Source organism: Lynx rufus, unplaced genomic scaffold, assembly GCF_022079265.1.
Source record: "Lynx rufus isolate CCGP_SWC_20201006 ecotype Redwood Valley unplaced genomic scaffold, mLynRuf1.p SCAF_6, whole genome shotgun sequence".
NCBI classification, from domain to species: domain Eukaryota; kingdom Metazoa; phylum Chordata; class Mammalia; order Carnivora; family Felidae; genus Lynx; species Lynx rufus.
This window is the reverse complement of record NW_025814878.1, coordinates 11,210,302-11,266,147: the sequence shown is the minus strand read 5'-3', so window position 1 is coordinate 11,266,147 and position 55,846 is coordinate 11,210,302. Positions and strand designations below refer to the sequence as shown.

At 50.4% G+C, this 55,846-nt stretch overlaps 1 protein-coding gene and 1 long non-coding RNA gene across 2 annotated transcripts; both read right to left on the bottom strand.

The window, feature by feature from the left end:
* Positions 1-13,723: 13,723 nt before the first annotated feature.
* LOC124528877 (uncharacterized) lies at positions 13,724-14,903 on the bottom strand. The gene is made up of 2 exons (XR_006966245.1): positions 14,092-14,903; positions 13,724-13,867 (listed from the first exon to the last, which is right to left on the bottom strand). It is a non-coding gene; the product is annotated as an uncharacterized LOC124528877 (long non-coding RNA).
* Positions 14,904-21,213: 6,310 nt separating this feature from the next.
* ZC3H12D (zinc finger CCCH-type containing 12D) lies at positions 21,214-53,977 on the bottom strand. Its single transcript, XM_047101657.1, has 6 exons — positions 53,775-53,977; positions 44,047-44,422; positions 33,867-34,006; positions 27,922-28,156; positions 24,562-24,668; positions 21,214-23,413 (listed from the first exon to the last, which is right to left on the bottom strand). Exons 2-6 carry the CDS (start codon positions 44,349-44,351, stop codon positions 22,629-22,631), a joined length of 1,572 nt encoding a protein of 523 aa, XP_046957613.1. The 5' UTR covers positions 44,352-44,422; positions 53,775-53,977; the 3' UTR covers positions 21,214-22,628.
* Positions 53,978-55,846: the final 1,869 nt, after the last annotated feature.

Below are 55,846 nucleotides of genomic sequence, written 5' to 3'. Positions count from 1 at the left end.
GCTTCCCCTTGTCTTAGGTATGCTGTGTGGGACTCTGTGCCCATGGGTGAGGCATCCAGGAAGCTCCCGATGACGAAGCTGGCTGAAGCTCTGGGGGCAGGGAAGGCAAACACACACCAAGAATGTGTATCTACCTTGACAGCCCTGCCAACACAATGGGCCAAATGGGGCTGGTGGTTGTCCTTGAGGAAGAGGACCAGGCTCAACTTCGGCCTCAAGTGCTGACAGGTTAGAAAGTCAGAGGCAGTTAAGTAACTCAATTGGCCTTGGTAAGTGACAGTTTTCATGCTGGGCATATATATAACCTCCATCATGGCAACCATAGCCACTCCATTCATGTGCCAGTTCCAGGGGGTCAAGAACAAAATCTGACCGATGTCAACTGGCTAAGTACTTGTCTACTTCGTTGTTCAATGCCTCTTCCAGTGGACATAACGGGTGGTACAAAAATCTCATTTCATGCCGACTTCCATGTACCCTTCACGTGCCTCTACCCCAGACCTCCTTCTTTCCCATCGTCCAGTCGTTTTCTTTCCAGGCACCTGGTCAGACAGCCAGGCCATTGACTACTGCCCAGAGATCAGTATTAGTCTCTTGGGCCACTTGTCCTTCCACTTAAAGTACATCACGACTCTATTTAGGCAACTTCCCTTAGCTTTCTGCTCTTCCATTCTTGACTTTTTCTGTTACAGAAAAAGTTGGCTCTAGGGTCCCCATGATCTAGTAACCACCTCTGTGATTCTTGCCAGCCAAGTCCCCATGGCCACCCCTTCCCTCTTGCTGGTCATTATAGTGATTGCAACCTCCCAGCTTCTGGTGGTTAGTGCTTCCATGACCTCTATGACTTCATGGGGGTGGGTGGCCATCCCTTTGCCATCAACCCTGGGCTGCAGGGGAAAGCTACCATTGAACTTCCTAGTGATGCTGCCTCCCTGTATCAGTGCATTTCCTAATGGCCTGGAGTCCTCTCTGGAACATTTTCTCTGTCCTCCCAGTCTTCCTGCCTCAAATAAGATATGCTTTCTAGTATGACCACCCCCCCCCCCCGCCATCTCTTTATTCCTTCCTTTCCCGTCTGGGGCAACTCGGACATTTTCACTTCGCTCAGTGTTGGCCCCCACACTTCCAGGCTTCTAGCAGCCACCTCAGCAGGATTTTGCCCTCTCCCCTGGAGGCCTTGTTACAGTGTTAAATCCTGTGTCCAATAAAGCGCCCCCCAATCAATAAATTCTCGCTTCTCCAACTTTAAATCCTAGCCCCCTCAATCAAGCCCTTCAACATCCAATGCCAGAGATACTCCCTACATCCTGTGCATACTAGCTAATTCTTTTCTTCTGGAACAGAATCATTCTCCTCCCTGGCCAAGTGCAGTCTGTATACAACCAAATTATGCTGGGATCGAACCCTAGTTACCAGTCTGCAGGCTGGAGAAGAGTCAGCTCTGTAGGACAGAGGCCTCTGCAGCGTCTTTCAGCACAGGGGACGTGCTCTCTTACTAGGGACGGGCTGGCCACCCTCTGCAAGCCCTGAGGGTTCGGGGCGGGGGGTGTTCTGCAGAACCCACATTCTTGGAGGCACCCGTGGGGATGCCACGTCCCCCTCCCATGCTCGCGGGCCAGGTTTTCCAGTGAGGGCAATGAGTCTGGCGACATGACGGATCTGCCTTGACCAAGTTCTGAAACGTCTCTCAAGTTCTGTGACGTTCGGGTCCTCCATTCACTGTGCAGCTGTGTCCGTTCTTCCCCCGCAGGAGACAGAGGCGTCTTTGCAAGGAGGCCCTCTGGCTCTCACACCCACCCTCTCTGTGCTTGTTAAGAGCCCTCCGTCCTTACTGTGTTTCTGCAAGGCCTCAATACGTGCAGCGGTCACCAGCTAACACGGCGCCCCCTGGAGACACGGTCCCCGGTCTCCCCCTCCGAAAGATGGGTCCCACAACCTCGGGTCACCACCGCGGGATCTTCATAACGGGGCTGCCACGACGTACCAGGGACTCTCTGCCTCACACACCCCTCAGGACGGTGCCCTCTTCGCCCTCTGGGGAGTGAGCCGTCCGGTCCTTAAGCCCCTCACGTGTCCCCTGTGCTGGTTCAAGTCCTCTGAGAAGGAGCTACAAAGACTGGTGAGTTGTGTGAAACACATCCTGGGGGCAGAGCCCTGAAGGATAAAGAAGGAAGACGCGGGAGACGACAGGAGAACCTTGGAGGGCAATGCAGGAGGAGAGAGAGCAGGAAAGAGGGCTGAGTCCTCTGATGGAGGAGACCTGTCTCTCAGGAAAGGGGCTGAATGAGTGCTCCCGCCATGCTGTCCTTGGCTGGGAGCAGCTTGTTGGAAAAGTGGCCTTCGGGCAAACACAGCGGTGGACCCAGAGGGGAGCAGTTGGGCCTGTCATCTGTGCTTCCCGCAGGGAGAGATCCGAGGGGTGCGAGGGGTGCGTGGCTCCGGCTGTCGCAGCAAAATCCCCCTCCCACCTCCACCATTAGCTCCAAGGACGGCCGGCTCTCAAAGAAAGGCAGATTTAGATAGCTCCCACAGGGGGTGCTCCCTGACAGTCGGACAGGGTGCTCTTCCTGGCCAGTGGGGAGCAAGGGGACTCAACACGGAGCCGGCCTAGGTGAGATGAGTCAGAGAAAGGCACACGCCATATGATCTCACTTACAGGTGGAATCGTAAAAAGCCAGACTCTGACACGGAGCCAGGGGTGGGTCGGTCAAGGGCCACCGACTTCCGGCTCTGAGACGAAATCCGTTCTGGGCATCTCCTGCCCAGCCCGGCGATGACAGTTTACAAGACCGTACTGTCTACTTAACAGTCGCTCAAAGAGTAAATCTTAAATGTGTTTACCACAAACGAAGGGGGGGGTAAATATGTGAGGCGGTGGTGGTGTTACCTAGCCCTACTGGGGTATTCATCTCACGATACAGACGAGAATGGAATCATCACATCGTGTGTCCTACACTCACGCAATGTTCTAATATAGCAGTAAAGCCGGGGAGGGGGAATCAAGCACCCTGATTTGCTTCGTTTTGTTTTCTGTTGGGAAGCACAGTGTGTATGAGACTTAATCACCTTCTCAGAAAGGTCTTGATTAGCCATGAAAGAGAATCTCTACCGACGGACAGCAGTAAGGGACCTCAGACGGCTTGGGTGACAGTGCCCGTCATTATATGTCATTTTTAAATCTCGTGACATATTGAGACGCTGTCTTACCTTCCCAACTCTTACCACTCTTATCCAGCAAGGGCCTGAAGAGATGGGGTGGCTGTGGCACCAGTTGAATGAGGGGAACAGGCTGGGGAGAGATCCAGGACCTGTGTGCCCAGTCACTTGTTCTGTCATAAACAAGACAAGCGGGCTTCCAGGATTCAGATTCGCGGGGTGGGATGGAAGGACCCCGGAGGAGGGAGGCTGCCAGGAGCCCGCTGACCGGTGAAGGGACCCTGGGACTCCATGCTGTTCTGGGCTTGGAGAATTTCAGGAGTTTGGAGGGGAGGTGGGGCAGGAGCAGAGAAAATTGATGCAAAGGCCCTGTGGCAGGAAAGATGTGGCATGTCTGAAGAACTGACAGAAGTCCAGGCAGCCTGGGGTCCAGAGAGAGGAAGGGAGTGTGGCCTGCACAAAGGTCACGGCGGGAGGTACTGGCTGGATGTGCAGCTCTGCGGCCACATCATGAGTTTGGGGCTTTGAGAGGCCCAGGGGGGTGCTAAACAGAGTGGTCCTTTTCTAGAAGCTTGCTCTGGCAGCAAGTGTAAAGAATGAATTAGGGGGGCAAGAGGCTCTTGGATGAGCAAAGGCCACCAACAGGCACTTCTCAGACATGGAAAACACAACAGCCAAGGCTCCAGGGAGAAGAGCTAAGCCTCACTGTAAACAGGAAAGTGCAAATTAAAACCACAGTGACATCAACGAGAGAAAGGATAAAAACCATATGATCATTTCAATAGATGCAGAAAAAGCATTTGACAAAGGACAGCATCCATTCATGATAAACAAACCTCAACAAAGGTGGTTTAGAGGGAACACACCTCAACATAATAAAGGCCTCATATGAAAAACCCACAGCTAACTCATAAGTCAATGGGGAAAAACTGACAGCTTTTCCTCTAAAGTCAGTAAACAGACAAGGATGTCCACTCCCACCGCTTGTATTCAACACAGTTCTGGAAGTCCTAGCCACAGCAATCAGACAACAAAAAGAAATAAAAGCCATGCAAATGGGTAAGGAAGAAGTAAAACTTTCACTCTCTGCAAATGACATGATACTATCTGTAGAAAACCCAAAAGACTCCACCAAAAAACTACTAGAACTGATAAATGAATTCAGGAAAGTTGCAAGAATACAAGATCAGTGTGCAGAAACCTGTTGCATTTCTATGCACTAATAATGAAGCATCGGAAAGAAAAGAATACAACGCTATTTAGAGTTGTGCCAAATATCATCAAATACTTAGGAATAAATTTAGCCAAAGAGGTGAAAGACCTATATCCTAAAAACTATAAAACCCTGGTGAAAGAAACTGAAGATGACACACACAAAAAAAAAAACGGGAAAACATTCCACGCTCATGGATTGCAAGAACAAATGTCGTTAAAATGTCTAGACTACTGAAAGCAATCTACAGATTTAATGCAATCCCTATCAAAATGCCAACAGCATTTTTCACACTAAGTAGGACAAACAATCCTAAAACTTGTATGGAGCCACAGAAGACCCAGAATAGCCAAAGCAATCCTGAAAAAGAAAAACAAAAGTGGAGGCATCACAATCCCGGACTTCAAGCTGTATTACAAAGCTGTAGTAATCCAAACAGTATGGTACTGGCACAAAAATAGACTCATTGATCAATGGAGCAGAATAGAAAGCCCAGGAATAAACCCACAATTATATGGTCAATTAATCTTTGACAAAGGAGGAAAGAATATCCAATGGAAAAAAGACAGTCCTCTTCACCAAATGGTGTTGGGAAAACTGGACAGCTACATGCAAAAGAATGACACCGGACCACTTTCTTATATCGCACACGTAAATAAACTCAAAATGGATTAAGACCTGAAACCATAAAAATCCTAGAAGAGAGGAGGGGCAGTAGTTTCTCCGACACCGGCCATAGTAACATCTTTCTAGATGTGTCTCCTGAAGCAAGGCAAATAAAAGCAACAGCAAACTCTTGGGACTACATCAAAATAAAAAGCTTCTGCACAGTGAGGGAAACAACCCACAAAACTAAATAACCAACAGAATGGAAGAAGATATTTTCAAATGACACAACCAACAAAGAGTATCTAGAATATACAAAGAATGTATGCAACTCAACACCCAAAATATAAATAATTCAATTTTAAAAATGGGCAGAAGACATGAACAGACATTTCTTCAAAGAAGATGAGCAGATGGCCAACAGACACATGAAACAATCTCAACATCACTCACCATCAGGGAAATGCAAAATAAAACCACAATGAGATATCACCACACACCTATTAGACTAGTTAAAAAAACGCAAGAAACAAGTGTTGGTGAGGATGCAGAGATAAAGGAACCCTGGTGCACTGTTGATGGGAATGCAAACTGGTGCAGCCACTTTGGAAAACAGTCTGGAGATTCCTCAAAAGGTTTAAAATAGAAACTACACTTAGATCCAGTAATTGCACTACTGGGTATTTACCCAAGGAATACAAAGTCACTAATTCAAAGGGATACATGCACTCCTGTGTTTACAGCAGCATTGTTTATAATAGCCAAACTATGAAGCAGCCCAAGTGTCCTTCGATAGATGAATGGATAAAGAGGATGTGGGGTGTGTGTGTGTGTGTGTGTGTGTGTGTGTGTGATGGGATATTATCCAGCCATGCAAAAGAAGGAAACCTTGCCATTTGAAATAACATGGATGGAGCTAGAGAGTGTAATGCTAAATGAAATAAGCCAGTAAGAGAAAAAGAAATACCATACCATATCACTCATATGTGGAATTTAAGAAACAAAACAAATGAACAAAGGAAAAAGAGACAGAAATAAAAAAAAAAAAAAAACTCAACTATAGAGAACAAATGGTTACCAGAGAGGAGGTGGACAGAGGGATGGGTGAAATCAGGGAAGGAGATTAAGAATACAATTAACTTGATGAACACTAATAAATGGACTGTTGAATCACTATGTTGTACACCCAAACCTAATATAACACTACACTGGAATTAAAATAAAAAAAATAGGGGCGTCTGGGTGGCTCAGTTGCTTTAGCATCCAACTTCGGCTCAGGTCATGATCTCATGGTTCATGGGTTCGAGCCCCACGTCGGGTTCTGTGCTGACAGCTCAGAGCCTGGATCCTACTTCCGATTCTGTGTCTCCTTCTCTCTCTGCCCTTCCCCCATTCACTCTCTGTCTCTCTATATCTCTCAAAAATGAATAAACATTTAAAAGAAAGTGTTTAAAGACTTACAGTGTGTAAATAAATTTTAAAAATAAATAAAACCACAGAGAAATGAGAGTCATACACCCATCGACTTAGCAACAGTAGAAAAGCTGTCAATACCTTTTTGGTGAGAATGTGAGAACAAAGCTCTCAAGCCCAGACGGAGGACAAATCAGTAGAATCTAATGAGTTTGAGGATGTGTCTTGTCAGCAATACTCCTCCAGGGAGGTGCCCTGTGGACGCTCATCCCCAGTCCAAGAATATGAATATAAGAACACTTACTGAAGCATACTTTGTCATGCAAGAAGAATAGAGGGGATAACCTAAATTCTGCCAGTAGGGGAACAATGTGTGAATGGGTAAGTTCATACTATGGAATCTATAGAACAATTGAAATAACCCGGAGCCACTTGTGCTAATGGAGCCACGTGGCAAAGTGACAAAAGCAAGTGGCAAGCAGGATGATATGGCGTTTCGTACCCTTTATGTACTATTTTAAATACAAAATAGTATGTATTTGCAGACTTCTGTGTATATGGTAGAACTATAAAAAAACAGAAGAGAGGGGTAGGCATCAGCTTTAGAATAGTGGTTACCCCCCAGAGAGAGAAGACAGATGACAGGATTCAGAAAGTCAGAAAGAGGGCTCCAACCATATCTATAGTACGCACATCCTTTTAAATATTTGATACATTCAATGGCTAATGTTAGCATGCTTAGGTATATGATAACATTCTGCACTTTTATACATGTAAAACATTTTATTAAGAAAGTTTTGGGGGGGGGGGCACCTGGGTGGCTCAGTCAGTTAAGCGTCCGACTTCGGCTCAGGTCATGATCTCACCGCTCATGAGTTCAAGCCCCGCATTGGGCTCTGTGCTGACAGCTCAGAGCCTGGAACCTGCCTCAGATTCTGTGTCTCCCTCTCTCTCTGCCCCTCCCCTGTCTCGAGCTCTCTCTCTCAAAAATGAATAAACGTTGAAAAAAAAAAAAGAAAGTTTTTTTTCCAGGGAGTCCAGGAGAGAATTCCATGGGTGTAATCACAGCAGAAGCAAAGAAAGGGCAGGTAGGAAGCAGAATGCTGGGGCACTTGAGTGGCTCAGCCGGTTTAAGCATCCAACTCTTGACATTGGCTGAGGTCATGATCTCACAGTTCGTGTCAAATTCTGTGCTGACTGTGCACAGCCTGCCTGGGATTCTCTCTCCCCCTCTCTCTCCCACCCTTCCCCCACTTGCACTCTCTCTTTCAAAATAAATAAACATTTGAAGTTCAATTCCTCAGTCACAGTAGCCACATTTCAAATGCTCAATAGCCACCTATGTGTAATGACTACTCTCTTGGACAGACCAGAACATTCCCATCATCACAGAAACTTCTGTTGGTAAGCACTAATGGAGAAAATCAACTGGTTTTTCCCATATGCAAAGATGGCTCAACATTAAAAAATTAGAAATGTGTATTAATAGATAAAAAGGGAAAATGTAATCATCTTCGTAGATGTAGATAAAACATTCAGGAAATTCAAGACTTGTTCATACAAAAATAAATAACACCAATGAAAAACTGTAGGAAAGTGTAAAGAAAAAAGAACCAGTTCATAATAACAACAAAAACTACAAGGCACCAAGGAATGATTTCAATAACATATGCATGCATACCTTTGTAGAGAAAAATCTCAAATCACTACTAAAGAAAATAAAGACAACCTAAATAAGTCTAGAGATATGCCATGTTCCTAGCTGGGAAGATTCAGGATTATAAAGATGTCAATTTCCCACAAATTAGTCTCTAAGCTCAAAACAATTCTACTAAAATGTCCAGTAACGTGTTTTGTAGAACTTGCCCAGGTGATCCTAACATTATCCAGAACAAGTAAGGACCAAGTACAGCCAAGACTCTCCTAAAGAAAAAGAAAAAAAGGAGAGAAGAGACGTGCCCTACTATATATCCACTCATTTCTTTATTCAACAAATGGGAAGCACACCCTGTGTACTCTAGCTGGAAGTGATGGGAACAGAGCAGTTAACAGAACAGTCAGCAATTCCTGCCCTCATCGAGCTTGGTCACACTCCAAATATCAAGACTCGCTCTAAAGCTATAGTAACCGAGATGCTGTGGTGTTAGCAACAGGCTCAGATGAACAGGTGACACAGGATGGGGCTTGGTAGAGGAATAGCATGTCTACTTGGAGAAAACAATTCCTCACCACACATAACAACAAGCTATAGGTAGATTAAAGACCTAAAGTGAAATATAAAATTTTAAAACTTTCAGAAGAAAATACAAAAGAATATTTTTTTTAATTTTTTTTAACGTTTATTTATTTTTGAGACAGAGAGAGACACAGCATGAACGGGGGAGGGGCAGAGAGAGAGGGAGACACAGAATCAGAAGCAGGCTCCAGGCTCTGAGCCATCAGCCCAGAGCCTGACGCGGGGCTCAAACTCGCGGACCGCGAGATCGTGACCTGAGCTGAAGTCGGACGCTTAACCGGCTGAGCCACCCAGGCGCCCCCAAAAGAATATTTCTGTAACCTTGTGATGGGGAAATACTTCTCCTAAGACATGAAAAGCACAAACCACTAAGAAATTGTTGATTACTTGGCTGCGTAAAAATTTATAACTTTTGTTCAGCAGAAGTCCCTAGAGTTTAAATAAACCACAGACTGGGACATGATATTTCCAAAGTGTGTAACTGAAAACAGAAATTATTACCCAGTATATGTAAGAGACTGCTACAAATCGATAGGAAAAAGGTAATACGTTAGAAGATGAGCAAAGGGCATTAATAGGCAATTCACAGAAGAGGGAACCCAAATAGCCAACAAACATCAACAGATAGAAGTTAGGAAAGGGCGCCTGGGTGGCTAGGTCGGTTAAGTGTCCAACTCTCGATTTCGGCTCAGGTCATGATCTCATGGGTTGGTGAGATTGAGCCCCATGTCGGGCTCTGCCCTGATGGCACGGAACCTGCTTGGAATTGATTCTCTCTCTCCCTCTGCCTCTTCCCCTCCTCTCAAAATAAATAAATAACTTAAAAAAAAAAGAAATTAGGAAAGTGCAAATTGAAGCAACAATGTGGTTAAAATCAGATTGGCAAGAAGAAGAACAAAACTAAAGAAAAGGACAAAAGAAGTATGTTAATAATGTGGCCAAAGAAGAAGTCTACACATCGCTGCTTTATTCTTTTTTTAAAGAAGAGAGAATTTATTTTATTTTCTTTTTTTAATGTTTATTTATTTTTGAGAGAGAGAGAGAGAGCACGAGCGGGGAAGGAACAAAGAGAGAGGGAGACACAGAATCCGAAGCAGGCTCCAGGCTCTGAGCTGTCAGCACAGAGCCCGACGTGGGGCTCCAACCCACGAACCGTGAGATCATAACCCGAATCCACGAACCATAAGATCATGACCTGAGCCGAAGTCGCCGGTTAACCGGCTGAGCCACTGAGGCGCCCCATACACATCACTGCTTTAAAAGTGGAAATTGTTTCAACCACACAACGTGAAATGAGGCAGAATTTGAGAACTGAAATGTGTATGTCCATGGCCTTTTAAATTCCACTCTTAGGTGGAAAGAGAAAGATTCTCTCGCACATGAGCACAGAGACCTGTGTGAGAACAGTCATTCCACAGAAAATGGGTTAGTACCTGTAAATGGGCTCTAGGGTCTCAAAGGAGTGATAGAAACGTTTGAAACTTGACTGTGGTCATGGTTGCACAACTTAGTAAATTTGCTGAAAGCCATTGAATTGTATACTTTAATAAAGTGGGTAAACTCTATGGTATGTAAGCTAGACCTAAATAAAGTTGTTTTTAAATTGTCATTTCAGCCTTACCTGCAGTAATAACAAAATTGGAAATAGCCAATGATTTTATAAACTGATTGTTGTGGAGATTCAATGGAATACAATACAGTGGTTCAAATAAATAAATCAGAGCTACTTACAGCGACAGTAATAAACCCCCAAAACGAAAAATAATGGTTGAGGTGGTAAAAGCAACTTGCAAAATGATGTAATAGAAATGGAAATATTTACATAAAATTTGAAAACACACAGAACGATGCTATACAATGTTTGTGAATACATATATAAAACAAAGCAAAACACTGAGGCAGACATGGCAATTCAATTCAAGGGTTTCTTGTAATGTTCTCTGTAATTTTCCTGTACATTGGACATAGTTTATTATGAATTTTAAAATGCAACGGTAAAAAATATTTTTATTTGCCCTTCCAGCTGCTCACCATACCGACCGCTTTTCCATCCTCCATCACAAAGAGCTGTAACTGCCAGAGTGCAAAGCCCAGGTGGGCTTTACCTGTATTTTGTGTCAACTGTTGACTGGTTACTGGCCTCAGGCTGGGCACCGCTAGACTTTGGGGAACCCCGCAGTCGTGCAGAAATCGAAAGGCGGATCAAGTTGGAGCGCGGTCAATCGTCCGGAGCCCAGGTCAGTCCATGCCGTGTACAACAGTGACACCTAATGGTCAGGATCGGTACTTGTGTGCGCTCCTGGGTCTGAAAGTCTGGGGAGCCGAGGTGGGGAGGTGGGGGGACACTAAGCTGGGTGGCTTGTCTTCCAGCTGCTCTTACAAGAAAGAGAGAGAAGGATTCAGACTGGGGAATTTTATATTTGGCCAACTCCCTTCTCAGTGAGCTGAAGCCGATGAACAGTCCCCAGAAGACCTAACCTAGTTCAGAGATTGTGCTTTTCCTCCTCTTCCGGGAGTTAAGGGCACCGAGCTTTGCGTCCTGAAAAAGGTTGCTCCCGGTTTCCCGGCAGTGTCTGAAGTCCTCTAAAAAGAGCACCTTAGACCCACATTTGAAGTGAGATTTCAGGCCAAGAACTATTTCTGCAGTGGGGTAAGAAAGACTGCATGGGAGGGGCGCCTGGGTGGCTCAGTCAGTTGGGCGACCGACTTCGGCTCGGGTCGCGATCTCGCGGTTCCTGAGTTCGAGCCCCTCGTCCGGCTCTGTGCTGACCGCTCAGAGCCTGGAGCTCGCTTCGGAGTCGGTGTCTGCCCTCCCCCACTCACACTCTGTCTCTATCAAAAAATGAATAAAAATTAAAAAAAAAAAAGACTGCATGGGGTCGGAACACGTATTCTTTCCTGTTTCAGAGCAAGTTGGTGAGTGATGCTAGCTGTGTGGGGTCAGTGTCTAAAGCTCACATGTATGTCAGGCCCCACAAGACCTTAGGGTTTATGTTACCAGCTCTCCAGAGGCTTTGAGACTGAGAACAAAACGGACTCAACGATGTCTCTATTTCTGACACGTCCACACAGGACAGTGAGTATACTGAGTACCCACTCCCCAAACAGGCAAGACCAGGGAGGAGCGGGCCTTTCTTGCCACAGCCATTCATAAATTCGTGAAGTCGGCACAAGAACTAGCCCCTAGTGAAACGGACTGCTTCCTTGCCTTGGCGTTGACATCATCACCAGCCTGAGTCTTTCAAAATTGCCAAAAATCAACATCTTCATTTGAAGGTCGTTGACTGAGTAGGGCAGGGAGAGAGCTGGACTCATCAGTGTATTAGGGCTTTTCAAAAAAAAAAGAACCAATAGGGGGCGCCTGGGTGGCTCAGTCGGTTAATGGTCTGACTTGTGCTGGATCATGATCTCTTGGTTCGTGAGATTGAGCCCCAGTGGGGCTCTGTGCTGACAGCTCAGAGCCTGGAGCCTGCTTTAGATTCTGTGTCTCCCTCTCTCTCTGCCCCCCTCCCCTTGCTCGCATTCTCTCTCCCTCTCTCTCTCTTTCAAAAATAAATAAACATTAAAACAATTAAAATAATAAATGATAATAAGCATTAAATATTAAAAAAAAAAAGAACCAATAGGAGAGAGAGAGATTATACAGAATTTGCTTGCATGATAATGGGGAGACCAGCAGCCCCAAGATCTGCAGCTGAGTTGACCAGCCCAGGAGCACCGATGGTTTAATTCCAGTCTGAGTCCAAAAGCCTAAAATGAAGCGCCGAAGTATAGTCCAAAGACTGGCAGGCTTGAAACCCAGGAAGGCCTGATGCCTTCAGAGGCTGTCAGGCAGGAAGAACTCTCTGTAAGTCAGGGGATGGTCAGCCCTTTTGGACTATTCAGGCCCCTCACCTGATTAAATGAAGCCCACCCGCATTCGAGACAGCGATTCCCTTTACTCACAGAAATACCCTCACAGGCACACTCAGAAAAATATTTGATCAAATATCTGGGTGCCCAGTCAGGTTGACATATGAAATTAAACATCACAATCAGTGACAGTTTACCCCCTCAAGGGTGAGCGTGGGAGCTGAAGGAAGCAAGTGCCCGCTGGGCCCCACGGGTGGCTCTGTGATGGAGACCCCTCCCCAAAGGCCAGGAGTGGCCACGCTGCCCTGGCCAAGGGCCTGATTCTCAAGTCTGGCTTCTTGTTGTTTTCTGTTTCTGGAAAGTGGGTTGCCAGGCTTACAGTAAGACCCTCTTCTCTCCCTTCTCCAGGACTCCTTTCGGTCACTGTGGCTATCGGAGCAGAGGGAGAGTGAAAGCCGTTCTTGTGGCCTTTCCAGGAGTCGTTCCGCCTGGCCCTTTGCTTTCAGGGGTCTGTGAGGAATCTGGGTGACCAGCTGTCCAGTTTGTCCGGACGAAACAAAGGGTTTCCTGGGTGTGTGGGGTTTTCGATGCTAAAACCGGGCCAGTCTCGGGCAACCTGGATAAGAGTCACCCCAGGAGCCCCGCCCCATCTGAGGGGCTTTGAGAGGCTCCAGTTTCTTTTCCTGCCTCGATGTCGATACCAAGCCAGCCCTGGACCCACAGAAGTGTCCAGCAGTCTCGTGGCTGACTGTCTCTGAGGCCGAGGGCAGCTGCAACTTTGGATCCCAGATGTTTTCTCGGTGGTGCAATACTGATGGATGTTTGGCAGCTGCCTTGGGTCACTGCTTTTGAGCCCTCGATGTGGTAGGAACACCGCTGTGGGTCACAGCTCTCTCCGGTTCCTAGACGGCTGGCCACTGCTTGCTTAGCTCGAAAAGCCAGGCGGCAGTCGGGTCCCTTCCACTGCCACAGGCCGGCTCCCTACTCACCCCGCTCACGGTACAGCTTCAGCAAGAGCCCCGAGATGTCAGAACCGGAAAGGGCCGTGGACTTCTCGTTGCCAAGTATTTCCAAAGCGGTCCTGGCCGAGAAGTGCAGGGAGATCCAGGCTTCACAAAGACGCGCTTTGTTTTCTTTCTTTTTCGTTTCGCTTTTGTAAAGGCTTTATTGAGGTATGATTCACATACCATACAATTCACTCCTTTCAGGTGAACAATTCGATGCTTTTTAGTACAGACTTGTACAACCGACGCCACAATCAAATTTAGAACATTTCCACCACCCCGCAACGAAACCCATGCCTTTAGTTCTCATCCCCTTCTTCTCCCAGCAAGCCCCCGGCCCCAGGAAACCGCTCATCTTTCTGTCTCTGTAGAAATGGCTTCTGTTACCTATTGATTTTTTTTTTTTACGTTTATTCATTTTTGAGACAGAGAGAGACAGAGCATGAACGGGGGAGGGGCAGAGAGAGAGGGAGACACAGAATCGGAAGCAGGCTCCAGGCTCCGAGCCATCAGCCCAGAGCCCGACGCGGGGCTCGAACTCACGGACCGCGAGATCGTGACCTGAGCTGAAGTCGGACGCTCAACCGACTGAGCCACCCAGGCGCCCCTACCTATTGATTTCAATGTCTCCTGGGGAAACTGGAGCTAACGTATCGCCCCAGGACTTCACGGATACTGACACTGTTTGGAAAATGCTAGGTAAAAACAAGTAGGTATAAAATCAGTGGTGGTCTGCCTCAGGGCCAGAACTGGAAGGTGGTACTTTCTCGTGCCTTCTCTTTTTTCTGTTGCCGCTTTCTCCCCTCTCCGCTTCCCATGCCCACCCCCCACCGCCATCTCCCGTTTTCCAGTTGTTCCGGAAGCACCTACTTAAGGCTTTTCTCTCCTTGTCTCCCCCCGCCGACCTCCTCTGGGGCTTTGGTGGCTGGGACTCAAACAGGAAGGGCTGCCACGGTCTGGGATTTCTCCTCCGGGGTGTCCATGAAGGGGACGGAAGAAGACCAGAGCCTGGATGGGGCCCAGCGCCAGCCCACCTCTGAAGCAGGCAGAGGACCCTCCTTGAGTGAGGGTGGAACAGCCAGGACAGGCCACTGCCCTCCACAGGGGGGCCCAGCAGCCCTGTGGTCTCTCCACAGACCGCCCCCCACCCCAGCTGCCCCTCAGGCTGAGGTGGGCACATTGGAACAGCACATTCCAGGGGGCACAGACAGGGCAGGGTCGCCTCCTGCCGGGCTTGGTACAAGACAGAAAGGTGACAAGGAGAAGCTGGGACCAGCCCATGGTGAGAGCCAGTCTACCTCGAACCCTCCAGAGTCAGTTCTTCTGGGAACACATTTTCTCTACAGGTTTCTTTTGCTTTTAAAGAGCTTTACTGGGTCGCCTGGGTGGCTCAGCCAGTTGGGCGTCTGACTCCTGATTTTGGCTCGGGTCATGGCCTCATGGTTCGTGGGTTCGAGCCCCCCGTCGGGCTCTGTGCTGGCACTGCGGAGCCTGCTTGGGGTTCTCTCTCTCTGCCCCCACCTCTCTCCCTCAAAATAAACAAACTTTAAAAAAATAAAGAGACATCCTATAAATACACTTCATACGTATATATGTTTTAAATGTTTGTTTATTTTTGAGAGAGAGAGTGTGAGCAGGGAAAGGAAGGGCAGAGAGAGAGGGAGACACAGAATCCGAAGCAGGCTCCAGGCTCTGAGCTGTCAGCACAGAACCTGAACCGGGGCTCGAACCCACGAACTATGAGATCATGACCTGAGCCGAAGGCGGCCACTTAACCCACTGAGCCCCCCAGGCGCTCCTGTTTTGTCTTTTTGGCTTTTTTAACTTGTATTTTCTTTTCTTAAGTTTATTTATTTATTTTGAGGGATAGAGTAAGTGGGGGAAGGACAGTCGGGCTCTCCCCACTGTCAGCACAGAGCCCGACACAGGGCTGGAACTGACGAACCGTGAGATCATGACCTGAGCCAAAATCAAGAGTTGGACGCTTAACCGACTGAGCCACCCAGGCACCCCTCTCTGGGGACCTCTTGAAAGGGGTTAAAAGCCAGAGACTATGAATGAGTAACATGGTCCAGGGCATCTGAAGGTTAACTGTGTCCGTCTGTACACGATCTGAGGCTGAGTCCCCCAGGGTGTGAGCCCTGAGGGCAGGGGCCGCGAGGTCAAGTCCTGGGGTGGAAGAAATAGGAAAACCTTCTTGGCACTATAGCTCCTAAATCACCCCGGGTAAACAAGCAAAGGAAAATCTCCCCAGGGCCCCAGGCAGTGCTTTGCCAGTGAATCAAAGGTCAGCAAAGCCATAAATCAACTTGCATTTGCACCAAACAGATCATGAAGAGTTATTTTGAACTTGCCTTGGCCAAAAAAATTCCCTGGAGCAGAACCAACTCAAAGAACACAAACGGAGAATGGGGAAACGTCCCTCTTCCTCCTTTCCCAAGCAACGAGGCCGTGAGGCCCCAGGGCCAAATTCTCCACAGCGAGTGCCACCTCCTTGCCTGCGATCTCACGAGCCCGAATGTACGTGTTTGGGACCCGGGGTGCCACGCGTGGTGGGCCTTCCACAGAGCAGCCACGGGAGCTGGCAGACATAGAGCTTTGGCGGGGGGGGGGGGTGGGGGGGTGCCTCCCAGGATCCTTCATCCCTCCCAGGAGCCAGGGCCTGCACAGGATTTTCTGGCCATGGAACCAGCACAATGCTCACGGGCACCATCAGGTCATTGACATTCAGCCCAGCCCATGTGCTCCAGGCTCTGGCGGGTGAGGATTCGCTTTCAACGAAATATGCACGCATACATGGAAAGAGGTCTGGAAAGATCTAAACTTTGGTGTTTTCACGTGTCAATTCAAGGGGCCTGAGTTTTCCGCATCTCTTATGATGAATGTATACTTTACCACTTTTTAAAAGGCCGGGTTGTTTAGCAAGAAATTTTTTTCTTGTAATGAAAGCGACCAACTGGAGAAGATTTAGAAAGTAGATAAAGACCAAAAGGAGGAGAGGTTGCCTGTCCTCATAATCTCACCATCTGGACCTGTGGACCTTTTCGAGAATTTCTTTTCTATAAGTATAATATGCATTTACTAAATGTTTATTTTATTTTCAGAGAGAGTGAGAGAGAGCATGTGAGCAGGGGAGGGGCAGAGAGAGAGGGAGAGAGAGAGAATCCCAGGCACTGTCATCACAGAGCCCCATGTGGGGCTCGATCCCACAAACAGTGAGATCATGACCTGAGCCAAAATCAAGACTCACACATTTAACTGACTGAGTCACCCAGGCGCCCCATATAATATGCGTTTTTAATAAAACAGAAATATGGCACATTCTTTTTTTATAATCTGCTTTTATACTTCATAATCTATGCTCAACGTTTTCTATGTCATTAACATCCTCCAGCAATATCATTTTTGTGGCTTATACGATTCCATTAAATGAATGTACCATGTTTTATTTAACTCATTTCTTCCTTCAAGGCTTTCAATCAATAAATAATTCACTGTTGGCCACCACAGGCAAACTATCATGGTGCCATTCTGCCTACCCTAGACGCACAGGAGGATCGCGTTCTCCTGCCCCGTGCAGACAGGTGTTGCCATCTACTTGGAAGCTTTAAGAATCGGTGCACGTTTGAGAACGTTCTCTTCTTCCGCCCACTTGGAAGCTGGAGACAGATCCTCCCTCAGCCTGGGTCTCTGCATGCACAGCCCTGGCTGACCTACGGCAGACCTGGAGCACAATATACCACAACCCTGTGGTCCTAGCCATTGGGATCTGGGACTGTTTGGGTTCAGTGACATAACCTCACTGGTCCTGACTGGCCTCAGAGCTGATGGAAAGACAAGGCTAAAGACAAGAGCCCCAACCCTCTCAAATGTGCATGGTCTACACGCCCAAATACAAGGAAAGAGTTCAATGATGAACAGCAAATAACTACTCAGAGCAAAATCTTTCCAAGGGTGCCCTGGGGCAGTGGGAAATGTCCAGCCCCGGAAAGGACAGCGGTGAAGAATCCGAGAAGAGGACCGGGTCACAAGGGCTGGAATGGCCCCGGTAGACTTCATGGAGGAAGGGGAGAGAGAAGGGCTCTGAGGGCCGGAGAGCTTTGAGGGCAGCGGTGGGAGCAGGAGACCAAAGAGGACAGAGCAGAGGAGTTACATACAATCAAGTGAAACATGGCCCCCAAAAGACCACTGAGAAGGTGGTTCTGTAGGAAGAAGGGGCTTTGAGAAAACGAGGGCTAGAGACAGTCTCAGAGAAAGGAAAAGGGGGCCGGACTGGAAAAAAAATCACTGGCGCAAAGAGGGAGACCTCATTTCCATCCTGTGCTTCCCATCCTTCCTTTGGGGGGAAGAAGCCTCCATCCACTACCCCAACAAGAACGGCATCGGTAAGGCTTGGTGTGGCTTGTTTTAGTCACACAGACGCCATTTTCAAGAGCAAGTTGGACTTCAGGCAAAGTCGCAACTATTGTGGTTTACTAACCCTATTTGAGTGATTACTCAGACCTTGTCAGCCACCCAGTCAGTGTCACTCAGTGTCACTCAGCGTCAGCCAGCCAGCCAGCCAGTCGATATATATACGGCATTCAACTGGCTTTTGAACCCTGTGGCCCACTTGCCTTTCTGTTTATTTACCACACCTTTCCTGTTCCTGGGCATTGGGGTTAAGTATGTCATTCCTCCATAAGGACAGAGAGGTGACATTGTTCCCCCAGGAACTCGGAGCCAAGTGATTACCAAGCTGGGCCAGGGCACCCCCCCCGCCCCCCCTTTTCAGCGAAGCTGCCAGCGGCTGGGCTGAGCGCTCCGATCCTGAGAGCTTCCTGAGTTCTAGAGGGCATCGGTTCAGAAGTGAGTCAAAGGGAACAAGGTCACCTTTTGACTCTGAAGAGCCACTTCCTCCTCTGCGGGGCATTTTGGCAGTCTCCCACCTAAGTGCTCATCTGGCTGCAGTCCGGGAGTGGCGAGACGCGCACGACGATCGCTCGGGCCCTGTAGCAGCAGGCCCTCCAACTTGCTCCCGCAGAGAGCTGTGCTGACTGTGGATGGAAGGTTTTTCCCGATTAAGCGAGAAAGAGAAGACACACAGCGGCTCCCTTCTCCGGTGCCACCGGAGCTGGCGGTGGAGGACGGTGCGGCCAGCCTAAACCCTGGCCCAGAGTCCAGATTTGAGCGCTGTTGTTTTGCCTGGCATTCGTTCTGTCTGCCTGGACACCGTGCCCGCTTCTTAGATCTGAGGGAAGAGCCCGGCATCCCCTTAAACCTCCCGCCCCCCCCCCCCACCAACCGTGTGGGGTCTGGCGGGAGCTGACAATCACAGTTCGTGCCCTCATCTGAGCCAGACGGGGCCGTGAGACCCAGCTGCGTCTAGGGCAACACCTCACAGTGACTGGTTCAGTGCTGGGCGCATGACCCAAGTCAGGTCACTCAATTCTTCCCAGGATTTTTCTGAGGCTGAAAGTCCTTCAGCTGGAAGGACACGTGCCTGGGTCTGCCAACACAGTGGCCCTCGCTGTGCAGAGAAAACCTCAGAAGGAGAGAATAATCCACATGCAGAAGAAAACCAAAGAGAGAATTCTGACAGACAGGGTTCAAGCCCCTCACTGCAGCCGACCCCGAAGCCGCCTCCGCCCCTGGCCTCCTGACCTTTGGTTTGTAAGCCATGCCCGCACCCAAAGAGCCTTGCCCAATACAAACCAGTATACTCGCTGCCCAGCTGGGCCCACCCCCACTGCCTTCTCGTACTCATACGGACAGAGCTGGTCCGGCGTCTGGTTTCCCAGGACTCTTAACTTCTCCTCTTCTGCCCCTTGTTGTCAGAGGTGGGCAGAGAAAGCCAAGGAAGGTCCGCTCAGTCAGTCCTCAGGGGGTGCAGTAGACAGTCCCTGAGGGGGAGACCCGGGGGGACCAGGACCCTCCCTGGACACATGTGGCCTTTCCCAGCTATGAAGTGTGCACATCATATCTTGGGCTCTGACACTCTGGGCGTGCAAAATATTCCCTTGCACACTTGGTAATTCCATACCGGGCAGCTTTGTGGGCAGTAGGCAGGCACACGGGGCACCCCCACTTAGAAGAACCCCATGCTTGGTTGAATGCTGTGCTGTCTTGACATTCTTGACCACGTTTGAACAGGTACCTGCATTTTTTTAAATTTGTTTCTTAACGTGTATTTTTTTTTTTTGAGAGAGAGAGACACAGAGTGCGAGCAAGGGAGGGACAGAGAGAGAGGCAGACACAGAATCCGAGGCAGGCTCCAGGCTCTGAGCTGTCAGCACAGAGCCCGACGTGGGGCTCGAACTCACGAACCGTGAGATCACGACCTGAGCCCCAGTCAGATACTTAGCTGGAGCCACCCGGGCGCCCCTGGGGGGCCCTGCATTTTAAATCCATACAGGGCCCCACAAGTAGCTGGGCCTGGCTCTGTGCATTCCCTCACGGTGGGATTTGTGATTCCAAGTAGTTGTTCCATCTCCCAGAGCCCCCTCCCCCATCACCCATTCCTTAATGCCTCTTCCCCTCCCCCCCACCCCGCTCTTCTCCCCACAGGGACTGTTCTCCTAGAGAACGGAAGCTGTACCCGTGCCAGCGGGCAGGTGGCTCATTGTCCCCTACGTGAATTCTGTGTAAACTCCGGAGGGCTGGGATTCATTTTACCTGGAGCAAGGCTGACGTGAGTGGCTTCTCCTGCCTCTACCTCCTTAACCCCTGGTATTCTGCACTTTCTGCCACAAACCGCCGCCCAGAGGCCTCTGGGAAAGCAGCCCCAGCAAAAGCACGGTATAGCACCAGGCTCCTCAGATCTGAGCCATCGAGGATTCTGCTGCAGGTTTACACAGGAAGAGCGGCTTTTATGAGACTGTTTTGTGGTTCTGTAACGAGGACTTTAAAAGTCTAGCAAACAGAGAAGCAACCTGTGTCCTTGGTAACCGCCGGCTGAACATCCAGTAAAGGCATGTTCTCACCTTGGGCCTCCCCTGGAAAAGGCGGATCCCAGCCTCCTGACCCCCAAGGGAGGAATAACACTAAATAAGGCAGCCACAACATCAGTTTTCACACCCACAATATTTGACGTGAAAACTTGGCCTAAGGGGAGAAGCCGCCATGGGAGAAAATGATATACAATTTGGTAACAGAGAGCCCAGGTGTGGATAAAAGTGATTTTTGGATCACGGTGACAGTTATGCAACTAGGAACATTTCAGTCACCCATCCATCCATGTTTTGTGTCAAAAAGATGTACCAAGACTTTGGAAAAAATTCCAAAGGGGATTACACTGAAAAGCGCTGTCTCTTCACCTGTTTTTGTGCTTGTCTTCATCACAGTGAACCAAATAAAATAGCTTTACAGCTTACTAAAACTCAAACTTGTCCTCAAAGGAAGCAGTTTAAACATCTCCAACTGTAAGTCAGCAAGGAGACGGCTCTACGTCAGGAGACAGACCCAAGAGACAAACACATAAAGTTGTCTTGTCAAAAGAAAGGAAAAAACAAAACAAAACACCACGAGGGAAATCCACTTTATCCAGGAAGGGTGGGGCCTCTTCAGGACTAAGTTCCCAAAATGCTAAGATATAACTGTGGGTGCAGTTGTCCTCTTTGGCAAAAAGAGGTGAAGAACAGATCAGGCTGGAGCCACTCTAAGAATCTGGTTTAAAAAGACGAAAAGGGGGCGCCTGGGTGGCTCAGTCGGTTAAGCATCTAACTCTCGATCTCAGCTCAGGTCTTGATCTCAGGGTTGTGAATTCAAGCCCCAAGTTGGGCTCTGCATGGGGCATGAAGCCTACTTAAAAAAAAAAAAAAAAAAAGGTCAAAGGGGTCACAGGGAGACACAGCGTCACTGTACCTCCACTGGCGGCATTTACCATGAACTACAGGGCTAGAAGCAGACTCTCCCAGGGGTGCACCCTGCTCTGTGTCCACAACGCACACAGCTGAACGATGCTCTGAGAAAAATTGCCCTTTGCATTCGCCAGTCTGCAGGAAGCTTTTGGGGGATGGGAGCTGATTTTCCACTGGGAGGTGCCTCACATTCTCCCTGATGGCCAAGCCACCAAGGGTCCTCACGAACAAATGAGCTAAGACCTGCACATCTGGACTTGTAACCCAAAGTGAACGGGTGGATGCCCACTAGAGATGCCAGGGCCCCTGAGGACGCAGGGTCCACACCCCGCAAGCACTGTCTCATGTCCTGTCCACTGCAAGCAGGTGGGTCCCTCCTCCCCAAAACTTAAAGCAGTAGCTGGCTGCAAGAAACAGCACTGGTGGAAGGCGGCGATAAACCCCCATGACTGAGGCTCATCCCAGCTCTTCACTGACCCACCTGGAGGTTTCTGAGCACAAGTCCTGACTCACTGGGCCTTGACTCAGGAGTGAGGTGTGACTTAGAAGGCTCAACCATTTGAGGATCTGTGCTCTGCCCTCAAGACCATGTGCCCCTGCCCCACCTCCAACCACACAGAGGGACAAGCGGACCCACCCATCAAGTCTAGAATTCTAGGTTCCTCTCATGAGGTAAGAAACAGCTGATATGAAACCTATCAGATGCCAAGACCTCCACCAGTCAACTGACTACGTATTTCAGATGTCACGTGATGCGATAAAAGCCAAAGCCATTTACCAGGATTTTTCAAACTTTTGCCCATGACCCACGTTAAGTTTGCACGGCTACCAAGGGCACACAGGTGCACACACGTGTAGCTAACATACAAGAGTTTCATACTTAGCTTGGTCATGTGGCCTGTGCTCTGAGATTTCCGACACCACTCCTTCTGGTGTGACCCACTAAATTGACGTTGTGACCCACTCGTGGATCCCAAATGCAGGTTGACAAAACAGCCATGCAGTGTTCTGCACAAACCCCTGGAGCCGTCATGGGACCTTCTAGTCTTCCAGACATAGGAGGCCACTCCCTCCGTGGATGTGGCCAGCCTTATTCTGCAGGACACGGACCTCCAGCAGCAAGCCCTGCAGTGTCAGTGAGGGTCATCAAGTGCCACCATGGGTGCTGCTGAGGGTGAGGAAGCCGGCTTTCCTGACCTTCTTGAAAGAAAAGAGGGCTGCAGGGTGGCTCGCCCCAGGGGCAGGCCGACCACCCGCCCTGACCAAGCGGCAAGGCAAGATTGGGACTTCCGGTGGCTTGGACGACTTCCTTAGGATTTCCCCACGGGAGCCCCAGACGTCTGGAATCTCTGGATGAGAAGGATGAGCCGGGTGACGTCGGAGAGCGCCGGGAACAGGGCCATGACGCTGTCCACCTGGTGGGGCGGGAAGATGCTGCAAAGCGCGATGCGCGCCCGGGCACGCGCGTCCACCTCGCCGGGAGCGGAGGGAGGCGGGGACCCCGAAGGTCCCCCGAAGGCGCCGTCGCCCCAGCTGCGTTCCGCCCAGGCCGAGCGGCCCGGGAACCGGCCGGTCCCTTGTTGGAGGGCCCGCGGCTCGGCGGGCCTCCTGCGCTGGGGGAGATCACTGTGCGGGGCCCCGGGGCCGTGGCCCCCCCTCGGCCCGACCTGGGGGCTCAGCAGGCCGGGCAGGGCTCCCGGGGACGCCGAGGCCCCCGGCGCCCCCCAGTCCGGACGGCGCGGCCGGGGCGCGAGGCCGGCGTCCCGAGGGGGCGCCCCGAGGGGCCCAGGGTCGTCGCTGAAGGCGAGGCGCGAGAAGCCGCCTTCGAGCGCGGCCACGTCGGCCGCCCGCCGCGCGGGGTGCAGGCTGCGCACGCCGGGCTCCGGGGGCCCCGGCCAGGCCGCGGCGGGAGCGCCCCCGGGGCCGCCCTGCTCCTCCCGGGCCGCCCGCGCGCTCCTCCGCCGCTCCGCCTCGGCGCCCGCGCCCCGCCAGGCCCGCGTTTGCGCGCGAAGCTCGTCGGCCACCGCCAGCTGCGCCAAGTGCGGCCTCTCGGGGTGGTAGAACTTGCACTTGACGCCGTAGGTGCATTTCTTGCCTGGGAGGGAAGGGGCAAGGGGGAGAGGGCGGGTGAGACCTCGGGTAGGAGAGGCTGTGTGGGGGTTGTGGTCGGCACCCGGCCCTTCTCCTTGGAGACTCCTCGGGCCCCCTTCAGGAGTCTCAGGATTGGGGCTGGACGAGGAGGGGAGGAGGGGCGAAAGTGTCCTGGGGCCGGATTAGATGGGTGAGGGTGCAGTACCCACGCCCTTGGTGTAGGGCGCTGGACCCAGTAATCTCAGTGCCAGGCGGGGAGATTGTCCGTATGGGAACTCCTTTCGACCAGGGACTGAAAGCAAACCTCTAGATCCAATGACCTTCGGCCTCCACTTCCCCAGGGAACCCTGTGGATGGCGCCACCCTTGTGGAGAGGGTGCGGAGCGGGTGCGCCCCGCACAGGATTGCACGTCCAGTCTGCCTCAGTTTCCACCGTTGGCCTCATCGCCTGTGCTGATCATTGCCCTCCCCAACAGGCTGTTCTAACAGAAGTGATCAAGCAGTTTATCGCCCAGACCTGGACACTTCTGAGAGGGCATGGGAGCAAGGTGAACCAACGTGAATGTGTGTGTGGTCACCTTAACTCGAACAAGAAATGACTTTGAATAGGACTTTGAACTTCTTTGGACACGAAAAACAAGCCCTGGCGGCATTAAACGAACACATGAACTTGCCAAAGCAAGTTAGCGAAAGAGCTGGCTAGAAGTGCTCTGGGATAAAAAGCCTTAATTCTTAATGGATAGCATTGACGAAGGCCATGAAGGTCCAGGGGTGGAGGGCTGGTGGAGGCTGGAGGGAGGGGTGGAGGGATGCAGACAGACGTGGCAGAGTGCAAGGGGGAGGGACTGAGAAGGAGGAGCTTGGGGGTACACACGATACAGCTTTGCCCGGTGTGGGACCCCGGCATCCGGCCCTCACAGACACTCCCATGCAACAGTCACCCAGGATGTCAGTTCATCCTTATAACAACCCTGTCAGCAAGTGCCATCCAGAGAGGTTAAACGATCTCTCCGATGTCACACAGCCAGTTAGGAGCAGAACCCAGGCAAGAACCCAGGCTGCTGACGAGCAGGCCAGCACTTCTGACTGCGCCCTGTGCCGCCCTCACACGAGACCTGAACCGGGATCGCGAGGCATGGGGGTGCCACCCACCGTACGGACAGTGCTGCCAGGATGGCTCTGGGGGCTTGGGCTTCCTGCTCAGGAAGTTGCTCAGGGTGGGTCCCCGGCGGCCCAAGGGGTCATCGGGAGGCATGAACCTGTAAAACAAGCACAGGGGGGCAACTGCTAAACCCACAGAAACTCACCACCAGCACCCGCATAGGGAGCGGGCCCCAGCCAGCCGGGCGAGAGAATGGGCGCAGCAGGCACGGCTGGCCTCGGGCGGGGCTCACCATCCAGGGCTCTCCCCCCGACCCGGGGCCGTGTAGCATTTGAAAGCAGCACAGCCCTCCCTTCTCACTGAACCCATGAGCGGAGAGCACGGCTCTCGGGAGAGCAGCCTCCGGCCTCTCCCAAGAGTGTGTCCAGCAAGGGCCGCAATCACCCTGGCAACGCCTTTAAAACTGCAGGCTCCTGGCTTCCCACCAGACCTGCTTCATCAGACTCTCAGGTGGTTCAGGAATCTGCCTTTTAACAACTTCCAGGTGATTTTTATGCACTGAAATTGAAGCGTAATCCCTCTAGGGTTCCCCTGGGCCCCGGGTCCGAAAGTGACCCTGTGCTGCTTTCTCACTGTCCAGACCTCCCTGGGGCTGCAAACAGCCCTAGTCCTGCGGGCTCCCTTACTCGGATCTCCTGTGTTGCCCCACAGCTCTGGACATATACAGATGGGGGATAAATATTAATATGGTTTGAAATGCCGGCCAGTGAGCCGGTGAAGAAGCAGGTGTAGCCGGCACACAGAGCCTCAGTGCAGGTCCTTTTGGAACCCCGGGGAGCTCTGGGTTTGGTCTCAGCTTCCGGGGCTGCCTGACCCCGGCCCCGTTCTCTGATACCCCCTCCTGCCCCCTGTCTGCCCCTTCCCATCTCCCTGGAATTAAGCCTCACAAGGAAGGGAATGCATCCTCAGTGTGCCCACAGCTCAGAGGGGAACACATTCCTTAGGAGGAAAACGCCCTTCATTTAGGGCCATCCACTTTTTTATGTGAATACTTTCGTTCCCAGGAGGCATTTCCAGGTCATACGAAGGTTCCGCTAGAGGGGTTGTGGTTCCTAAGTGGGGGGCTGTTCTCAGGGGTTGGTGTCCGTCTGAGAGTCAAGGGTCACACTGAGTCCCACCATGCAGACCACATACCCTAGGCCAGCCCAGAACTGGGCAATCGCTGGTCCCAGGCAGCCTCCGTGGCTCAGATCCCAGCTACACAGCCGGCTTCTCAGAATTGGGCCCTGACCAAGAATCTGGGGAGCCGCCCACTGCGGTTATTAGAGGTTCCCAAAGGCTGTACCTCCTGCTCTCTGCTAGGCCTTGGCCGCGGCGAGCTGGGCCAAGAGGGCCCTATGGACGTGCCCAGGGCACTGGGGCTGGCGTCCTCACCCACAGGCAGGCAGGGAGGCTCTGCCTCCTGGCAGCCGGGGGACCTTCTGGCAAGCCCTTAGCAGAGACCGGTGCGTCAAAAGGACTTGGCCTTGGCCCCAGGCTGTGGCCAGGCCAAAGGCAGCCATGATCCATCAGACTTCAGTGAGGATTTTCTGGAACCGACAGTCGCCAGACTTTCCAGATTTCTCCAGGCCTGAGCTGGATAGAGGGAGCTGCTGGCCTTGAGTATATGGAAATGGCCATGGGGGCTCCTGGGGCCGGGGAGCAGGTAGCTAGCTGCTTGCAAGCCTCTGCTCTGGGGCTTAGGAGGGCAGTAGTAGGGGCACAGTGCCCTCTAGAGGCACCACGTCCTGGCCTGGCCTGAAAGTAAGTGCTACTCTTCGGCACAGTTAGGTACTCTTCGGGGTACAGTTCTCCCTAGTCCTCAAAACCATCTCAAACATAAATATGATTAATCCAGGTATGATTAATTCAAGGTGAGGGACATTTAGTTCAGTGACAGGGATTTCCCCCATGACACACAGCCCGTAAATGACGGAGCCTCCACTGGAAACCTCATCTGCTGCCTCCAAAGCTCTAGCTCTTTCCAGAACACCACACTGCCTCCTGGGCTTCAAGGTCAGGAACGGGCCTGCCGCGCGCAAGTGGCCTGACCCAGCCGACCTGTCACCTCTCTCCCTTCCCCAGGACCGCAGCCATTCGCTTTACTGATTCACCACTCACTCACTCACTTACCACCTACAACTAGTTCTTGAGTGCCTGTGATGGGCCATGGCAGACAAGGCACATACAGCCCCTGTCATCACAGAGTTGGGAGTTTCTCTTAAACCATATTTCTAAAGGCCAGTCCAAGAGCCCAGAATGAGGGTCAAGCTATCACTGCCTGGAACAGAAAGCGAAGTGAGAGTGATATCCCAGCGTGCTGTACCCTCTGCACCCTGCCTCCCCGCCCCGCCCTCGCTAGTCTCAGACCCATGGCCACCTTGCCAGACCCCTAGCCTTTGCCCTCAGCGTGCCTGACGACATCCGCACTGCTCCCTCCCCACCTTAGCTCTGTCCAGGGGCCCTTGCCCAGCACCTGCTAACAGGTTTGTGCCTTGTGTCCATGACATTGCCCTCCCCCAGCTAGAGCTGGTTGGTTCAGGGTGGACCTGACCCAGGGGAACCAACCTAGGGGACAGAAGAACCAACTCGACGCTCTTGAAAAGTGCAACCAACAACAGGTATTGCGATGGACTCAGTTCCAAGTTCTTCTCAACCCCCCAAAAAAGATGACTCCCGTATGTAATTCAAAACTTAAAAAAAAAGGACGTGAACGTAAAACAAGTGAAGGGTAGTGCAACAAAGTTCCGATTTTCCCCAGGATGGCTGTTTCAGTGCTCTTACCTGTAGTAAATGCTTTAAAAATAAAAGCAACAAGGGGCACCTGGGTGGCTCTTGATTCCAGCTCAGGTCACGATCTCACGGTTCGTGAGTTCGAGCCTCTCATCGGGCTCTGTGCTGACAGTGCGGAGCCTGCTTGGGATTCTCTGTATCCCTCTCTCTCTGCCCTTCCCCCATGTGCACTCTCTCAAAAATAAGCAAACATTTAAAATAATAAATAAATAAAAGCAACAAGTTGATAGTGCCCCAAGCTCGAGCTTGGCCCACCTGTGGGGCAATTCTTTGCCAGGTCAACCACATGTGGGCATGGGAACAGAAAGGTCATGGACAATTGGGACAAAACAGCCCTGCTGAGGAATCGTGATCGCGATGGAGAAGAGACCCAGAGGGACTGAGAGAGCCTCTACGGACCCCGGGGGAGAGAGCAGGTGACTTCCAGTGGGCTCTGTCTCCAGGACTGGGTGTCCTTTGCTTTGGTACGGTGTGCCCATGACGGCAAGCCCCGCTGGGCTTAGGCTATTTGGACTGGCTTTCTGCCAGTCACCCCAGCCCCCCCCCGCCATGCCAGGACCCCCTGTGCCACCACGTACCGATCGTTGACAAAGGAGAACATGAGCAGCCTCTGCTCGATGAACCACTTCCACTCGGGGTTCTCGCTCTGGAGGTCGCGGTAGTTGTCGTTGGAGACGATGACACCGTCCTGCTCGTAGGCCACCTTCACAATGTAGCGGTCGTCGTAGCAGACCACCCGCTTGCCGTTCACCTTGCGGGACGGGGTATACACGAGCACCGCCTGCCTCTCCAGCTCCTCCAGCACGTGCTGCTCTGGGGGCCACAGGGCGGGCGGGAGACAGGATGTAGCGGCTTACTGGGTGGGACCCCCACCCCTAAAACCATTCTCAGATCGCCCAGCATGTGGGGCAGCTCAGGGATCCTCTCTGAGCCAACTCCTCCTCCCCCACCCCATGGCCCAGCCTGGCACATGAGCAGGGAGGTCAAGAGAAATTTGCCAGCAGCTTGGGGTCAACAGGGCTCTTGGCTTCTGTCCCGAGAATGATACCCTACGAGGGGGAGTCACTTTAGAAAGGAGAGCAAAGCCATAGCTCTTGTCCTTTTGATGGTCACACACCATAATACCCCTACCACAGCAGACACGAGAGGCCTTCTGGAGAAAGACATTCATAGTTTAACTGGAATCCTGGCAAAGCCTTAGAAGTTACTAGGAGACTTGCATCCAACTGGAAGGCTCCTGCCTGAGCCCGTAGCTCAGAGCCACTGTCTATCTTCCCCCATGGTACAGGAATCTGCTTGGGACACCCTTAGGACAGAGCACACCGTAACACAGCTCTGAGGGACACAAGGATGTACTAGGGAGAGTCTGGGATTCAGACCCTACGCCTGGGTTCTGGTCTCAGCTGTGGCTCCTCCCTCTCTGAACACCAGATTTTGCAACTAGTATAAAATGAGGTTAACAATTCCTCCTTCTGTCTCAGTGTCTGTGAGTACACTGGATAAGCTCGCGTGGGCGACAGCTTAGTATGCGGACTGGTGAGGAGGTGAACACCTGATACGCCACAAGGTCTCTTACAGGAGCTAAAACCCACATTCCCGGGAAGTCTACTCTTTGATCCTAGTTTTGCCTTTGGAGGCAGGCGAAAGAAAATCCCTTCTACTGTAACAGTTACTCAGAACTTGGAAGAACTTTAGCATATTCTTCACTGTCTCTTCCCTCAAATCTACATCCTTTCCTATATGACTTTTTGAAAGTCCACAATGCACATAAGGGCACCAAGGATAACTTTTAAAGCCACCTACGCAGCACTCCCATAGAGAACTACAACGTGGCCGTGCTTTTGAGGTCCCCGGCGCCCCTCCCACTTTGCACGTCTGCTGCCCCTTTGACGTAGCCCAATTTTTAGACTTCATGTTTACAGTTCCCTTCCTTTCGTTTTTTTTTTTTTTTAATTTAATGTTTTATTTAGTTTTGAGAGAGAAAGAGAGAGACAGAGCATGAGCAGGAGAGGGACAGAGCACAAGTTGGGGGAGGGACAGAGAGAGAGGGAGACACAGAACCCGAAGCAGGCTCCAGGCTCCGAGCTGTCAGCACAGAGCCCGATGCGGGGCTTGAACCCACTGACTGCGAGGTTATGACCTGAGCTGAAGTCGGACACTTAACCATCTGAGCCACCCAGGCGCCCCTCCTTTCATTTTTAATTTTTTTTTTTAATGTTTATTTTTGAGACAGAGACAGAGCATGAACGGGGGAGGGGCAGAGAGAGGGAGACACAGAATCTGAAACAGGCTCCAGGCTCTGAGCTACATTTTTAAAAATACGTATGTATGCATCGTCCCAAAAGGACTATTTTTCACGCGATTAGGAACCTCTAGACTTTACACACATGGAATCGTACTGTGCATATTCTTGCGCGCTTACTTTCTTCCTGTAACATCGTGTTGGAGAGGTTCGGCCACGTCCCTGTGTTCCCCACTGTCAGTTCTGCGCGTCAGTCTCCGGGGACAGGAGTACAAGGACTTCTCTAGGGAGTAACTCTAAGAGTGATATTGCTGAGTGGTAGGGAAAGGCACTTTCCAAGACAGTGCTGGATTGGTCTCCAAAGCAGTTTCTATCAGCTGACTACCCAACACGGCATTCAAGAAGACCGTGTCAGGGCTTGGCTTTTCAGGTTTCTGAATTTTTGCCAATCTGGTGGGTGTACAGTGCCCTCTTATTGTGGTTTTCTTTTGCATTTCTTTGGGCACTAACGAGATTGAGCGTCTTTTCATACGTTTATTGGCCATTTATGTCTTCTCTTCTGTGAAAGGCCCATTCATGCTTTAGTTCATCTTTCTGTTGGCCCTTTGTCTTTGTCTTATTAATTTGGAGAAGCTCTCTATAGATTCTGGACAGTAATCCTTCATCAGGAATGTGTGATCGCCTCTCCCAGTTTAAGGCTTGTCTTTTCATTTTTTGGTTTTTGTGGTATCCACTAATGAACAGAAGCTTTTATTTTAATGCAGTCAAATTTATGAATCTTTCCCCTGAAGCTTTGCACTGTTGTGACTTGTTTTAAAATTCCTTCCCTACCCCAAAGTGATTTCCCTACCCTTTACCCATACTATATTTTTAAAAAAATTTTTTTTAACGTTTATTTATTTTTGAGACAGAGAGAGACAGAGCATGAACGGGGGAGGGGCAGAGAGAGAGGGAGACACAGAATCGGAAGCAGGCTCCAGGCTCTGAGCCATCAGCCCAGAGCCCAACGCGGGGCTCGAACTCACGGACCGCGAGATCGTGACCTGAGCTGAAGTCAGATGCCCAGCCGACTGAGCCACCCAGGCGCCCCTACCCATACTATAGTTAAATATTACACAACTGTTGAGAGCCGCCATTCTCCATGTTCAGACTGTAAAGAATAATTTAGGGTAAGCAGTTCATGGTGGAGAACTGAACACAAGTATTTATCCCTGCCTCCCTCTCATAATCCTATTGAAATGGCAGTAAAGAAGTACAAAACGGGGAGGGGATCCATAATCACATTAGACCACATGGGCCAGGGAACAGCAGCAAACCCAGGAAACCATACTGATCCCCCGGCACGTAGGGAGCCATAGCCCAGAACGTGGGTAGAAGGCTGAAGTGGATGTGAGGCCATCCTTCCTGCAAAGGCCCAGAGTGTTCAGCGGGCCTGTGGGGAGGAAGTGGGAAGTCTGCGGAAGTCAGGGTTAACTACCTGAAGGGCTACTCCTGGGGCAGGTGCATCTACCCTTTCCCTACCCTTACTGCTATAAGGAAAGTGAGATATCACTAGGAAGGAGGAGGTTCCCATGTGGCCTTTGACCTCCTGGAGTGAAGCCATCATGTGGCACTTTGCACTGTGCACCTGCCTGCCCCACGCAGGGTCTGCCCAAGTGAAATCTGCCGGTCTACACTGACGGTCAGTCAGCCCTGCCACTCTGGGAGAGATCCACGTACTAGGAGAGAAGATGCAAGGAAATCACATAGAGGTGTATCTAACCGATCTGGCTCTTTGTTTGCAAATCAAAACTGACGACCAAACAAGTACTAGACCTTTGAGAAGACTTCACAGCACCCCCCCCCACACACACACCCACACACACTCACACACACTCATATACACACACACGCAAACACACCCCCAAACTCCCACACCTACACACACCTACACATACACACCCCACACACACCTACACACACACACACACACACACACCCCCCACAGAAATGAACAAAGGGAACTGACCCAAGAAAAAATAAATAGGATTCACAGAACTTAAAGAGAACTTTTTAAAGTCTGTATTACTATAGAAATAATTAAAGATATTTCATCCCTAAGACAAGGATATATATTTTTTAATGTTTATTTATTTTTGAGAAAGAGAGAGACAGAGACAGAGCGTGAGTAGGGGAGGGGCAGAAAGAGAGGGGGACACAGAATCCGAAGCAGGCTCCAGGCTCCGAGCTGTCAGCACAGAGCCTGATGCGGGGCTCAAACTTACACACTGCAAAATCATGACCTGAGCCAAAGTTGGACGCTTAACAGACTGAGCCACCCAGGCACCCCAAGATTATCTTTTTTTTTTAATTTGAGAGAGAGAGAGCATGCACATGCGATTGGTGGAAGTGGCAGAGGGACAGAGAGAGAGAATCTTAAGCAGGTTCCATGCTCAGCATGGAGCCCGATGCAGGGCTCGGTCCCACAACCCTGGGATCGTGACCTGAGCCAAAATCAAGAGTCGGAGGCTCAACTGACTGAGCCACGCCAGTGCCCCAACAAGAATATCATTTTATTTAAAAAATAAAGACAGAGAATCTGAAAGAGAAGAAGCAGCAATTAGAAACCATCGGTAGAACTAAAAACAACACCAAAAACTTTTGGTTAAAAGGCTGAAAGAAAAAATCAAAGATGGAGAGCCTGAGTGGCTCAGTCAGGTAAGCATCTGACTTTGGCTCAGGTCATGATCTCTCGGTTCATGAGTTCAAGCCCCACGTCAGGCTCTGTGTTGACAACTGGATCCTGGAGCCTGCTTCAGATTCTGCGTCTCCCCCTGTCTCTGCTCCTCTCATGCTCTGTCTCTGCCTCTTGACAATAAATAAATGTTAAAAAGATTTTTTAAAAAATCAAAGAAATCTCCCAGAATCGCCAGGAGGTCAGCCCCACCATCACTGAAGAAACAATGCCAACAGTGGCTTAGTGTCTGACTTGTAGTAATGAGAAAGCCAAACAAAAACAAACAAACAACACCCTGTTTATTTAAACCACCTGCTCTATTATTTGTAGCTTAAAATATTCCTAGCTGATATAAGAATTAAAAATAAAGAATTCCCGGGGCGCCTGGGTGGCGCAGTCGGTTAAGCGTCCGACTTCAGCTCAGGTCACGATCTCGCGGTCCGTGAGTTCGAGCCCCGCGTCGGGCTCTGGGCTGATGGCTCAGAGCCTGGAGCCTGTTTCCGATTCTGTGTCTCCCTCTCTCTCTGCCCCTCCTCCGTTCATGCTCTGTCTCTCTCTGTCCCAAAAATAAATAAACGTTGAAAAAAATAAAATAAAAAATAAAGAATTCCCTGGGCCTTAGTTTTCTTTTTTTTAATTATTATTATTATTTTTTAAATCAGTTTGTTTTATGGTCAATGAGTTTAACATTTATTTATTGTTAGGAGACAGAGAAAGACCGAGCACTGGGAGGGGCAGAGAGAGGGAGAGACATAACCTGAAGCAGGCTCCAGGATCTGAGCTGTCAGCACAGAGCCTGACGTGGGGCTCAAACCCATGAACCTCAAGATCATGACCTGAGCCAAAGTCAGATGCATAACCGACCGAGCCACCCAAGTACCCTTCCTTTTTTTTTTTTTTTTTTTTAATGAAGAGATTGGACAACGTATAAAGTAAATAAATATCATTGAGCCAAATGAATGTCTCTTTCAGATCCTATATTCTGTTAGGGGCGGGATGCAGATCCTATCTCTGCAGAATGTTAAAATTTGTATGACAACAATCATTTGGGGGACTTAATCATTCACACTAGAAGACAAAATAAGTAGTTTATTCATCTATTCAACAACTATTTATTGAGCACCTACTATGTCCCAACTATATACTGAGCACCTATGCTAGGTGCTAGGGCTATGGCAGTGAATATTCATAGTTAGTGTTCCCATGGAGCTTATAGTGTGGTGACAAACACAGACATTATTGGGGCGCCTGGGTGGCGCAGTCGGTTGAGCGTCTGACTTCAGCCAGGTCACGATCTCGCGGTCCGTGAGTTCGAGCCCCGCGTCGGGCTCTGGGCTGATGGCTCGGAGCCTGGAGCCTGCTTCCGATTCTGTGTCTCCCTCTCTCTCTGCCCCTCCCCCGTTCATGCTCTGTCTCTCTCTGTCCCAAAAATAAATAAAAACGTTGAAAAAAAAAAATTCAAACACAGACATTATCAAACAAATAGCTAATTGACTGTAATTGCCACGAGAACTACCGAGGAAAGGTGTAGAGTACCTCTTGAGCATATATCTGCTCCAGCATACCTCTAATAGGAGTATCAGATCTTGGTGGGTCTTTCCTCCAGGATGGAACAAAAACTTTGATGTAGGCGTGTCCTCTGTCCCTGAACCAGTCTACAGCCAGCTGGATTCCCCGGCAAGAGAAGGCTTCTTTATTTCCATGGCTACGATGGGAAAACAAAGAAATCTGTAGAGTCACGGAAGAGGTTTCTGAAGAGTGATTTCCCCTGGGAATATCCTGAATCACAGGCTCATAATCAAAGGGAATCAGGCAAATCTGCATTTGAAAAATAGTTCATTCTCGGCAAAAAATGGATCCTTTAACTGGCACCATGCGGCTTGCGATAGTATGTGTATAGAGGGTCTTGGGCTCCTGGGGAAGTGCACCCCAAGGATTAGTAGACACGATCCCCTTTTTCCCTGCAGCTATAAGGATCAACATAAGACGGAGGAGAGTAGCCATCTGCAGAATACTCTTATCCTAAGAGAGGGCTGTCTGTGTATGTGTTATGGGGCTTCCCAAGGAAGGAGGCCAAGGTGCCCCAGAAATTCCACTGAAGCATCAGGAAGTAGAGAGCAGTGGGAGAGAAGGCCCAAGACCAGGCAGGGCCTGGTGTGCCTTACTGAAGACTCTTTTTTTTTTTTTCTTTTTAATTTAATTTAATTTATTTTGAGAGAGAGAGAGAGAGAGTGCAAGCAGGGGAGGGGCAGAGAGAAAGGCAGAGAGAGAGAATCCCAAGCCGGCTCTGCACTGTCAGTGTGGAACCCAGTGTGGGGCTCGAACCCACAAACTGTGAGATCATGACCTGAGCCAAAACCAAGGGTCTGAGGCTTAACCAACTGAGCCACCCAGGTGGCCCAAACTCTTCTCCTAAAAGGAATGAGAAGCCATAGCAGGATTTGAAGACGGGGGGTATATGTGCTGTGCTGTGATACGATCCAATGTATGTTTCTAAAAGCTCAATCTGGCAACGCAGAGGACAGTAAATTGGAAGGGAGCAAGGTGGGGGTGAGATACCCAGTTAAGAAGCTGTCACTGGGGCGCCTGGGTGGCGCAGTCGGTTAAGCGTCCGACTTCAGCCAGGTCACGATCTCGCGGTCCGGGAGTTCGAGCCCCGCGTCAGGCTCTGGGCTGATGGCTCGGAGCCTGGAGCCTGTTTCCGATTCTGTGTCTCCCTCTCTCTCTGCCCCTCCCCCGTTCATGCTGTCTCTCTCTGTCCCAAAAATAAATAAACGTTGAAAAAAAAAATTAAAAAAAAAAAAAAAAGAAGCTGTCACTGTCATCAAAGCAAAACTGGATGGTGACTGGGACCGAGTGGGTGGTGGTGGATAAGGGAGAAGGGTAGGTGAACCTAAGAGATATCTGGAAGGGAGAATCTCCAGAATGTGGTGACTGGTTGGATCCAGGGCGATAGAGAAGAAGGCATTGAGGAGGCTTCCAGATCTCTGGCTCTTGTGTGGCTGGTGGGCTCCTCCTTGAGACGGGGAGTCCTGGGGGAGGACAGGGTGTAGAGGGAAAGACCGCGGGTTTTGTCATGGACACATACTGAGCTGGAGGAGCCCCTGTAGGTGGACATGCTGAGTTCCAGAAGAGAGTTCTGGGTGACGAAACGCGTAGGGCATCTGTGCTTACACAGCACTGGAAGCCAGAGAATTGCCTGATTCCCGGGAGGGAGTGAGGGGCCCGGGAGACAGGTCTGGGGGAGCTCTGGAACTCAGAGCTGGTTTCGGCAGGGGTGGGGCAATCTCACAGGAGAGACGGAAAGGATCTCTCAGGCCAATAGGAAGCAAACCAGGAGTGCCACGCTGTGGAAGCCATGGGAAGGAGGCATCCGGGTGCTGCTCGAGGAACCCACGAAGCCTGAAAACATCCCTGAGGACGAGTCTGTGCAGGTCAGTGGTGTTTGGCCGGCGAAGGAGACGAGCGGATAGACGAGATCATGAGATCGCAGAATCAGTCGGACTTCACCCCGGGTGCGATACCGCCTGGCCTCTGCTTCCGGCCCAGCCACACGCCCGGCCTGCAGCACTTTGTCCTGGCCAGCCACCTTCCCCGCTCCCACCGCAGGACCTTTGAACCAGCTGTTTCTTCTCCTCTCAGCCCGGTCCACGACTCCTTCTCCTGCGGATCTCAGCTTCATCTCTACTTCCTCAGGAAAGCATCCCTGCCCTCTGGTCCCCCTCCGATTCCCCTATTACGAGTCCTCACGGCACATGCTGCTTCTGCCTGGCCCTAATCTCAGCCAAATGATTACACACACCTATGGGATGAACAGGTCTCCCCCTCTTTAACTCACAAGCTCCTTTTGCTCTCCATTGAATTCCCAGCAGCCACATGGCGCCTGATCATCGGTAAGGGGACAGTAAAAATGTGTTGAATGCATGAAGGGCTGAGAAGACACAGGTCCTGTGAGCCACCGGAGGGGGAACAGCCCAGGCAAGGGGGAAGAACCGGGTGGAAAGACAACGCTAAAGGCTCACTGTGTCTAGGGACCAAAAAGACAGCAGAGTGACTGGGGCAGGGGGAGGGAGCAAAGGGGAGAGTTGAGAGTTCACAGAGAGCCCAGGGCACCATGACAGCCTCTGTTGAGAAGCCTGGCCCACAGCAGCCGGCCCACCGCCCACGTCCAGACAAGGACGACACTAAATTTCCATGCTGTGCTTTCTCTTGTGTGTGTGGCCTCTCCTGCTATTTTCTCAGAGGGGATCAGGATAGGCCCAGGTTTGTAAAGAGAAGAAGGCAGGCTTTGGAAACACCAGTCAATAGTCTTGAAAGTCAGGCTTTGTGGACATACACGAGAACTCTAAATTGCTCTGACTCCAGTAACGTATCGGGAACCAGGCCTTGAGTCCTACACCCGTAGTGTCTTCCAGTTTAGAGAAAATAGTCCTTGGGCCCCTGAGGCCAAGCTGTGAGGGTTATGCAAACAGTAAGGAGAAAATATCAATGTCTGTGGTGCAAAGAAAGGAAGTGGAACCGGTCCCTCTGCCCCAGAGGAAGATGAAGAAAGAAAGGAGAGGGAGGGAGAAAGAGGAGGGCGTTCACAGGGTCCTTGCCCCTGCATCCCCCACCCCTGCTTCACCCACCAGCCAGAAGGGGAGGAGAAAGTATAGAAACATCAGGATGGGTGTGAAGAGGAGGCCAAAGGTCGGTCTCCCAGCACAGTGTTGGCAGGTCACAAGGCTCTTGGAGATCCTGGGTGCAGCAGGGCACAGTGTCCACAGAGCTGCACGGCTGCCTCGGAGGAAGGGGGCAGATAGGTGAGCTGGAAGCATCACCCTGGATCCCTCGCATGCCCCCAGGCCCAGGAGACTGTCGGAGGCCTAAGGAGGGACAAAGAGGCCCCTGTGAGGGGGGTAGGGCTGTAAGCCAGCACGGATCCCAAAAAGACCAATGACCCTCCTACGTTGACCATTCTGGAAGCTAAGCCAGGTCAGACTAGCTGCTCCGTAGCAGAGCCCCGTGAGGGTCCCAGACCCCCCTCTCCCAGCCAACATCAGGTCTCAAAGCCCCCAGATGCCATTTGGGAGAGGAGCGGGGGAGAGAGAGGAAACATGAACCCCAAGTCATCCAGAAGGCAGGAGACACCAAGACATCACACACTGGTAAGTTTAGGTTTGCCGCTCGCCGCGACCTGAACAAGTAGGGAAGAGACTGTATCTGTCTGAGAAAATAAGGTCTATTTTCTGCGCACACTGGAGCAGGAATATGAACAACTGATGATACCCCACCCCACCCCCACTCCCAAACATGCCTCTGTCAGCGGTGACAAGTCTGTCCTCCGTTCTCAAGCAAACATCTCACCACCACCCTTCTTTTAAAAATGGCTTCTTAGGGAGTCTGGTTAAGCCTCTGATTCTCGATTTCGGCTCAGATCATGATCTCACAGTTCATGGGTTTGAGCCCCGTGTTGGGCTCTACGTTGACAGCTCAAAGCCTGCTTGGGATTCTCTCTCTGCTCCCAACCCCACTTATACTGTAAACAAACAAACAAACAAACAAACAAACTTTAAAAAAAATGGTTTCTTGAGTGCTCTCTTTCCTGTGACCACACATCTGTTTCTGTGACTACACACCTTTGCTGGGTGTGTGGGTGGAGGGAGCATGTTCGGTGATGAGGCTGAACCCAATTCACAGGTTCTGGTGACGATGGTCAGGACCACAGCCTGAAGTGGCCCTGGCTGGGGGCTTGTAGAGGGGAAGGGATTGGCAGTTCAGCAGTTCAGGAAGAGAAAAACTGAGGAATGGTGCTACTATGAGCTTCATGCAGCAAAATCCAGTCCCATGGCCTCTCTGACCCCAGACTCCAAGATGGCAGCCCCTCAGCCAAGAGTTTCCAAAGGGCAGTAAATACAATTAAGACCAGAAGAAGCTGGAACAAACATACATCGGCCCATAGCCCTCCTTCCCTCCCTAAGCAGTGCTCTCCTCTCCAGCTTTGACTCCAGGCAAGGGAAGTCAGGGGCTGACCCCTAGAATCACTAAACTGATGTCTCTGGAATGGAGGGTTTTCATTCAGGTCTATTGTTTTGCAGGACCGGATTCCCACACGCTCTACCCCAACCTCTCTTCTGAGCCTTCTGGTCTCTTTTGAGATGTGAGGATTGTTACCGTTCGATCCTTGCCACATTTTTTTTTTTTTTTTTTTTTTTACCAAACTTTGAGGTTGGTAAAAACCTCATAACCCCATTATGGCTGCCATATTTCTGACCACAGAGAGCCCTGGGCCATGGCAGGATTGAAGCCACACTCAGGGACCACCTTCTCACCACGGAGGGGTCTGTCCCTAGTTGTCTGCAGAGCTCCCAGTCAGGCAAGAAAGCACTCGAGGTCACCCTGGGTCCACACCCCTCGGCATACAGGGGTAAATGCATAAGCCCAAAGCATTTATTTATCTGTGCATCCCTCCACTTACTCAACGTCAATTTACGAACATCTTCAGTGAGGCTCTGTGCTGGGTCCTCAGAGACATACCTTGTTCCTGCTTCTTGGAGCTCATTTTTAATATTTGTAGAGTCCCATGTCCCAGGCCACTTTGCATTTTGCGCTTCAATCATTGCAACGAGCCCCCGAGGAAGTGACCTTCTTCTGACCGCACCCTTGAGGAAACTAAAGCGAAGATAGGTGCCCACCTGGCTCGTCCAGGGGCAGATCTCAGAGCCTGATCTGTTGGGTTGCAAACTTCTCCTCCCCCATCTCTTATTCCATTTATTCCTGCCCCTCCCTGGTCTCTCCCCTGACACCCAGACAGGTTAAGTCATCTGCTGTTAAAATGCTGGAGTTTGGGAAGGGCCCTTAGGGCTTCTTAACAGTCACTGTGAACCAGCTCATCACCGAGAGCTGAGAGCCAGGCCCTGGGAAAAGGAGACAGAAGCGGTAGGTTTTGGATAAAGGGAGGGTGGTAAGGGGAAGTGGGTTGGTGCCCGAGGCAAACTTGGCCTGCGGGACAATTACGCCTGGGGCGCCCACAGTCGGCATGGCCATTTGCAGCAAGTGGACCAAGTACATTGAGTGGACCATCACTGTATCGTTGACTATTGCCCAGGAGATGTCTGCAGAAGTTAGCGACCTGCAGAACGGTGCCCGGGGGAGCAAGGTGGTGCTTGTGGGGGCGGGGAGGAAAGGAAAAGATGCTTCCTTCAGAGCAGGAGGTGCAAAGCACACCCCTCTTTCCACTCTGTTTCTTTTTGGGGGTTACATTGCAAATACTCGGAGTTTTATCCCTTTCTTTCACCAAGAGATCTCTCCCCAGCTCAGGGCAGGGGGGAGACAGAGAGGGTGTGACTTCATCGCAGACAGGGAGAAACAGGTGCAGACCGAAGTAGGAGCCCAAAGCCAGCATTGGCCAGAGTCCACTCAGGGACTCAGGAGGAGGTTTGACCCCCAGCCCAGGAATGCCTCCTCCACGAACAGCCCACAGAAGGGGGCTAATGAGACGCCCCCGTCCCATTGCAGGCCTGAGCTCCTGTCACTGAAGGTTGGTTACTCCAGAATAAGCCAGATTCCGTTGAAGTTTCTGAGAGCTTAGAAATGTAAATGACGACCCAGACAAAAGGCCCTCGCATGCCAACATGGGGACTCGTTTAAGTAAAACCCTTGTCTGGGGCAGCAAGAGGATGTGAAATTATCAGGTGGTTTTCCCCCAAGCTGAAGTCCTTCCAAACCATTCTTTTCCTAAATTTGCCTACAGAACGCACCACGCAGTGGGCTCCTGAGAGTTTGTCGGGCAGGCAAATACAGGCACGTGTGCCGTGAAAGCCACCTTCTTTGTCAAACCTGCCAGATGCTTTTAGCTCTTTCTTGAGCTCACACCCTCCTCTCTCATGTACACACACGGGAGCACACGCACAGGCACGCCCACACCCTTTGAAGGTGCAGGGCTTGTGCTTGGAAATCACTCTGTGGGCGGCCAGCCCACCAGAGCCACCTTTCCATGCACATGTGATGCTCGGTGGGGGCGGCGGGGAGGGGGGGTTTCCAGAAGGCTGGCAGCAGCAGAAAAGGCATCCTGGGGACCAGTCCTACAGAGATCACCTGGTGAGGGGGTCCAGCACATCCTGTGTGCAGCGGGCAAGTCGGGGCCCATCCCACCTGGGAAGGGCTCTGGTCAGCACAGGCAGGCTCTGGCCCCAGAATAAAATCCATGGGGTCAGGGGCTCCCACCCTGAGACACTTTGGAAGACTGGGCAGTGGGAAAACCAAAGATGCACGGTGCTAGAGGAAGTACAGGGCTTTGGAAAGAGCTCTGAAAGCAGAGCCTGGCATTCATTGCTCTGTGACCTGGGGCAAGTTACTTACTCTCTCTGAACCTCTGAGGAAGAAGAGAAATTCCTTTCTCAGAAAAATGCATTTATTTCTTTCATGCATGCATAAAATAATCACCTCGAATCCTAGAATGTTACAGATGGAAAGCCACTTAAGATCATTGTTGTTTAGTCCAAACTCTTCATCGTATAAACAAGGGCTCAAAAACATCACGTGACTCTGAGGTCACACAGCTGGAAAGCTAGGGTACAGTCCAATACCTAGGCGCTCATCGCATGTGGCCGTTTACATTTAACTTCAAATTAATTCAAAAGACACAAAATGTAAAATTCAGTTCCTTGGTCACAATAGCCACACTTCAAGTGCTCAGTAGCCCCATGTGTCAAGTGGCCATCGCTAAATGGGCAGATAGGTCTAGAACTTTCCATCATCGAAGGGAGGTTTTAGTGGGCAGCTCCCAGCTAGAGGTCACGACTCAGATCTTTGGACTCTCCCGGTGGCTCCCCAGGGCAGCACGGACATGAGCTCCAATCTGCCTTCTAAGTCCTTCCCTACCTCATGCAGCATCAGACAGCATATGAAGCAATATCTTCTTCCAAAACAGAGCGTAGCAAAGTCTGCGATACTACAAAACCTCAGAAAGGAAAATTTTCAGAAACCACGTTTCTGAGGTTAACTGAGTTTTGAGGTCAACTGATAATAACTAGACACCATGTTGGTTTCAACCACCCATTGTGTCTAAAGGGCGAGCCCCACACTTAAACCTATCCTGCACAACTGAGATCTGGCAGAGCCCGAGGGTCATGGGTCCTCTTGACACTCTGGTCGGAGGACACAGGCGGTGTCACTGTGGGAGAAGGAGCCAGGGGATGAGGTAGAGCCTCACACCCCAACCGTCTCCCAGACTGGCCACTGAGCAAATCAGGTCCCACCCACCAGGTGGTGGTTGAACAATGGGTCTTTTGTCCCTGACTCGGGATGCAGGGGCAGGGGAAGGGACGGGATATGTGTGTGTGTGTGTATGTGTGTGTGTGTGCACACATACAGGTACACACACTGAGACCTCACACAGGCACACGTGCTCTTGTTAACTGAGATGACGTACAGGCAGCAAGTGTGTGAAAGAAAGCATCGGTGTTCTGACACATTCTTCATAATAAGCCTGAGTGATGGCTTCTACTTGTCCCCCCACACAGATTGAGCACAAGGGGATTAAACTGGTTACAGTTGTGGGGGAGGGGGGACCAAATGGATTTACCTGGGACACATCATGGTCACACGCAAGTGGAAGGTGTGGTTTGAGTTTGAATTCCAAGCAGCAACAGAGATTTTCAGCAAAATAAAATCCTCCAACACCACCCTGTCGAAACAATTCCTAAAAACTCTCTGGTCCCCAAGAGAGCATGCCCACACTTCCCTGTAGCAGGTGAAGTAGTCAGTCCTTCCAGCCCAGAGCCATTCGGCTCTTTTGATCTGGGATCACAGAGCTGGTACAATCTTAGGGCTGGAAAGTCTTCAATTTAAGCAATACCCTTTTACCTTTATTTTTTTTATTTATTTATTTATTTATTTTTTTTTTTATTTTTTTTTTTAAATTTTTTTTTTTTCAACGTTTATTTATTTTTGGGACAGAGAGAGACAGAGCATGAACGGGGGAGGGGCAGAGAGAGAGGGAGACACAGAATCGGAAACAGGCTCCAGGCTCCGAGCCATCAGCCCAGAGCCCGACGCGGGGCTCGAACTCACGGACCGCGAGATCGTGACCTGGCTGAAGTCGGACGCTCAACCGACTGCGCCACCCAGGCGCCCCAATACCCTTTTACCTTTAGAGTCTCCTTTCTATGGATGCCCAGAAGGAGAGGTGGCTCGTCCTGATCAGACAGAGGCCAGACCCCCCTCACAACCCTCACACACCCTCAGAACCTACCAGATCCTTTTTTTGTTTGTTTTTAATTTTTTAATGTTTATTTTTGAGAGAGAGAGAGTGTGAGTAGAGGAAGGGAGGAGAGAGAGGGAGACACAGTATCCAAAGCAGGCTCCAGGCTCCAGGCTCTGAGCTGTCAGTCCAGAGCCCGATGCGGGGCTTGAACTCACGAACTGTGAGATCATGACCTGAGCTGAAGTCAGACACTTAGCCAACCGAGCCACCCAGGTGCCCCAGAACCTACCAGATTCTTAAACATCCTTTCAACTTCCCCCTGAAATCTCGAATTAAGCGGGATTTCATAGTCTGGCCTATCTGGTGCCTACATGGGAGCATGTGTGTGGATGTTACAGAGGCCTGAGGACCAGCCCAGGGTGACCCAGCTGGCTAAAACTTGAACAAACACCACGCAAAGCACAAAGGCACAGCGCCCAGGGCTGGGCCAGCCTGGGTAGCATCATTCCAAACCTCCGTCCTACACTGCCAAGTCCAAAGTGAGTCCAAATCCCCAGGGAAAGCCACTGGCCCTGTCAGCCAAAGGACGGACACCCTCTGGACACATTTAGCACTGGGGAGAACACTCCTCTCCTCAGTCCCCACCCATGGCTCAGCTTTTGAAAGGGGAAGTGCGTCTATTTACAGCCTCGAGTGGCCAATTTCCTATGGATCTGCCCTTTGCCTGCCTGTAACTAAGGCAAGAAGTAGAAAACTGCACTTGTGTGCACAAAGCCTCCTCCTGGCCTATCGCAGAGTGTGGATGAGATGCTAAGATTGGCTTGCAGCTGAATGGAGCCGCGCAGGAACCGTAACAAGCCAGGGCACGGCACTCCCATCACTGACGCACACAAAGATGCCAATACACAGACACTGACAATCGTGTCTACGGCTCAGGGGCCGTGAGCACACGTCTCCAACTTGGATAGGGAGCCACACCACCGCCAGCCACCCCGCAGCAGCTCTCCCCTTCCACCCCGCCCCCCAAAAGAGGGTTTCTAGTTCAAGCACATTTCCCCTCTGATTCTCATTACCTTTAGAGAAGTAGCAAAGCTATCTATTAGCCCGTGTCACAGAAGAGGAAACTTGAGATGCTATGGCTTTCTGAGTCACGCAGCTGGTTAGGGACAGGCTCTAGACAAGAAGCCACATCTGCCGAGGCCCGGTGCTAGGCTCCTCCCCAGTCATCTACTGCCTTTCTCAGAAAAGAGCCTCTCTCTGGGTCGATATGATAATAGCTACCACTTGTTGAACACTTACTCTGCGTCAGGCACTGTCCTAGGCATTTTGTGCAGCTCCAGTTCTCACAACTGCCTTCTAGGGAGGTTTTATACCAACTCTACAGATGGAGAAAGTGAGGCTCAGAGAGGTGAAGCGACTTACTTAAGGCCACACGGCTATGAAAGGGATGGAATGGGGATTAAAGGTCCATCCATTAGCCCCCAAACCACTCTTTGGACAAAACCACTGAAAAGAGGGACAGTTCTCCCACCCCGAGGCTCCAGGACGAAGAAAACTACCTCATTGCCACGTTGCTGCCGTCGATCACTATGGGTCGCAAGGAACTGGCTGGGTCTCCGTGCTCTTCTTCCAGCTCTGCCGCCAGCCCGCAGTGGGCAGAGTCCAGGGTCCCGCAGGAGCCCCTGGGAACGAGCAGGGGCACAGCACTGCTCTCGTGGGCCCCAGGGCGGCTGCCAGTCTGGATCAGCTCCTGCAGCACGTCGTTGACCAGGGCGTCCTCACCCAGCTTGCCCAGCACCCTGACCACATCATCCCGGCTGTAGCCCAGCTTCTGGAAGAACTCCATCTTGCTTGAGCGCTCCATGCCGTGCCAGCTGGGGCCCTGCTGAGGGTCCTGCCCCCGGTTTCCTTCTGGCAGAGCCACGCTGGCATGAGCTAAAGAGAAAAAGCATCCATCAGGTGTTTTCTGAGCGGCCCGGGCCTGGAGGCTGTCAGGTTACTGAGGGCAAATTATGCGTGCTCCCTCCCCGCTTTATCTGTCAGGAAATCATGTTGCCTGGTCCCCTTGGGGATTTTCAGTTGCTCAGTGTGGTTGGGGAGCCACAGATGCAATCGTGCTGCTTTTACTCGTGCACTTTCTGAGGCCTTCTCCCCACCCAGGTGCCCCCGCAAGGATCCACTGGCCAGAGGAGCCAAGGGCGGCTGAGCAAACCACCCAGCACTCGAACATTTGCACACAGGCCAAAGACGTGTTTCCGAGGCTCGAGCATGGGCTGGGTTGGGCCCCCACCCCCCCAATTCATTCGTTGAGGCCCAACTCCCGGTACCTCAGAACGTGACTGCCTTTGTGGAAAGGGTCTTTAAAGAGTTGATTGGGTGGAAATGAGCTCCTTAGGGTGATTCCTGGCCAATATGACTAGTGTCCTTATAAGAAGAGGACATTTGGACACAGATAGGAACAGAGGAAAGACCATGTGAAGGCACAGGGAAAAGATGACCGTCTACAAGCTAGAGAGAGAGGCCTCAGAAGAAATCAACCCAGCCAACACCTTCATCTCGGGCTGCTAGGCACGGAACTATGAGGCAATAACACCAAGAATAGGTAAAATATTACATATATGATATTATATGTAATACATACCACCCCTGTGGCATTGTGTTATAGCAGGCCTCGAAAATTAATATAGCTCCTCAGCTTAAAGAGGGGAAAGGGCTTCCTGGTCAATTCCATTCCCAGGAAAGCAATGCTCTGGCCCAAATTCGGCTCTGTGCTGTGGCACAGCTTTCCCCAGCAATGAATTCAGATGATAGTGAACTTGTAAAGTAGAAGGTCCTAACCCACATTTTCCAGCGAGCATCACCGCCTGGCCTGTACCGCGGGAGTGGTGGGGAGGTGGGGGTTCAGTCCGACCCGCGCTTACAAAAAGAAGACTGAATCAACACGAACCCTCTGGACAGACCGGGTCCCTCTCTCTTTTCTACTCACAGACACCAACAGCTTTCAAAAATCATTTGAAAATACAGAAATCATCATGCAAATATATTTCGTGCGGAAAAAAAAAAGCAACAATGTCAAAGCGTAAAGAATAACAAGAGAGGGGCGCCTGGGTGGCTCAGTCGGTTAAGTGTCCGACTCTTGGTTTCCGCTCAGGTCGTGATCTCATGGTTCATGAGTTCAAGCCTCGCATCAGGCTCTGTGCTGACAACGTGGAGCCTGCTTAGTCCTCTCTCTCTCTCCTTCTCTCTGCTCCTTCGCTGTTCATGCTCTCTCTCTCTCAAAATAAATAAATAAGCTTTTTTTTAAAAAGAAAAAAGTTTTTAAAAAGATACACTGTCTCTCATACAAACCCCAAATCCCGCTTGCCTCTCCTGCTAAGTATTTGTTTATACCCTTCCAGTGCTTTTTCTACGTCTTGACTTGCATCTCTAACAGATACAACATATACTGTCCTAGCAGGGATGTTTTGACATAAATAGTATCATGCTACATCATTGTTCAGCAACTTGCTTTTCTTATTAAAAATGCATTTGGGAAATCCTTCTATGCCAGTTTATCTGTCCTGCTGCCCACTGTATCCCCAGCATTTAGAACAGCACCTGGCCCAGCTGAATCTCCTGCCGATTTGCTGAATGAGCGAATGATTGGCGTGTAACCATATGCCAGGTGATGGAAGTTTAGTTTGCCTGCCATTTCTCTCATGCACATCTGTCTTGTCCCCCGTCTTCTTCTCAGTATGACAGGCTCTCTACCTTCCATTCCTCCTCTCCTGCTGGCATCCCCCGCAGCACCCACGTCTTCCTACTGGATCTCAGCGTGGCTTCCTGTTCCCTGCAGGGCCGCTCCCCTTAGCGCAGGAACCCCACCGAACGGACTAGGTCTGGCTCTGGCAGGAGGAAGGATTTCTCGGCTGGTCTCCTGGACAGAGAGGCCCGGCTGTCACCTCTACTCCACCTCGGCCCCCTGACTGCTGAAACACCAAAATCGCCCCCGAGGTCACCAGGGACCTCCTCATGGGCATATCCAACAGCAGCTCCACACACCTTGCCTTATACAAACCTCTCTGCTGCTTTCAACACTGTGGACCACACCCTTACCTCTTATTTTAAATCAAGACACTTAAGGGGTTCCTGGGTGGCTCAGTCAGTTAAGCATCTGACTTCGGCTCAGGTCATGATCTCACCGTTGGTGGTTCGGACCCCACATCGGGCTCTGTGCTGACAGCTCAGAGCCTAGAGCCTGCTTCGGATTCTGTGTCTCCCTCTCTCTCTGCCCCTCCCATGCTCATGCTCTGTCTCTCTCTCTCTCTCTCTCTCTCTCAAAAATAAATAAATTTTAAAAGAAGTAATAATAAATCAAAACATTTTGGACCACCTCCTCTTGAAACTCTTCTCCCTTAGGTTGTAAAACTTGGTCCAAGTCTTCTAAGTCTTTCCAGTTCTTTCCTTAGTCTCTGCTCATGGGTTCAAAGACAGGGTCCTGCCCAGGCCATCGGCTCTCCCTCTCGTGCCCTCCACCTGCCCCTATACTGGAGAGTCTACAACCGCACTCGTGGCTCAGACCTCGCTAAGCACCAGGCACGCACAGCTATAAATCTGTGAGGTAAATGGCATGCATGCTATTTGAATAAGTTCTGTGGGAACTGAGAAAATGCTGTCATTCGCCAAACATTGGCTGAGTCTGTCTATTTCAGCAGACCGAGTCTACTTCTCAAAGTGTGGTTCAGGAAAACTCGGGGGGCGGGGGTGGCCCAAGACCCTTTCAGGCAGTCCTCAAAGTAAGAACTATTTTCATAATGACACATAATAAAGCGTAACGTGCTTTTTTCCACTCTCATCCTCATGAGCATGTCATGAAGTATTCCAGAGACTGAGTGTCGTGGGATAACCCCTGGCGGTCCTCTGGTAAGCCAGATATTAATTAGAGACTTGCAGAAATAAATCGGTGCCAGTCTTCTTACAAATTTTTTTGTTTGGGGAAAATATAGTTATTTTGCATAAAAATACATTATTTATACTAATGTAATGGTTTATTAATATTTAAAATAAACAAATATTTATAATTGCCTGATTTTAGTTTCTAATAAGGTGCTTATCAGTGGATGGATATAACTCACATAAACGAAAGCTCTTCGGCATCCTCAATAGTTACGAAAAGGAGTTCTGAAACCAAAAGTTTCTTCTTAAATCCAGAGCTTTCTAGTAGGCATTTCCCAGAAGATGGTCCCGTGTAGGGAGCGAATAGTCATGTTATACAGGGTCCCAGGACAGAGGCCCAGTGTCTTTCTCACACCATCCACCCACCTGTCCCACCCACACCTTCTTCATCCCCTGCCTAACTCATGCTACAGCGTCCTACAGGCCTCCCTCAGCAAACCATTTGGCTCAGTCCCTGTTTGTAGCCAGCAGGATATTTCTAGAACAAGTGTGACCATGTCACCCCCTTCCTTAGAAATATCCTCAGGATGGGGCGCCTGGGTGGCTCAGTCGTGTGGGCCTCCGACTCTTGGTTTGGGCTCAGGTCATGATCCCACAGTTTGGGGGTTCGAGACTGATGTGGGGGCTCTGTGCTGAGCCTTCTTGAGATTCTCTCTCTCCCTCTCTCCTTCTGCCCCTCCCCTGCTTATGCTCTCCCTCTAAATAAATAAATAAATAAATAAATATCCTCAGACTCCGTGTTGACCTACAAGAAAGACACAAATGCCTAAGCGGCCTGCTGAGCCATCACCATGCTGTGCTGACCCCTGTGCAACTCACCACCCACCCTGGCCCACCTGGGCCACCTGACCCTTTCTCTTGAGCCATGATGAATCTCTCCTGGCTCCCCAAGCCTTCTAGAAGGTTCTCATCACCGTGCTTCTGCATATGCTTTCGTTTCTACTTGGAATGCCCTTTTTGGTTTGGCAAACTTCAAGATTCGGCAGAAATGCCCCTCAAAGTGGTCACACCTAAGTCCACAAACAGAATGAGTGACTCGGTCATCTCATCTACCAGGCACTTTGCTCACAGCTCTGCAATGACACGTTGGATCGTCAGTTATCCGTATCTCAAGACACTGTGTACTATGTTCCCACCTCTTTGCCCTCAGAATCACCAGCACCTGGCACAGTGTTACTGTATCTAAGGACTTCAATAGGTTTTTCTTTAGTGGATGCCCAAAGCTGAAAATAATCTTCCCTGCTCAAATATTTTTTCTTGGGTTCCCATCTCATTGAATGGTGTGCCCCAGACTAAAGAAGACATCTCAAGGTCATGTCAGCTACTAGGCACCAGGCACTGTGCTGGGACCCAGTTCCATAAAAACTAATATACGGTCCAATTTCAATTTGTTTACAACCTCTTCAGGAAAACAGACCAAATAAGTAAATACCAAGCCATCAATCATGGCAATAAGCACAATACTTTCAATTAGGAAAAAAAATGTGCTCTCAAAACTCAGGTGAGGAGTGACTTATCTTCCTTTGAGGGGACAGGAAAGGCCAGGAAGTTTCCCACAAAACTGGGCAACAGAGGATGCGCTGACATTTCCCAGTGGGGGAAGGGCCATGGCATCTCTCCCGGGGGGTTCTGGGAGGGCCTCCTCACCACACTCCACCCACCACTACACTAATCTAACTAGTCCACTGACAAAAGATTTCTGTCACTCCATCCTGTACAGAGTCTCCTCCTTGACGGGTGACCAGTCCTTCTCCTTGGGAAGGTTGTTCTCTTGGGCTGGGGTCCAGCTTTGGGCCAGTTTCCGGGGAGGAGGAGGACACTCACCCAGCCTGGCAGGCCCGACTCACACCGGGAGTCACCTACTGTCCCTGAAAGACCCTTGGGCTGGCTCTCAGGCCTGCAGAGCTTCACTGGGGCTCTTCCCTCTGCCTGGAGGTCTGCCCCTCCTGCCCCAGGCCGGACTCCCCTGTCGCACCGGTCCCTCCCACGCCCCCGCCAGCCCAGCTACACCCCCACCTCCGCCCTTCCTTTCTTACACATACGTGTGGCTCTTATTTTAATTTGGAAGAAAGATCTCGGGGGGAAAGCTCTCAGTTTTTCCCCATTGAGGATGATGTTAGCTGTGGGCTTTTCATAAATGGCTTCTATGATGTTGAAGTATGTTCCTTCTACCCCGACTTTTTCGAGGGTTTTTATTAAGAAAGGATGCTGAATTTTGTCAAATGCTTTTTCTGCATCGATTGACAGGATCACACGGTTCTTCTCTTTTCTCTTCTTAATGTGATGTAAAGAAATTGTGGTTTATATACACAATGGAATACTACGTGGCAATGAGAAAGAATGAAATCTGGCCATTTGTAGCAATGGGGATGGAACTGGAGAGTGTTATGCTAAGAGAAATAAGTCAGGCAGAGAAAGACAGATACCATATGTTTTCACTCTTATGTGGGTCCTGAGAAACTTAACAGAAGACCATGGGGGAGGGGAAGGGAAAAAAAAGTTAGAGAGGGAGGGAGCAAACCATAAGAGACTCTTAAAAACTGAAAACAAACTGAGGGTTGATGGGGGGTGGGGGAGAGGGGAAAGTGGGTGATGGGCATTAAGGAGGGCACCTGTGGGGATGAGCCCTGGGTGTTGTATGGAAACCAATCTGACAATAAATTGCATATTAAATAAATAAATAAATAAATAAAGTTATAAGGTATTACATCCACAAAAAAAATTTTGGAAGAAAGGGGAGAAGGGAAGAGAGAGGAGGGGTGTGAGAAAGAAAAGGGAGAGGGAGGAAAAGTGAGAGAGAAGGAAAAAGAAGAATGACTGTGGCAGACAGCATGAACGTCACAGTTGGTGCTCACAGAGCTCTTCGCTGTTTCCACACCACCTTCACTGAGAGCCTCTCTCCCTTGAACTTGCCGTTACCCCCGGTTGGGTAGACGGTGGATAAAAGTAGCCCCTTTCCAAAGGTGAAGAAGCCGAGGCTCAGAGTGGCACCGAGAAAAGGCTATACGGTTAGTGAGCGGCAGAGGCCGACAAAAAGTAGAAACCCAAAACAACGTGTTGCTCTGAGTTGTGCTCAAGCTGGAGGCAGCGTCTTGTTTTTGCAGAAATCGAAAAACCCGAAATACAACCGCCCGGGGGACTTCTCTTTGGTCACAAAGTAACAGCTATGAGGAGAGTCCGGGGTTAGTGTCGTAACTTTGCAGTCTGAAATCTGCAGACCGAATCACAGACATCTTCGCAATGAAAAACCTTGGGGCTTTTACCTGGGGCAGGGGAGGGAGAGGGGCTGCGTGAGGCCTGTCCTCTGCAGCTCTCCACGGCACCCACGAGTTCCAAAAGAGCTCCCTTTCTTTTATTTTTATGATTTAAAAAATTGTTTTAAGTTTATGTATTTATTTTGAGAGAGTGGGGGATGGGCAGAGAGAGAGGGGTTGGGGAGAGAGACTCCCAAGCAGGCTCCACATTGTCAAGCGCAGAGCCCAACGCAGGGCTCGGTCTCATGAACTGAGCCACCCAGGTGCCCCGGAGCTCCCTTTCTGAGGAAACTTTTGAAAGGTCATGCGTGGGACAGGAGAGCTGTTTTTACACAACATTAACTGGAAGAGTTCACCCACTTCAGAGGCTTTCTTTTGCCCCCTTGAGATTTCAAAATCAACTTCATTTCCTTTTAAAACTTCTAAATAAGGGAGAAACCTGAGGCGGGGGCCTGTCCTCAGGAGCCTCCGCTGGCCCTCAGGCCAAAACCCTCCCCTTGAGATGCGATGGTCTTTGAGCCGCAAGGCTGCCAGCAGTTTCTCACTGCTTTCTATTTTTAAGTCCTGAAAGTCTGAACGATTTCATTTGAGTTTGCTTCCTCAAGCTTGACTGGAAGTCACAAATAGCACAGATAATTAGTAACCCTCTAAAAATCCTCGGTCTCCTCAGGAGCTCGTAGGACGGTCAGCCTTGCAACACTTCCCTATGGTCAATAGTCAAGGGAGCCATGGAGATGTGCTCGGGTAGAATCCAGAGTTGGAGGTGGCCTAACAAAGCAGCAGGAAAGGAAGGGAGAAAGAGGGAGGGAGGAAAGGTAGAACTTTATTAACAAGGAGCATTAGGGGTGCCTGCGTGGCCCAGTCAGTTAAGCATCTGGCTTTGGCTCAGGTCATAATCTCACAGCTCGTGAGTTTGAGCCCCACCTTGGGCTCTCTGCTGTCAGCACGGAGCCAGCTTTGGATCCTCTGTCCCCCTCTCTCTTTGCCCCTCCCCAACTCTCTCTCAAAAATAAATAAACATTAAAAAAAAAATGAGAATTAGATCAGACCGGTTCCTCCTGGAATCAGCCAATCCAGGTTGAGGGCCTCTGGACCTAGGGTCTGTAACCTCTGACTGGAAGACCTCCTGAGGAAAAGAATACAAGAGAAACTGAAGAAGGAGAAAAGGAGGAGACATTAGAGGGATAAGACATGTAGAGAATCAGTAGCTCACATGTGCCCAGTATTTTACAGATACAAGGGACAGCCTTGCATATTGCCTTTGGAGATACCAACATCTGTGGGAGATGGAAAAGGATTCGTTACTCATGACTCATGTTGCAAGTAAGAAAACTGAAGAAAAGAGAGGTTTTGCCAACTTACCCAGGGTCTCACAGCTAATTAATGGGAGGGACTAGACTCCCAAGGGATTCCTCCTACAGCCTGGCCCAGAGGGTGCTGCCCAGGGCTGCTCAGGGGGCCACAGAGCAAGGTGAGCCCGAGCACCAGCCCCAGGAAGAATGCATTCATCACGTTGCCCCTGACCCTCAAGTCTGTTCCTGGTCACCTCTGCCAGTTCTAGAGAAATCCACCCCATCATGATAGCCAGAAGTCACCTGCATGATGAGGAGAAAAGTTCTCATAGACACGGTCCGTGCAGTTTTGTGGCTCAGCTCAGATCACTGGGGTTGTCAGTTAGATTTTGGGGAAGTCACAGAGAGGCAACGACTTCAGCCCACGAGATTTGGGTTTTGGGTCTGGCTTTTGGGGGATTTTTTTTTTAAGGGAATTATAATTTTTTAAAAAATGTGGTAAATTATACATACCACAAAATTTGCCATTTTAACTATCTTTAGGAGCGCAGTTCGGTGGCATTAAGCAACCATTACCAGCATCCATTTCCAGAACTTTTTCGTCTTATAAAACTGAAACCTTGTCCCCATTAAACACTAACTCCCCATCCTCTTCCCCCACCCGCCCCTGGTAACCATATTCCTTCTTGCCATCCCTATGAATCTGACTACTCTAAGTACTTTCTACAAGTGCAATCACGCAGTACTTGTCCTTCTCTGACTGGCTTATTTCACGTAGCATAATGTTTTCAAGTTCCGCCCTGTTGCAAGCATTTGTCAGAATTTTCTTCATTTTTAAGGCTGAATAATAGTCCATTATGTATATGGACCACCTTCTGTTTGCCCACCCACCTGCTGACAGACATTTGAGATGCTGCTCCCTTTGGGCTGTTGTAAATAGTGCTGCTGTGAGCATAGGCGGCCTGGTCTTGGGTTTTCTCCTTGAGCTTGTCCCTTGCTCTTCCGTATTGTTATAGGTTACTTCGGATACACACACAAGTATATACACACAAGCCCTGATCCATACCCCAGGGCAACTCTGAGTTAAAAAAAAAAAAACAACAAAAACCCATCCTCCTTATCTTCTACACCCAACCTATTCACTCATCAGGTATTGGCATTCCTGGCCTGGCATCACCCGGCCTTGCAGAGGAGTTCATAATCCTGGACACGTGGCCAAGGTTTCTAACAACCACAGCAAATGAGCCAAAATTGTCTCCATTGCCTCCGATTAAGACTTATTTCCATGTCCTTCTGGGCCTTCTTGGAGCCCGCAGAGCCGTCCTTTAGGAGAGATGGGGTTTGGGACTGCGGTCAAATATTCCTGATCTGCCGGGAAACTAGACACCCACAAATCAATATCTAGCCTAAAAGATATGTTTTCGGGAGCATGGAGACAGGCTGAAAACGTGCCTGAGCATTCTCGTCTTTCTGATTTCATAAAACTAAAAGATCTTCGAAGACCACAGCAGGAGTTGTCCCTTACGCCTAAGAGTCCCTCCGATTAATCTTTCTCCCACGAAAGCCCTCTTGAAATTAAATTCAACTGTGCTAAAACGAGCAAGGATTTCACCTTTTTTTTTTTTTATCTGTGCACTTAAAATCATGTGAGGCACGGGAAATCAGACGGCTCAGAATAACGCTAATCCCAGGACTGCTCCCCAACTTGCTCCCCGCCCCGTATATTCTTGCGTCTCTCCTCCAGCCCTGGACCCAAGACTGCACAGCACCTGTCCTACTGAATGATGGCCGGAGCCAGGCACTCACCAGCAGGGCGCGTCGCTTCAGCCCCCACAGTGGACACCCGTGCTCCACGCAGCACCCCCAGCTCCACGCCCGCCACAGTCGGCCAGGTGTCACCCAACCTGAGGAAGCCCTGCCCGGCTGGGCCACGAGGCCATTAGGAGGCCCTTCATGCCAAAGCTCCCCTTCCTGGGTGCCACGGTCACGTTCAGCTGCCAAGGTAGTTTTGCTCTGAGTTTTTTTTTTTTTTTTTTTTAAAAAAAAAAAAAAAAGGGAAAGGAAGAGAGCAATCAAATGAGGGAGGCAGACTTGAAGGCTTCGCCCCGGCATGAGTCACCGAATCAAAGTTTAACAACCACATGCAAAACAAACTCTCTGAGGGCATGGGCTGGCTGCACAGGAAAAAGCCAGGAGAGGCTCAGAGAACAAAAGTGTTCACAGGCGGAGGGTGAAAACTTCCGTTCCAAGTTCCACTCGTGCCTTCGGCTGAAAAGAGCATCTGATCCAAGGGGCTCCCAACCTTACAAGCAAAATGAAAGCATGCAGGAGTGAAAAGTGTCAGGCGAGAGGAAGAATAGAAATGCCTACTAGATAAGGGTGCACAGGGGCTCAGGCGTGGAGAGGCCCTGTCCCTTCTAGCACAGAGTCCCTAACAAGTCCCAGAGGCCTTCAGGCTAAGGGCACTGGCCTCTGTCTCTAACAGGACTCTGAGCTGTCCTCACTGTAGCCCTGCATGGGGTGAGCGGCTGCTTGTCTCCATCTGGCAGGGGGAGCCTGACCTCAGGGCCTCCTGACCACGGCATCCTGCAGCTGCCTAGCTGCCAGCGACAGAGGGTGCGGGCAGCAGACCCTGAACTCTTGTCGTCTGTTTCCTGCATCGCTGGATGCCCGTCGGGGGTAGAGGAGGAGGAGGGAACACAAACCACGGCAAGCCCATCTCCCAACAATGACAGGGCTCTAAAGTCACTTGCCCAAGCACACGGTGAGCCAGCAGGTAGAGCTGGGTTTAGAGTCTGAGAGTTGTTGCTTAGGAAACTGGACTCGGCTGGTCTTCTTGATTTATCCCCCATCGGCCTCCTACAGAAGGTGTGAGGCTGTCTAGAGTATTAAGACACAGAATGGGAACACTGACATAAAATCACGGTCAGAAATGATTAGAACAACAGAAACCAGAACATGGTACTGGAACCCAGATTAAAATAGTCACTTCTGGGTCGCCTGGGTGGCTCAGTCGGCTGCGTGTTCCACTTTGGCTCAGGTCATGATCTCGTGGTTCGTGGGTTCGAGCCCCGTGTCGGGCTCAGTGCTGACAGCTCGGAGCCTGGAGCCTGCTTCGGATTCTGCGTCTCCCTCTCTCTGCCCCTCCCCTGCTTACACTCTGTCTCTCTCTCAAAAATAAACATTAAAAAAACGTTTTTTACTAGTGACTTCATCCAAGCACTAACTCTAGCCTTGTTTTCCAGCACAATGGGTTTTCTAAGAACAAGTATGATTTCTGTAGTGCCTCCAAGTGTACTCAGTGCCTTCCATCGGAGCGTCCTATCCCCACGACAGCTCTATGGCCCCAGAATTGTTATCCCCACTTTTGAGATACGATCCAGGGTAACTCAACTGCCTGAGTTCCCTCAGTAAGTGGTTGGCTCAGGACTGAAACTCGGGGCCACAGAGCTCCAAAGTATCCTCTCTACACGTGGCTTCTCCGCTCCCAAATACCGAATGAAGCACGAAGGGTTTCCGAACGAAATAAACATTCTCCTGGCATTAAATGTTAGGGGAAATCTAAATCCTTATGCTGAGTAACACATCAGACACCGTCTTCTTTTTTTTTTTTTTTTCCAACGTTTATTTATTTTGGGGACAGAGAGAGACAGAGCATGAACGGGGGAGAGGCAGAGAGAGAGAGGGAGACACAGAATCGGAAACAGGCTCCAGGCTCTGAGCCATCAGCCCAGAGCCCGGCGCGGGGCTCGAACTCACGGACCGCGAGATCGTGACCTGGCTGAACTCAGGCACTTAACCGACTGTGCCACCCAGGCGCCCCCAGACACCGTCTTCAATTCAAGTCCTATAGAAGCTCAGAGGCCAGTGGAGGGGGA

Coding starts and splice junctions, on each gene's coding strand:
- ZC3H12D (XM_047101657.1), bottom strand. CDS start 44,351: ATGGAGCGCTCAAGCAAGATGGAGTTCTTCCAGAAGCTGGGCTACAGC. Junction 28,157..33,866: donor ATCTGATACTCCTATTAGAG/GTATGCTGGAGC, acceptor TGTGGCCCCCAG/AGCAGCACGTGCTGGAGGAG. Junction 24,669..27,921: donor TTCTCCTTTGTCAACGATCG/GTACGTGGTGGC, acceptor CTTGTTTTACAG/GTTCATGCCTCCCGATGACC.